The sequence below is a fragment of the Melanotaenia boesemani genome, chromosome 24, assembly GCF_017639745.1.
Source record: "Melanotaenia boesemani isolate fMelBoe1 chromosome 24, fMelBoe1.pri, whole genome shotgun sequence".
Taxonomy (NCBI): domain Eukaryota; kingdom Metazoa; phylum Chordata; class Actinopteri; order Atheriniformes; family Melanotaeniidae; genus Melanotaenia; species Melanotaenia boesemani.
The window spans coordinates 23,312,881-23,384,969 of NC_055705.1; the positions used below are offsets into that span (position 1 = coordinate 23,312,881).

The window sequence follows — 72,089 nt, forward strand, 5'->3', positions numbered from 1 at the left end:
CCCTTTGATGGTGCAGTTTACTGTAATATGGTGACTTTTATCTCTGTGTTGTGAGAATGTACATTTTTTTTTTTTTTTTTGAAACATCAAGCATCAACTCTGGAGAACTGTTACCACGGCAACAAAATGGACTTCTCCTCGGATGCTGATTTAGTTCCCACTGAGAGGAAAAACTCTAACATGCCTCTAAACTGATAAATGGCAAAGTTTGTGGATTTTATGGAAACATGAAGCTGCTGGAGTTGAGTCCCACATGCACTTTGTAAAACTGAATCTGTGCCTGTAAAATCCCACTCAGAAGCCACGGTGATCCGGGTGGACCAGGATGAGCTGTTCCTTCGAACACCCCTCCTGTTACCTGCTACATGTTTAAATAAGCATTTTATTTAGTTCTGTCACATAATGCATCGTTTCACATGTCAAAGAATGTATCTGAAGTCAAATCAAGATGCTTTATTTAATTCAACTATGCCTTTATTTCACTCAAAGGGGTTAAAAGATGAAAACTTGGCAGTTCGATTTCCAATAAAGTGGACGAGCAAGAAATCGTGTTTTCTTTGAATCGAGCTTGGTTCCAAAATGCAGTTTATTAGAGGCAACGATGCATCGATTTAATGATCAACGAGCCCATTGCATCGATTCTTAACCCTCTAATGCAGTTTTTTGGCACAATCCCTAAATTCATTCCTCTGATTTAAGGAGGAAGCCTGCAGGGAACCAATCACAATGCTTTCATCTGTCACATGACTCAGGAAGCCAGACTGAAACCCCAGCTGCACAAAAAGGGTCTAAAAACATCTTTTTCTGTCTGAAAAAGATGGATCATTCTCATTACAAGACGAGTGAATGTTTATTTCTGATGGTTTAATAAAAGTTATTTACTCATTAAATAAAGGAAACTTGTTAAAATGCAGCTGTTGCTTTGATGGAAGCTGCTTAAAGGTGATGAATCAACATGGCTGCTGTGTGTTTGGGTTTATTTCATTCTGACCTTTTTAATCTACCAAAAGCTAAATGTGATGATGGAGCAGCAAGAATCTCCTCAGGCTCAGAATTTCCACCTTTTCCTTCATTTACAGAATAAAATCGGACTCGTTCTGTTTCTAGAAAGAAGAAACTGGTGGGAAAAAGTTGATCAGCATTAAGCAGCAACATGTCAGGAAAGATCCAGAAACGATGATCAAACTCTGGAATCTGGTTCAGGAAACTCTGGGATCTTTGTTTTCGTACGTGGTTTATATAAAGTTAGAGGTTGATTTTACGTTGGTCAGATTTAAAAATAAAAGTTTTAACGGCAGGATGTTCCCTCCAGGTAAAAATAAAATCCTGAAACTTAAAAAAAGATTTTTTAAATTAAAGGGAGGGTTGAGGATCTGGTCTGGATCAGGTCTGGATCCTGGATCTGTGAGGAGCTCTTTTCCCACTGAATCGATGCATCGTATCGGATCACTTTTCATCCACGCGGATAAAAACAGTAAAAACTCGGAGCGTCTTTCAGCAGGTCCTTGAATTTTTCATAATTCCACCATTTTTTGTTACGTACCGGCGCTAGTAGCAAACCGCTGCTGAAAAACGACGTCCACGCGACGACGTCCACGCGTCTACGTCCACGTCGACATCCACGCATTGACGTCCACGCGTCTACGTCTACGCGTCCACGTCTACGTCTATGCGTCGACGTCCACGCGTCTACGTCTACGCCGACGTCCACGCGTCTACGTCCACGCCGACATCCACGCGTCTACGTCCACGCGTCTACGTCCACTCGTCTATGTCCACACCGACATCCACGCGTCGACGTCCATGCGTCTACGTCCACGCCGACATCCACGCGTCTACGTCCACGCATCTACGTCTATGCGTCTACGTCCACTCCGACGTCCACGCGTCTACGTCTATGCGTCTACGTCCACGCGTCTACGTCCACGCCGACATCCACGCGTCTACGTCCACGCCGACGTCCATGCGTCGACGTCCATGCGTCTACGTCCGCGCCGACATCCACGCATCGACGTCTACGCGTCAACGTCCACGTCTACGTCTATGCGTCGACGTCCACGCGTCTACGTCCACACCGACATCCACGCGTCGACGTCTATGCGTCTACGTCCACGCCGACATCCACACGTCGACGTCCACGCGTCGACATCCACACGTCGACGTCCACGCCCGCTACGCTGTGAGGCTACATGGACATCAGCTGATTGTTGCTTTTCTCTTCCTACAGACCTGAGATGGACCATGTCTTCTATCTGCTTTATATTTTCTCTTATCCCAGTTACACTCCCATCCGATAAATAAATACATCATTATTCACAATAATGAGACGTAGTCATTCACAGTACTCAGCGGAGGAGGAGGAGGAGGAGGAGGAGGAGGAGGAAGAGGAAGAGGGGGCATATTCAGATACATATCTTTGTCAGCCGGTAATACAAACACAGCGCGTCAGTATTTACAGATCCAGTACATTCCTGTCCCACTGTAGCAGGCACAGTCGAGTTCTAATGACATCTACGGGGGACAGGGCGGGTTTGGACATGAACAGGTTGGACATCATGGCGGGTTTGGACATGAACAGGTTGGACATCATGGCGGGTTTGGACATGAACAGGTTGGACATCATGGCAGGTTTGGACATGAACAGGTTGGACATCATGGCGTGTTTGGACATGAAGAGGTTGGACATCATGGCGGGTTTGGACATGAACAGGTTGGACATCATTTCAGCCTCATGAAGTTTGTCCCTGCTATCATTTTACCTCCATTAAATCAGCCGCAGACTACTTTTTGGACAGTTTGGGTTCTCCAACCTCTCCATGATCAGCAGGAAATCTGAGCTGCTCAAGACGGAAGGAGGGAGAAGAAACGGAGACAATGAGCTGGAAAAAGGAGGAAGAGGTGATGGTGGAGGAGGAAAGGGATGCTGTGAGCAAAGGCCGGTGCTTGGAGGAGGGAGGAGGAAGCAGACGGAGGTTGAACACGCTGCGAGTGTCAAAGCCCCGGCAGGTTTCCCGCAGACACGCAGCACCCAGCAGGAGGCGCTGTTCGCTGCTACCGCTGCTAATGGCTCAGAAAAGTAGAAAAACCACCTGGATCTGGCTCCCAGGTGAAGGAAACTGGTCCTGCACGGTGGTGCGTGGCTACGGGGAAACAGCCGTCTGAGATATCAGGCACATTTTTATCATCTCCTCATCTCAACCCTTCAAGTTTTGCTACGATACATCAGGCAGCACCAAAGTTAGCCTCCATGGTCGAAAACCAGCAGCCATTTTTTTTCTTTTTGTAATGGAAGGCATAATTTATATCAAGAGAAATAACTACAAATAGAAAAAGAGATATGTCTGTGGAAAGGCGCCATGGTATGATAGGATGAAGTAAAAGTCTGTCCTTTTCCTCCTGAAACAGGAATAAAAACAGCAGTAAAGGTAGAAGAAGAAGAAAGCGATGAGACGGCAAACAGCTGATCAGGGGTGCAGGTGGTGGGTCCAAGGAGGAGGAGGAGGAGGAGGCAGTGGGAAGCGCTTTTCCACCAGAGAAGGACGTCGGAGAGCTGAGCTGGCATGCTGAAGGCATTTTCTTCTTCCAGAGCAGACGGCTTGTTGCTGTTGGGGCGATGTGGGTTTTTGGGGTGGTGGGGGGGCAGTCAGAAGCTCTCGGGCTCCTCCAGGAGGCAGGGCTGGGTGGACAGAGGCACGAGGGACGGAGACAGGCTGCGGAGGCCCACCCCGGGGCGAAAGCTGAGGTCCGGGGCAGGAAGTAAGGGCTTCAGGATGCTGACGAGGCAGAAGGCAGAGCCGCTGTTGGGGATGAAGTTGACCTTGTTGCGGTCGGGACACAAAAAGGGCGGGATCTCCTGCAGAGCTTTGGGCCTGGAAACACACAACATGTTAGTCACCTGCTTAATGTGTCAAACATACGGCCCGGGGGCCAAAACCGGCCCTTCAGAGATCATTTGTGTTTGTGGACTTTTTTTGTTTTTTTAATTATTGTTGTCTTAACTGTGTGTGTTGGTGATAGAAATGGTTTTACTGAGCTGGTAGCTGAGATTCTGGACTTTCTGTGGATACCACACATGTTTATAGTTACATCTACAGACCTGACGCTACACCCATAAAACTGGATGTTAACCCTTAACTCCCGGTAGTGGAGGCTGCAGGTGCAGAGGTGAAGCTAAACAGTCAAGCTAAGAATATCTATATCTATAGATATCTATAGATATATATATAGAGATATATAGATATAGATATGATGCACAGGTAAATGACTAAAGATGTAAATTAACATAAAAATATAAAATACTTTTATATGTAAAATTAGAAATGTATAAAACTTATAAAAACATATTAAGTTTTACAAATAAACTTAATACGTTTTATTTGGCTACTCCTGCTCTAGATGTCTGGAAAGTGACTGGATCTGTTCAGGAAGTAAAATCTGACTCATGTTTCAGATGTTTCTACTCACATGGACTCCTCGAACACCTTCACCTTCTCGCAGCCCTCTGGAGGCTCCCTCTTGAACATGTAGCTGTTGTTGGGTCTGGGGGAGGCGGCGTATTTAGGCAGTGGGGAGCACGGGCTGATCTCTGTGGGGGAGGGGACATGGAGGTGAGCGCCATGTCGCGACCGGGTGTCGGCAGGTGTGTGCGGTAGTCACCTTTCTCCTCGTAGGGGCTGCCTCCGGCTGCGTCGTTGAGGACAGTGAGGTAGGAGGGAGAGATGGAGTCGGGTCGGCTGCTGCAGTTGCTATGGTTACCACTCAGGCCGCCTCCAGATGGAGTCTGCGTGTCGATGCTGCGGGTGCTGCTGCTGCGCTGGGGAGGGACGGGTGGGGGTGCACGGTGCCCATCCGGGACATCCTGAGGCTGCACACACACAAACAGGTCAGGAAAAGACGGCTGCAGCAGAGGAAGACGTGAGAGCTGAAACTCACAACGATGGTCTCGTCCTTCTCGGGGGTGTCTCTGATGATGATGCGTTCGATCTCCTGGTTCAGACCCTCCACGCTGTTCCGGAAACGAGGAGCCGATGACTTGGATATTGGAATGGGAATCAGGATGGTTTTGGGCATCTGTGGCAAGAAACAAAGAAAGAGGATGTTTTAACCCTTTCATGCAAATGTTGAGTCCAAAGTGTCGGAATATGATCGTATTCATTTTAAATATCTTACAGAATATTTGTATTGCATAAAACTGACATTATTTTATATTTATATATATTTTATATATATAAATTTATAAATATTTCTAAAGAATAGATAAAAATAAAAAACATTACATGTCTGTAGAAATAAAATGTTCCTGCATCAGGGGGTTAAGGTGACGCCCGCCCCGGATGCAGGATCCAGCCTCGTTACCTCCCCTCCCCTAGCACTCCGTCTCCATTGGTTACCTGCGACTGGATGATGGCGTGGCTGCCATTGAAAGGCGACTTGCGCTCTTTGTCCCTGCGATGGCGACTGCTGCGTTTGCTGCGCTGCAGCTGCTGGCGCAGCTTGGCGATCTGCAGAGGTTTAAAGACGGAAACGTTACCGTGGTGACGAGTAGCACCGGAACCTGGAGCACAAAGACAGAAACCCACCTCCTTGAGCTGGTCGGTGCTCCCACAGGAGGCCGAGCGTTTGTGAGAGCCCCTCCTCCTCTCATCTGCCCAGGCCCGGGGGGTCTGAAAGTAAACACACAGCCTGCTGTAAAATGCTTGCTGCTTGGCTTCATCTGCTCTTCAGTCCAGGTCGGTGATGATGATGATGATTGGGATATTTCTTGAAGCTGCTGTAATGTGTGAAGGCGCTCACCTGAGTGGCTTTGTCCCTCATGTAGGGAAGGTGTTGTTGCTGGCTGTCGTCCTGAGGCCAGGGACCAATCAGGTGAGAGCCAGCGAGCGCGCCCTGTGAGGGCCACAGCTGGACGCGATGGTGGGAGGCGGCGAGGAGAATGAGGAGGCTTCAGAGGGAGAGGAGGAGCACTGAGGATGGTTAAGGCCACGGATGCAGTCTGAGGAGCAGAAAGAAGGTAAACAACCTGTTTGTCAACAAATCAGCAGACGGCTGCAGGCAGGATGAGCTCAGTCTGTCCGAGGTTGTGTGTGTTGGCAGATTGATGTTAATCTGGGTACGGTGGACTTGCCCCCAGCTAAGCCCCCCTGCCAGTTAATGCCATTAAAACAGCTTAAACCAGGGGAGCAGTTGGGGCGGGGGCCCCGGGGATGTGCAGTTTTTGCCCAACTGACCCATTTGGGAGCTGCAGGGTTTTGCATGATGCCACCCATCAGGTCGTTGCAGGGGACAGAAACGTTATATATCCCACATTTTCAGAAGCCTGCAGATTCATTTCACCCAGTGGAACTAGATTGTGAAATTATTCCAGAGTGTAGAGGCAGTTTTTTGTAGAACCTGAGAGACTCCGCCTCTCTAAGGTGCTCTTTAGCCTAATTATTTACAACATGTCCCTGCAGCTGCTTCTTTCCAGCCATCATGTCTCAACTTTTACTCGTGGTCTTTTCGCCAAATCCATCACGAGCTTAAAATTTCTATGAACTATTAAAGCATCATTTCTAAATGATTTAGACTGTAACTGTTTCACAAACCACTGCATTGTTTTTATTTACATTTAAATAACATATTTTTGGATCATAAGTATTTAATGTTGCAGCTGATATTTTCCAAATTATTATAATCTGTAATTCACTATATATACTAAACTAAAGTTTGAACTTAAAAAGCAGGAGAGTCAAACTTGTTTTATTTCCGGGTCAGACCAGTAAAGTATCTGCATTATAACCTATAAATAATGTTTTAGAATAAAGAAGTACTACAGAGTGACACACCGTCTTCTTCCCTATCTCTGCAGAGAGCTGCACATGCGCAATAAAGTCTGCCAGGGATAAAATATGGCGGCAGACCAGGGAACAAAGCAGCGGCCGAGGACGTCAAAGCCTGAAATAACTACACGTTAAACTTACAAAATAAATTAAATACATGTGAGGTTTGTAAAGCGGACCTTGTGTACCACGGAAGTATGTCTGCAACGCTCGACCATTTAAAGAGGAGGAACGTCGGACTTACAGAACAACCTCATGCAAAATTTCAAAGCTGAACGTGAAATAAAATCCATTTAATAATCACGAGATACATAATCTGATTGGTCGACTAGTCGTTTAATAGTCGGTGACTAATCGACCAGAATAGTCATTAGTTGCAGCCCTACACCAGACAAACTGAAGTCAAGTCTATGAACTCAGAAAAATGGAAAAGATAGAACCAGTTCTCTTCCTCTCTACTTTTATTATGATATTAGTTACTTTTATTATATTAGTTACTTTTATTACAATATTAGTTACGTTTATTATATTAGTTACTTTTATTAGAACATTAGTTACTTTTGTTACAATATAAGTTACTTTTATTATATTAGTTACTTTTATTACAATATTAGTTACGTTTATTATATTAGTTACTTTTATTAGAACATTAGTTACTTTTGTTACAATATAAGTTACTTTTATTATATTAGTTACTTTTATTAGAACATTAGTTACTTTTATTAAAACATTAGTTACTTTTATTAAAAATTACAGTTAATTTTATTAAAACATTAGTTACTTTTATTAAAATATTAGTTACTTTTATTACAATATTAGTTACTTTTATTATATTAGTTACTTTTATTAGAACATTAGCTACTTTTAATACAATATTACAGTTACTTTTATCAGAACATTAGTTACTTTTATTACAATGTTAGTTATTTTTATTAGAATATTACAGTTACTTTTATTAGAACATTAGTTACTTTTAATACAATATTACAGTTACTTTTATTAGAACATTAGTTACTTTTAATACAATATTACAGTTACTTTTATTAGAACATTAGTTACTTTTAATACAATATTACAGTTACTTTTATTAGAACATTAGTTACTTTTAATACAATATTACAGTTACTTTTATCAGAACATTAGTTACTTTTATTACAATGTTAGTTATTTTTATTAGAATATTACAGTTACTTTTATTAGAACATTAGTTACTTTTAATACAATATTACAGTTACTTTTATTAGAACATTAGTTACTTTTAATACAATATTACAGTTACTTTTATCAGAACATTAGTTACTTTTATTACAATGTTAGTTATTTTTATTAGAATATTACAGTTACTTTTATTGGAACATTAGTTACTTTTATTAGAATTTTACAGTTAATTTATTAGAATATTAGTTACTTGTATTAGAATATTAGTTACTTTTATTAGAATATTAGTTACTTTTATTAGAACATTAGTGACTTTTATTAGAATATTACAGTTCATTTATTAGAATATTAGTTACTTGTATTAGAATATTAGTTACTTTTATTAGAACATTAGTTACTTTTATTAGAACATTGTTTTTTAAAAAACAGTAGTTACTTTTATTAGAATATTACAGTTAATTTATTAGAATATTAGTTACTTGTATTAGAACATTAGTTACTTTTATTAGAATATTAGTTACTTTTATTAGAACATTAGTTACTTTTATTAGAATATTAGTTACTTTTATTAGAACATTAGTTACTTTTATTAGAATATTAGTTACTTTTATTAGAACATTAGTGACTTTTATTAGAATATTACAGTTAATTTATTAGAACATTAGTTACTTGTATTAGAATATTAGTTACTTTATTAGAATATTAGTTACTTTTATTAGAACATTAGTGACTTTTATTAGAATATTACAGTTAATTTATTAGAACATTAGTTACTTGTATTAGAATATTAGTTACTTTTATTAGAATATTAGTTACTTTTATTAGAACATTAGTGACTTTTATTAGAATATTACAGTTAATTTATTAGAACATTAGTTACTTGTATTAGAATATTAGTTACTTTATTAGAATATTAGTTACTTTTATTAGAACATTAGTTACTTTTATTAGAATACCAGAATTATTAGAACCAGTGTCCTACACTGCTCGCCTCCCTGCTTCCTCTACCTGACCTGACCGTCCTTCCATCCCTCCATCGATCCCCACATCCATCCGTCCTTCCATCCCTCCATCTATCCGTCCTTCTGTCCATCCATCCGTCCTTCCATCCCTGCATCGATCCCCACATCCATCCGTCCTTCCATCCCTCCATCTATCCGTCCTTCCATCCAACCATCTATCCATCCTTCCATCCCTTCATCTATCCGTCCTTCCATCCCTCCATCCATCTTTCTTTTTTCTGTTTTGTTTTCAACATGTTTTCTTCTGTGCGGGCAGTTCGGATCCTGGATCTAAATTTAGGGGCTTTGACTGGTGAAACATACCTGTTTCTCACAAAACAGTTTACCCATCATCCTTAACACATATCTCTCTGTGTGTGTGTGTGTGTGTGTGTGTGTGTGTGTGTGTGTGTGTGTGTGTGTGTGTGTGTGTGTGTGTGTGTGTGTGTGTGTGAGTGAGAGCAGGTTTGCGTGTTAGCAGACTGCTAATAAAATGGTCATCAGCTGTTTTCCGGCTCCTTTAAGCCTCCAGCAGCACATGCAGTGGTGCTGGAGGCTGACGGTGGAACAAGTGGCAGACGGAGGAGTGAAGCAGCTCAGCTGCTGCTGCTGGAAAACACTTTAAATACATCATAATAAGGCAGAGAAGCATTTAAACAACCTGAAACAACTTAAAAAAGAAACTTCTTAAAAGAGACGACTTTAATGATCTGCAGAGGATAAAACTGGGACATATATTTAGTAGCAATAACAAGAGAAACGGCTAATTCACCATTTTCTCAATGCATACTGAAATATTTATATTTACTGTTAAACCATTGAAAAGCAAGCAAAATATCACATTTAGAGATTTAGAACTGATATGTTTTGGCTTAAAAATAGCTTAATTTATTAATGGTATTTATTTGTTGCTCATTTTTTTTATCAGCCAACATAAATATAAAGCCTCAGCTCTCATTTACATGTTGTCTGTGAATGCTCAATGCTTACTGTTTTTTTTTTTTGTTTGTTTGTTTTTTTTGTTTGTTTGTTTTTTTCTAGGGGGCGAGGGAAGGTAAAATAAAGTCAGTATTCAGGAATTCCTATATGCATATTTATCTCCTCAAATAAACAGCTCAACGCACAGAAAAATGCTTTTGCATGTGAGGTGTGTGCAAAAAGCCTGCATGGTGCAATGTAGGCCACTTTTGTTTACTGGGAGCAAAGCATGCCTCCATCCTTCCCTCCATCACCCAGACTGCTCATTTACATCCACTGCTGCTCAGTAGAAAGGAAAGCAGCGTCCAGGTTGACGGTACATTGGTAACATCTGTGTATTTTATGAGAAATGTAAAAGAAGGGCCTGCTTACCTGCAGAAATGTGACGTGAACGCGCTGAATGGAGGAGCATGGAGCTCTCCGGCAGCCCAGCTCGTGTTCGCCGCTACCTGGCGGCGCTAAAGAAGCGGTGGGGAAAGGCTGCAGCCTTCGAGCCCTTTCACATGCAAACAGGCAGACATGGAAAACATACAACTATCTGGTGAGGACCGCGCGTGTCGAAGCGGGCGTTGCTGAATTCGCATCCAGCCTCCACGTCGTCGTGGATGGATGTTTTTTTTCCTCCGATTGATGCGACACGACAGCTGGCGCTGCTACCGAATAACCATCTGGTCGACGGGGAAATGAGCATCACCGAAGGAGCCTGCGTCGGAGGAGTCCGTGGAATTGTCAGGAACGAGGGGAAAAATAAGAGAGGGACAGAAGATACAGAAGGATAGAAAGAAGAAGGCGGTGATGCTGGGTTAGCCTGGCTGACACGACGGGAGAGGGGACCACTGTGAAGCTAACGGAAATACACTATTAAACTTCCGGTTATCCTTCGCCTGGACGGCAACAGGCTCCTGTTTGGTCTCTTTTTTTTAGCTCTTATTATCAAACTACACGAACACGGAGTTTTCATGAATATTTACACATCATTGAATTAAACTTTGGTGAAAACAGTTTACGAGTTATCTTGTTTTTTTTTTAAGTAGCTGGACGTACTTCCGGTCTAGCCCTATCAGCTCTTTGTTAACTTGACGCGGCTACGCGGAGCTCTGACGTAGCGCTCCGGTGCGGCGCATCTCGCGCTGATGCTGCAGTTGCTAGGGCGCGAGAGCAGACGGTGAGGAGGCGAGGTAAACAAGTTCAGGGAAGGAAATGTCGCCCTCGTGCGTCCGCCGGAGCGTCATGTGAGAAATTTATTTATTTTTATTGAAAATTCAAACAGTTCAACAGACAGCAGCAATGAAGCACTTCAGAAATAAAATTAAACTAAAAAGAAGATAACTCATTATTTGGAAATGACATTCCTTTATTTTTGGAGCAACATCAATTTTTACATATTTATTCCTTACCTTGCCCATTTACTCTTTGGGAAAGTGCTTAGAATTCAATTAAAAAAATGTGTACAAGGGGCAATTGGTGGCACACAGTCTAGTTAAAAACAAACAAGGAACAGGGTAGAAGAAACTAGTAGCTCGGTAGAAAGGGCAGAGATACGGTAAAGTAAAATCAAGCAAATAGTGTAGAATAAAATGATGTAAAATAAATAAGTATACCATTAATAAAGGGTAATAGCAATTTGGCTGAAGTTCAACGAGCTGCAGGTTTGATTCCCGCCAGTTTAAATGCAGCCACCCTCCGCATTCCAGTGTGAAAGGTGGCTGTTTTTAAAGAAGCTAACTGGAAGGAAAGAGTGAAAATCCTCAGGAAGAATAGCTGAGGTAAATCAGAAGGATTGGTCCTCACTCATCTCGACATTTCTACGCTCCATCGAAGCATGTTGTAGAGCTGCTGCAGCAGATGGATAGTTCAGGTAGAAAGATGTCTGCTCCCCGGACAGGAAACACTGGTTCACAGCCAGCACAGAGTCTCACCATCACAGGTCTACACCACATCCTCATAGCTCAGTTAGGGTCCAGACACAAGCTTCCACACCAACAAGTCATTAATGCTACTGCAAGGGTGAGCCAGGACAAAAGGTAAGAGGGGGTTATCACCACCCCCCGTTTTCATAATGCATGTTCTGTGTAGCAATGAACTCACTTTTATTAACAAAGCCATTTTCATGCAGAAAGCAACACAGTGTTTCACATTGTAGAAATAATTTCTACATAATAAAATAAAACAAGCCTTAAAACACAAACCTGTATAATTTAAAAACACATGCACGCACACACCCACACACATACACAAGCAAAGCACATGCACACTCTCCCCACCTCTGCCTCACGAACCATCTCTTGACTGAATCTAGGTACAAATGTTAAAAGAAATAAACATCTGGCCGATGCTTGACGCTGCTGTGAGGAAACAAACCGGAAGCCAGCCGCCATGACCCCAGAGGGCTCCACCACAGGGACTAACCAGAGTCCACACCAGAGCTGTAGGGCCCCAGCCACCTAGTCAAGGGTGATCACCATGGCAACAACCCTGCAGACCGAGCAGGCAAAGCCTCCAGTGTGGAGGATCCTCATGAGGACGTCCAGCAGCATCTGCATACATCTCATGTCTTTTGATAACATCATATAAATGTGTTGGTTATTTGAAACAGCATCTACAGTTACAGATGTTTATTTTAAGTGATGATGATTTTGTGGAAACAAGACAGATAAACAAACAACTGCTCACTCATAGGGAGGAATTTAAAACACCAAACCTAACAGGCATGTTTTTGGACTGTAGGAGGAAACTGGAGTAGCCAGATTTACTCTATGATACATCACGTCCTCAGAGCCATAGAGGAGAGGGACAAGCCATCCTTATCAACACTCACGTCAAAGCCTGCGTCTCTGATGGTGTGGGGTGGTGTGGGCAGCTTCCACATCTTTACTTTACTCACCTACTCACTTACCTGGGACTACTTCACCCATTCCTACATGAACAGTACTGCTGTTCTCTGGTTTCCACTGTGGTTTTCTTTTAGGAGGAGACAACATTTACATGTTCTACTGTGTTCCAGGGGAATTTACTGACACTCATGTCTTGATTCTGACTTCTGTAGAAATCTCATGTCTCAGTTTTTATACATGCAGCCCTGCTGGTGGTGGAGATGCACTTTATTTATTTGAGGTTTTCATACGAGGCAGAAAAAAAACCTCACAGTGAAGACATTAATCCTGTACTCTCCTTATAGTTTATACTCTTACCCATGTTATTTATTTTTATTATGTTTTTATGTTGTTTTCTTTGACTGAAATCTCCACATTCTCTCTGAAGCTGACACTCTCACACACTGAAATGGTCATGTTTATTGCTGTTTCTCTACACTTCAATTGTGCAATAAAGAAGTTAATAAACAAAACAAATTAAGAAAAAACAAACGAGGCAAAAACATAACCAAATAAAGCAAAAAGACCACACACAATAACGTTCATTAGTATTTTAGTTTACATCCAGTAACAAATAGGACATGAGAGGATAAACATCGTCTGAACTGTTACGGATGTTTACATAAATTCTTAAGAAGCCTGTCATGCTTTTAATCATTCCTAATAAGTTTGAGAGATTTAAAGATTTAAGTTTATGGTCACCCTGTTAGATATCGTGTGAATGAAGTATTTTGCAGTATACACTATTACAAAAATATCCACAAGTTCATCTTTTGGTTAATAAAGTTTTTAATGATGTCTGCAAGGCCACATAGAGGCAGTAAAGTAGCACCATTATTTTAATGTGGATTGATGCCTTTAATGACATCAGGTCATATAAGTATGTCTATCTATCTATCTATCTATCTATCTATCTATCTATCTATCTATCTATCTATCTATCTATCTATCTATCTATCTATCTATCTATCTATCTATCTATCTATCTATCTATCTATCTATCTAAATAAATAAATAAGAAGAAGAAGACGAAGAGACAGTTGTAGTAGTAGAAGAAGAAGTACTGTTAGCTTAGCTACTCTTTAAACTACAGTGCTAGTTTTGCGCAGACTCCGTGCTTCACACACAGCAACAAAACAGTCGGATAATGTGAGCCTGAACGCAGCGTTTGCTTCCATAGATGTTGTATCCACCGTCTGCGGCGCAGCGGCGCTGCACCACTTTCCCAGGCTGAGGACCGACCACAGCAACTTGATACCGGAGACGAGTGGTCCAGACAAGCCTGCAAACGAGGCGTTCCCAGCCGCCCTGATCACACCAAAAGATACTCATCTCCTCCCTCCGCCGTCTATCAGGAACGGAAGAATGATCTCCATCCACCGCACACGAGAATAGCTCGCTCTTAGGCGCCGATGACGCGTGAATTATCTTTTTTTAATTTTTAATTTTTTATTTTTTTTAAACTAAATAACAACAACCGTGAAAAGATACGGGACGCGCAGAACTAAATGGCTAGCCACTGGGCTAGCGTCGGTTAGCTTCGATAGCTGTCAGCTTACAACCTACTCGAGCGAACTAGCTAAGGTTTATTTGTCAAATTCATGGCCGTAGCATTGAAAATGTGGTCTATATTATAGAGTATGTAACAGACATACGTTTTTATTTAAACAAATTAGTTGTGTGTCGGTTATTTTAGTGATATTTATCCTCTTTGCATAAGTTTTATAGTGCCAGACAGTAGCCTTGGGCAGCTAGCATGTTAGCTAGCACATACGGACCGTCGCTGGCTTGTTTCAGATGGCAGACCCACCAAACAAGTTAGCTCCTCTGGTTATTTGTCCGGTCTGTGCTGGATTCCAAAGCAGGACTAAGTGAACTTTCATTGGCAGTCATTATTAGTAATCAAATTACATCGACTGCACCACCAGCACCTCTTTATTTGATTTTATTTATTTTTGCATCATCTCTAATGTGTTCCATGTCTGAGAGAGCAGTTCAAGTTATTGAGCTGACGTGAGGGAAAGTGGGGGAATAGAGTAGTAGCTGCAGAAGAAGAGGACCAAAAGAAGCGAAGAAAGAGGAGCCCCAACCACCAGACCAAAGTCTACGTCCACTGTCATGGCAGTGGTCCGAATCAAGATGAAATCTCTGGCTAAATTTGGGGTTTGCCTGGCGATTCTCCTGACTTCTGTTGCTGGTGAGTAGATCATGAGCGAATTGATTTTGAAGAGGGAGGAAAATGTGCTTCTCATCAATATTTGATATGGTGGATTTCTTGGTGCAGATCTTGATGGCGTTTACAGCCCAGTGGCAGTTATAGTGATAGTTATTTTTGCATATGTGAATATTGTTTTTAACAGTCATAATTTCCGTGTATTTTCATGCATCTGCCGCCCCTGTTTTCCCATCTTGTTGTCCGCCTTGTCTCCTGTCTGGAATGATGAGAGAAGCTCATCACGCTGTAGTTAAATAAACCTTCAGATATCTCATCTGCAACAGAGCAGTAAAAGCCCCCCTGGCTCCTTCTAATCACTCTGTATACAAAGGCCCGGAAAACCCAGCCAAACATACCGCAGTCCTCGTCTGCCAACTTGTGCCCAGTGTTGGAGACTTTGGGCTGAATCCAGGCTTCTGTGAGACCTTGAGCATGATAAGATAGTAGCATGGATCATGCGGGAGGTAGGGGAGGGTCAACAGGAATGTGTGGGAAGACAGGAAAGGTATTTGACAACATGGGTAATTGTGGAGATAGTAATTCAGCCCAGTGCTGTTTCTTTTTGGTGGTCTTGTTTGTGCTTCCGGTGTGGATGTGTTCATCAGCAGCCTCATAATGATGCAGTTCGCTCCTGTGAGCGTGTTATTTGCCCACGTCCTTCCATCCATTTATAGACAGGGTATTATCAGAAGCCAGTAATAATAAATATGTCTGTAGAGCTTCATTTAAATACAGTCTGACTAGTGTCTAGAGACTTTGTCCCATATGCAGACTAATGGAAGTCTGTTTATTTATGATTGTCATTAGAATAAAAATGACAGGTGAAAAGTGACTTAATGTTTCTGGCATTTTTACTCTTAATGAATTCACCCTGTTGTGTTGCTGGAACAAATTAACTGCACTAAATGCCAAAGAATTTTCAGTCAGTCAATACAAGGACAGTTAACCCTTAAACCTCCAGCAGGTCTCCCCAAGCTCCATCTCCTCCACCACCAGGAGCGGTAGTGTGTATCTCTGTGGGGTAAATGTGATGGATAGCTACCCTTTAGCTGATCTAGGTTTAGACTGGTTTATACTGGTATTAAAAGCTGCTACAGACTGGTTTATACTGGGATTAAAAGCTGCTACAGACTGGTTTATACTGGGATTAAAAGCTGCTACAGACTGGTTTATACTGGGATTAAAAGCTGCTACAGACTGGTTTATACTGGGATTAAAAGCTGTTACAGACTGGTTTATATTGGGATTAAAAGCTGTTACAGACTGGTTTATACTGGGATTAAAAGCTGTTACAGACTGGTTTACACTGGGATTAAAAGCTGTTACAGACTGGTTTATACTGGGATTAAAAGCTGCTACAGACTGGTTTACACTGGGATTAAAAGCTGCTACACACTGGTTTATACTGGGATTAAAAGCTGCTACAGACTGGTTTACACTGGGATTAAAAGCTGCTACAGACTGGTTTATACTGGGATTAAAAGCTGCTACAGACTGGTTTATACTGGGATTAAAAGCTGTTACAGACTGGTTTATACTGGGATTAAAAGCTGCTACAGACTGGTTTACACTGGGATTAAAAGCTGTTACAGACTGGTTTATACTGGGATTAAAAGCTGCTACAGACTGGTTTATACTGGGATTAAAAGCTGTTACAGACTGGTTTATACTGGGATTAAAAGCTGTTACAGACTGGTTTATACTGGGATTAAAAGCTGCTACAGACTGGTTTATACTGGGATTAAAAGCTGCTACAGACTGGTTTATACTGGGATTAAAAGCTGCTACAGACTGGTTTATACTGGGATTAAAAGCTGTTACAGACTGGTTTATACTGGTATTAAAAGCTGCTACAGACTGGTTTACACTGGGATTAAAAGCTGCTACAGACTGGTTTATACTGGTATTAAAAGCTGTTACAGACTGGTTTATACTGGAATTAAAAGCTGTTACAGACTGGTTTATACTGGGATTAAAAGCTGTTACAGACTGGTTTATACTGGGATTAAAAGCTGTTACAGACTGGTTTATATTGGGATTAAAAGCTGCTACAGACTGGTTTATACTGGGATTAAAAGCTGTTACAGACTGGTTTATACTGGGATTAAAAGCTGTTACAGACTGGTTTATACTGGGATTAAAAGTTGTTACAGACTGGTTTATACTGGGATTAAAAGTTGTTACAGACTGGTTTATACTGGGATTAAAAGCTGTTACAGACTGGTTTATATTGGGATTAAAAGCTGTTACAGACTGGTTTATACTGGGATTAAAAGCTGTTACAGACTGGTTTATATTGGGATTAAAAGCTGCTACAGACTGGTTTATACTGGGATTAACAGCTGTTACAGACTGGTTTATACTGGGATTAAAAGCTGTTACAGACTGGTTTATACTGGGATTAAAAGCTGTTACAGACTGGTTTATACTGGGATTAAAAGTTGTTACAGACTGGTTTATACTGGGATTAAAAGCTGTTACAGACTGGTTTATATTGGGATTAAAAGCTGTTACAGACTGGTTTATACTGGGATTAAAAGCTGTTACAGACTGGTTTATACTGGGATTAAAAGCTGCTACACACTGGTTTATACTGGGATTAAAAGCTGTTACAGACTGGTTTATACTGGGATTAAAAGCTGCTACAGACTGGTTTATACTGGGATTAAAATCTGCTACAGACTGGTTTATACTGGGATTAAAAGCTGCTACAGGCTGGTTTATACTGGGATTAAAAGCTGTTACAGACTGGTTTATACTGGGATTAAAAGCTGCTACAGACTGGTTTACACTGGGATTAAAAGCTGCTACAGACTGGTTTATACTGGTATTAAAAGCTGTTACAGACTGGTTTATACTGGAATTAAAAGCTGTTACAGACTGGTTTATACTGGGATTAAAAGCTGTTACAGACTGGTTTATACTGGGATTAAAAGCTGTTACAGACTGGTTTATATTGGGATTAAAAGCTGCTACAGACTGGTTTATACTGGGATTAAAAGCTGTTACAGACTGGTTTATACTGGGATTAAAAGCTGTTACAGACTGGTTTATACTGGGATTAAAAGCTGTTACAGACTGGTTTATACTGGGATTAAAAGTTGTTACAGACTGGTTTATACTGGGATTAAAAGTTGTTACAGACTGGTTTATACTGGGATTAAAAGCTGTTACAGACTGGTTTATATTGGGATTAAAAGCTGTTACAGACTGGTTTATACTGGGATTAAAAGCTGTTACAGACTGGTTTATATTGGGATTAAAAGCTGCTACAGACTGGTTTATACTGGGATTAACAGCTGTTACAGACTGGTTTATACTGGGATTAAAAGCTGTTACAGACTGGTTTATACTGGGATTAAAAGCTGTTACAGACTGGTTTATACTGGGATTAAAAGTTGTTACAGACTGGTTTATACTGGGATTAAAAGCTGTTACAGACTGGTTTATATTGGGATTAAAAGCTGCTACAGACTGGTTTATACTGGGATTAAAAGATGCTACAGACTGGTTTACACTGGGATTAAAAGCTGTTACAGACTGGTTTGTACTGGGATTAAAATCTGCTACAGACTGGTTTATACTGGGATTAAAAGCTGCTACAGACTGGTTTATACTGGGATTAAAATCTGCTACAGACTGGTTTATACTGGGATTAAAAGCTGCTACAGGCTGGTTTATACTGGGATTAAAAGCTGTTACAGACTGGTTTATACTGGGATTAAAAGCTGTTACAGACTGGTTTGTACTGGGATTAAAATCTGCTACAGGCTGGTTTATACTGGGATTAAAAGCTGCTACAGGCTGGTTTATACTGGGATTAAAAGCTGTTACAGACTGGTTTATACTGGGATTAAAAGCTGTTACAGACTGGTTTATACTGGGATTAAAAGTTGTTACAGACTGGTTTATACTGGGATTAAACTTTGTTACAGACTGGTTTATACTGGGATTAAAAGCTGTTACAGACTGGTTTATACTGGGATTAAAATCTGCTACAGACTGGTTTATACTGGGATTAAAAGCTGTTACAGACTGGTTTATACTGGGATTAAAAGCTGTTACAGACTGGTTTATATTGGGATTAAAAGCTGCTACAGACTGGTTTATACTGGGATTAACAGCTGTTACAGACTGGTTTATACTGGGATTAAAAGCTGTTACAGACTGGTTTATACTGGGATTAAAAGCTGTTACAGACTGGTTTATACTGGGATTAAAAGTTGTTACAGACTGGTTTATACTGGGATTAAAAGCTGTTACAGACTGGTTTATACTGGGATTAAAAGCTGTTACAGACTGGTTTATACTGGGATTAAAAGCTGCTACAGACTGGTTTATACTGGGATTAAAATCTGCTACAGACTGGTTTATACTGGGATTAAAAGCTGTTACAGACTGGTTTATACTGGGATTAAAATCTGCTACAGACTGGTTTATACTGGGATTAAAAGCTGTTACAGACTGGTTTATACTGGGATTAAAAGCTGTTACAGACTGGTTTGTACTGGGATTAAAATCTGCTACAGACTGGTTTATACTGGGATTAAAAGCTGCTACAGACTGGTTTATACTGGGATTAATAGCTGCTACAGACTGGTTTATACTGGGATTAATAGCTGTTACAGACTGGTTTTTAATTAAACAAAAGGATAAAGACCAAAAAATAGCAGAAAGTGACTTTACTGGTTGATTAATATGTGTGTGCACATAGTCAATAAATGAAGACGGTGTGGTGATCGGGCAGCAGTCAGACCTCGGTGGGTTGATGACTTAATGAGATGGAGGACGAGCTGTTTGCTGTCTGCTTTGCTGCTTGATGAAGGCAAAGCAGACATTTCCCATTATGTTGTTTCATTACTCGTCTCCTTCCCTTGACTCATGTGTCATACCTGAAAATGTCTGTGTTCAGCCTGTTTGCAGCTGTTTTTGATCGTCCTTCTACTGCCTGTCCCATATGACTAATCATTGTGTGGGTGTACACCCTCCTCTCTAAAATCTGGAGCAGAAACTTTTCCAAACATGGCTCAAGCCTTCAGTCGCTACCTGCAGTGTCACCACAGGTGATCTACGTTCACCATTCAGGGCTTTCTTCTAAAAACCCAAATAAAGTCTAACTTGTGGCGTCTTCACATTGGCTCTAATTTTACTCTTAGGTTTCCGGATCTAAACAGGATTAAGGCGGAAGTATTGGACTCCAGCGAGAATTGACCTGATAATGTGGTGTTGACAGACATGTTGTTTAGGAAGCTGCTGTCCAGCGATGTCGTCCTGGAAACCGTCAGCATTGCCGTCCCATCAGCGAATCAGAAGTTTAACTAGTTAGTTCCAGATTTTCGCTGTTTGGCTTCACATATAATTCTGAGCATCGATTGGTCAGTTTGAAGAGTCAAACATGTTTAAATGGTCGTTTAAGCGAACTCAGGGACATGCATCATATTTCCGCTATAAACCTCTTTCAGATCAACATAAGATGCTGCATCAGCTCCAACTCCTACATTAGTTTTCATTTTTGGTTTCAGCTGTCAGATTTTTTTCTTCATTAAAGATCTCTTTATAAACTACTGTAACTGTAAGAGTTAGTTTTATTGAACCCTTGTAGGTCACAAAGAGGATAAAGTCTCCCAGAAACTGCCATAAAAACATTACAGTTAAATGTTTTTCCATTTATTCCTCAGTTTAGATATAAAAGATATAAAAAACCCCAAATATTTCTGCAATTATTCAAAATATTTTACCCTTTAAAAGCCAGTTTGATGAAATTGTCTGTTTTCATGAAGAAATACACTTAAAACAAGTTATTTAAGGTAAGATCATACTTTATTCTTCCTGTAGACTGAGGGATTCTGATGGAACAGCAGCGAGTAGCAAGTAGAAAATTAGAGTAAAAGTAGAAGCAAAACAAAATTGAAATAAACCGGTGAAAAATATGACTAAGAATTTACTTTAAGAAAATCTATGATAATAGAATATTGTGTGCAGCAGCCTAATTTTTACAGGAACAGAATAAAACCAATGTAATGAAACATCCCGGATGGGAGGGATTTGGAAAATTTTCTGTTTATTACATGTTAGTAAAACATGTTGGTAATGCGTGTTGGTAATACGTGTTGGTAATACGTGTTGGTAATACGTGTTGGTAATACGTGTTGGTAATACGTGTTGGTAATACGTGTTGGTATTACATGTTGGTATTACATGTTAGTAATACGTGTTGGTAATACATGTTGGTATTACATGTTGGTAATACGTGTAGGTAATACGTGTTGGTATTACATGTTGGTATTACATGTTGGTAATACGTGTTGGTAATACGTGTTGGTAATACGTGTTGGTAATATGTGTTGGTATTACATGTTGGTAATACGTGTTGGTAATATGTGTTGGTATTACATGTTGGTAATACATGTTGGTAATATGTGTTGGTATTACATGTTGGTAATACGTGTTGGTAATGCATGTTGGTAATACGTGTTGGTAATGCATGTTGGTAATACGTGTTGGTAATACGTGTTGGTAATACGTGTTGGTATTACATGTTGGTATTACATGTTAGTAATACGTGTTGGTAATACATGTTGGTATTACATGTTGGTAATACGTGTAGGTAATACGTGTTGGTATTACATGTTGGTAATACGTGTTGGTAATACGTGTTGGTAATACGTGTTGGTAATATGTGTTGGTATTACATGTTGGTAATACGTGTTGGTAATACGTGTTGGTAATATGTGTTGGTATTACATGTTGGTAATATGTGTTGGTATTACATGTTGGTAATGCGTGTTGGTAATACGTGTTGGTAATGCGTGTTGGTAATGCGTGTTGGTAATGCGTGTTGGTAATACGTGTTGGTAATGCGTGTTGGTAATACGTGTTGGTAATATGTGTTGGTAATACGTGTTGGTAATGCGTGTTGGTAATACGTGTTGGTAATGCGTGTTGGTAATATGTGTTGGTATTACATGTTGGTAATACGTGTTGGTAATGCGTGTTGGTAATGCGTGTTGGTAATGCGTGTTGGTAATGCGTGTTGGTATTACGTGTTGGTAATACGTGTTGGTAATGCGTGTTGGTAATGCGTGTTGGTAATGCGTGTTGGTAATATGTGTTGGTAATGCGTGTTGGTAATATGTGTTGGTATTACATGTTGGTAATGCGTGTTGGTAATGCGTGTTGGTAATGCGTGTTGGTAATATGTGTTGGTAATGCGTGTTGGTAATGCGTGTTGGTAATATGTGTTGGTAATGCGTGTTGGTAATGCGTGTTGGTAATATGTGTTGGTAATGCGTGTTGGTAATGCGTGTTGGTAATATGTGTTGGTATTACATGTTGATATTACATGTTGGTAATGCGTGTTGGTAATATGTGTTGGTAATGCGTGTTGGTAATGCGTGTTGGTAATGCGTGTTGGTATTACATGTTGGTAATAGGTGTCAGAAATTCCCAATAAGATGGAGATTAAAAAAACGACATCACTGCTGGGCTGAAGCAAACAGGCCGCGGGTACATCTCTATAGAAAAAGGCAGAAAGAGAGAAAAAACCGACTGCTTCACCTTTTGCCTCCTTACAAGACTGCTGAGCATGCCCAATATTATTTTTTAAGACATGATATGGCAACACATCCTGAACAGGATAGTAAACAGGAAGCTAGTGGCTCATAAAATACCAAACAGTTTAATTAATGCAAAGAGTGCAGAAGCAGAAACGGGTAATATCATGGTGGTATCGCTGTTTGCACAGCTGAAGACATGTCATCTGGAGCAGAAAATAAGAGGCTAGTAGCCGAGGCTGGGGGATGTAGAAACTCTGAGCCCTCTTTGGTTTCGTAACGCTCCACATCATGATGTGAGAGATGAGACTGACTGCAGCTACCAACAGAGCGGCTTTGGTGCGCCATGCAGCCAGAGCTGGACCTGATGTAGAGAGTATCTTTGTGTGTTTTAGAGCTGGACATTGAGGTAAAAGAAGCACAATAGAGCAGTGTTCATCAAACCCTCTGCTTTGGCTGACGGGAGAAATTAGTGGATGTTTTAGAAAACAAAAGGTGCAGCCTTGAGACGGTAACTCGGAGTGACAGCCTATGATTAACACCAAGCGTTCTCCTTGGCCACAAGAGACAATAAGTCTAGAGTTTGCAAAAAATGTGGCTCAGTTCGGACGGCTTGTTGTGCTGTTTGTGTTTTCATGAAGGGAAGTTTAACAGCCAGAGAGGCTTTAAGGTGATGCTGCCCCTTCATCTTCCTCAAGTCACCACATTTGCTGCTCTTTTCCTTTAGATAAGCCTCGGATGTTCCTGATTACATCAGCAAAGGTTGCAGGAACAGAATCAGGACGTTTCTTAGATTCTTATGTAGCAAACAGGAGCTGCTGGACCGGAAACGCAGCTCAGGATGGGGCGTCGAACTCACGCAAAGAAGTAAATGATCATATTTAACATAGTTAAAATATATATATATATATATATATATATATATATATATATATATATATATATGAAAAAAACAAGGATAGGTGCCACATTCTGCCGGACAGAGTTGCTCTATCCAGGCAGACATGTTTTATAAATGACTACCCTTGATGTTTGGAATATTTTTATTATTTTTATTATAATCTTATTTTCTTTAGTCTCAATATTTCGGTGCTGAACCTGGCAGGGAGACAGAGGAAGAGAGAAAAAGAGAAAAAAGACAGAATTGAAATGTGGAAATAAAAGTTGTTTATTTATCAAAATAAACATAAAACTATACATTTCTAAATTAGAAAAATAAATGTTCTTGTTCTAAATTTTAAAACTTAAAATTTTAAAACTTTAGATATTTTTATTTACATGTGTTTTTATTTTATTTTTTTATTGATATTTACTCCTTTTAGTCCAGGTGCCACATTCAGTGAATCCGACCTCCGCCAGTACAATAACAGCATAATAACCTGTAAATAGCATTTCCCCCTTATTGTAGTACAAAGAAGTACAAGTACATGATCAAATGTTGACATTTAATGATTTGTACTTTTAAAAAGCATAAACAATTTGAAATATCTTGATTAAAGAGTGAAGTTTCCAGAGCGATGCTTCATTTCTTTTAAAGCTGCAGGTCATGCTGATATTTACAGATTAAAAAACTGTGTTTAAATCTGCAGAAGATAAACTTGTAAAACAAACACACAGCTTAAGCAGTTTTGATACAGATCCCCAACAACAGACATGACATGAAGACAAACAGGAAGTAAATGCAAACTGTCCAAAACATCAACCTGGTATATTTCAGTATTTCTCCTACGTGAGGAAACTTCCTGGGAAGTTTTCCAGCATTTCTATCCATCCAGGTTGTTTACAATCCAGCCACTAAATGTAGTTTTATTCAGAGACTCTATCTGGTAAATCCACAATGATCCATGATAACAGCATTATTTATCACATTTCACCATAAAAACATCACCATCACTACTATGTTGCTAAGAGACCTCTATTTAGACCTGGACATGATGATGAAGCCACTTCCTGTCAGACTTTCCACCAATCAGAGAGCTTAGATTGACGGTAACGTCCAATCAGGAGCAGCCAAAGATCAACCAGTGAGCAGAAAGTTCTATGTGTGTGTGAAAAGAAGAAAAATAATGCTTCTCTATGGCTAGAATAAAGCCAAGAAGACGTTTCTGATGTACGGTGGTTGGAGTTTTAAGGGTTAATGGAGCTGTTAGCTTTTCCAGGGTGTCGGGTGAACAGGTGAAACCAGACGACCACAGGCCTCTGTGGCGGTGTGGGTGGGGACGTTGACGGCATTTCTCCAACAAGGAAGTGAGTTTCTAAACAAAGACTAAATTCATCCACAGCCTAAAACCAGACTTTATTTTATTCATATAATCTCAGATTATCTGCCTCCCTCCCCAGAGAGTGAGAGCTAACAGTAGTTGTCCATGTTTTCATGGCACATTTCGGAAAGTTAAAGTAAACAGGGAATGAGAAGAAGAGGTGGGGGGGTGTGTCTGGATTTTGGTGGTCAGTGATGGCGGCGACTAAGCTCTGAGGGCCGCGTAAACCCCAGGATTAGCATAACTGTACCAGACCCAGACAGACACAGACTAAGTGGTGGTGTGTTTCGGGGGGTGGGCAGTCGCAGGGCAGCAGATGGGACAGATTAAAGCCCCGACCCCCACCCCACCACCTCCAACCGCATCTTTAAACTCAACCTGGGACTTGGAAAAATGGGGGTGTCAGCAAATGCCAATCCTGTCTGTCCCAGCTCAGCAACAAGCAGCCGATAGCAGCTCTTCATAGCTGCCGTGGTGCATTGTGGGTAAACATGATGGCCCTTTTTTCCATGTCCAGTCAGCAGCTGGAAGATCAAGAAGCCACTTTTCCCTTGTCTCTGCTCTGCCTGTATCTAACACATCCTGTAGCAGCTGGAGCTTTAATCCCAGCCAGCCTGCAGACGCCGTGCTTCCAGCTCCGCCTCAGAGGCCACATGATGAGCCCGAACTTCCTGCTCCAATCATAACGCCAAGCACTGGATATTCCAGTTCCACACGCTGGGATTAAATGTCTGCTGCTCTTATTCATCCATTGTGATTTGTAAGATGTAAATATGTGAATTAGTAAACATGTAAATTTTAATATCTAAAATAAATAAAATATTTAAATAAAGAAATTTAAAAAATATCAAAAATACAAATTAAGAAAGAAAAAAGTGATATATGAAATATAAAAAATGTAAAAAAAAACATATATATATATATATATATATATATATATATATATATATATATATATATATATATATATATATATATATATATATATATATATATATATATATATATATATAATGTACTAAAATATAAATAAATGTATGAAATAAAAAAAACTTAAATTATAACATTTTTTAAATCTTCTAAATTTATTTCACATATAAATATTTAATAAAGGAAAAATCTATATAACAAAATGTTTAAAAATAAAAAATAAGTAAGTAAAAAGTGGGACAGAAACTGCACTTATTTGTCTCCAGATTGTGTATAAATATAATTTTCTATAAGCTCATTCCTGCTGCAGCATCAGCCTCCAAACACGGCCTTTCCATCTAATTCATGCTGTTGTTTTTATTATGGAAAACAAAACTAACCAAAGAAAAAACAACCTATTGCAGCACTGTGTTTTCTCTCAGGGGTAAATAAAATATATTACATTGAATTTATCTAAATAGATGGTTTATTGTGAACATTTTGATGCTGTATTTGTAGAATAAGGTGAAAAGGTGGACATTTTTTTTCTTTTCTTATGCTGGTTCGACCCAGTGGACATTCTGCATGTGGAACCCAACTAACACGAGGTTTGACACACCTGACCTAAAGAGTAAGCTGTCAATCAGCATCTACCCCACAGAGTTGCACACGGGGGGCGGCTGCAATCTGGTGGTGTTTTAAGGGTTAAGGAAGTTTCTTGCCACCGTGTCTTGCGACGCTCTGATGAACCTTGGCAGCAGAAAGAGAACAAGATTAGATCGCTGTTGTTTTCTAGCAGCAATGCTGAGGGGAAGGGGTAGTCTGGGGGGTGGGAGGGTGCACTGAAGGCCAGTTGGGGGAGGAGGGAGAGATTAGGAAATAACTGGGCCATGGGTAAACACTCAGCAGTGCCCGTCATCATCCAATGAAGGGGCTTGGAGCAGAAAACTACTCTGTAGGCTTTTGATATGACTACTCTCTCTCTCTCTCTTCCTGCCTCGCTCCACCGGCCTCGCCTGCATACTCTGACCCACAATCCAATACTGCAGCACAAGCCAAGATTACACAGAGCAGAACCAGAGCCCGCCACGGCCAATCACAGATGAACGCCGGGTTTGGCATCCAACGGCTAGCTCGGTTCTCTGAGCCTCCTGCAGCCAGACTAGCCAATGAAAAGTGACTACAGGACGTCTCTCATGCTCAGATCAGACAATCCGGGAGCTCCAACCCAAACACTGCTCTCCTCCTCCGGTTAGATTTTCGTACACTGAGCTAATAAATCTAATTGATCCACTTCCAAAGCCGGTTTCTGTCTGAGGAAGTGGGGATTGTGTGATCAGTTTTCCATCCATGTCGCGTATGTTTGTCATGTGCAGCCACAGTGAAGATATTTAATGTGTTGCACGTCGGCGTTATTTCAGTCACACAGCGGGTCACACGGTGAAGTCGGTGGGGTCGAATGGTCGACAATAAGACCCCATCAGAGAGCTTATTACTGACCACTTATCTGCAACTTCTATCTTCCTTTCTGGCTGCCGGGCCTCTTTTCCACCTTTTCCTCTGCTGTAGAGAAACTCTGCCTCTCGGCTCAGCAGGTTTAATGTGAAGTCGGCATGTTGGTCTGTCTGTGGGTGTTGTCGCAGGCTCTGTTTTTCTTTCTGTCGTTTCTCCTTCTATTGTTTCTCCTTTGTACTCCAGTTCCTCCTGCACAGCTTGTGTCCTCGTTTAGTTTTCTTCACTCAACGAGGAATGAAAAGGAAAACATGCTCCTGATGGACAAGATTGTTCACCCTGACGAATTTTGCATGTTTAGCTTTGCAGCTTTAGTTAAAACATGTAACAGGTGGTTAAAATGGAAGGTTTGAGTTCGTTTTGTGACCTTATATTATACATATACAGTGATGTTGGTCCCTTCAGATGGGAAATAAAATAGAAAAACTACAACATAATTTAACTTAGCTTTAACTTTAGCTAACTAGACTTTTTTTGTTTTTATATTTAATCTTTAAACCAGTTTGCCTGCCTCGTTTGGCTCTATTCTTTTCAGCTCAACCTCACGTGTGATGTTAACACACTGGAGCTGAAATCACACCAAATACATCAAATCTGACTTTATTTAGTGTGAAAACCAGACGTTTAATGAAGCTCTTTTATAACAAATATGAACAGTTGATTTTAAAAACGTATGTACAAATTTAGTCAACAACAGAGTTATAAACAACTATTTATATAAAGATGCAGTAAACGAGGTTTTTCTACAACTATTTATAAAACTTTAAGTTTTCACCAGAAGAAGGTTTGTTCCAGTCCAGAAACCAGTTCCTGTCCACTGGACGACAGAGTGGACGTCACACGTTGGACGTGTCCAGGGTGCGTTAGTCCTCCTGTCCACCAGGAGGCAGCACCTCCCACCACTTCTCCTCTTCCTCAGAAACCTGATTGTGATGTGATTCTTTGATGGGTTGATGTGAATTTTCCACCAATAGGGACGGTGTTAGTTTATCATGTAGGCCTTTTTTTGTTTTGTTTTCTTCCTGCATAAAAAGACACAAGTAGGATTTAATTAACTCTGCTGAATCTGAACTTTTTCTTCTGAACCAGGGACCTGAACTTGATGAAGAGCAGTGTTTCCCTGACTATTATATTAGTTGAACGCCCAAACATCAACCCCGGCCATGCCTAGAAGTTTATTTTATTTTCTATAATTACTCAATATTTAGTTTTTTTATTATAAAAACTAAACAGCCTGGTTTATTCCATCTTATTCTCATGTTGACGTATATTTTATATTTTTTTTTACATGTCTCATCTATTTAAATCTCTTAGTTTTGACCTTGATATCTGTTAAGTGTGTCCTGTATTTAGTATTTTTGCGTCTTAGAATTGAATTTTACTTGTTTTTTTCTCTCTGTAATGCTTAATGCTGCTGTAACACTGACATTGTTGAAGTACGTCTGATTCTGAAGAGCTGCTGTCCAGCTTCCCTGCTGCTCTCTCCTGCTCTGCCTCCACTTTTCTCTCCACCACTTGTCTTTTTCTGAGACTTTTTTAAATGAACAGCTGGTCAAGAAAATACGAAAATTTATGATTAAATGACTAAATTTAATGGAGCAAGATGCTACTGTTAGCATTAGCTTTCACGTGCTCCTGCTAGCTTTGAGCATGTGTTTGTATTTGTGTTATTTCCATCCTTAATGCCACAAAATGACTACAAGAACATGAAATGCTTTTTGGCCGAGTCCGGCGGTCAGGGCATCCTCTCTTCCCAGAAATCCTTTCAGTTTTTGTTTTGTCTGTCTCGGACGAGACTGATGGAACAGATAGGCTCCTGCTGTAATCAGTCCAGCCGTTTTCACACGCTCACGTCTTACTTATACCTAAACCCTAAATGCAGCATTGAAATGTTGTTTTAACTTTTGAAATCCAGCTGAAAACTAGTGTTTCTATGGGTTAATGCACACCTGCTGCTGGGAGAGACCCTCAGCAGTCCACAAAGAAACGAGACCTCGCTGGACTGTAGGCATGCGGCTGCATAACTCTGCCACAAGTTTTTCTTCCTTCAGCCATATCGTGTTTACAGTCTGTCATCTGTACACGAGTTGAACCCTCCGTGGAATGAGAGTTGGGCTTTCAGAGCTGTGAGGGAAAGATTGGCTCGGATTTATACACAAGACGAAGCAGGAGCATCATTTTAGAACGAAGTGCAGCACAATTAACACGTCTTAGACGTCAGAATTTAAAATAAAATGATCTGAGATCAAATCTCCCTGCTGACATGCTCCACTTTGCAGCTGTATTCTCACCTTAGAGCCAGTAACTCTCAACATGCTAAAACTGGACAAAGTCCCTTCAGGTCAGCTGTTCAGCAAACAGTTGATCTTCTGGTTCTGCATCTTTCCTCCTTCACCCTCAATTTCCAAATGATACACTTGCTGTAAAAGGCAGAAGTTTCTTAGATTTCATCTCTTCCACTGAGGCGTTAAATGAGAAGGAATGAACTTCTGTACCAAACCTTATTTTAGACGAGCTGAAGAAGCTTTGATCCACTTCTGGTTTAAAAAAAAACTGGTTTAAAAACAAACAAAACTCCATTAAAAAGGTAATAATCTGACAGGCCTGTTAAAGCCGTTTAGTTCAGTTTCTTTAGGTGTTTCTGTTCTGCATCTGTCCCTCTCAGCATCAAGCCAACATAACAGCACACACACCTGACATCAGAGGAGGAGGTGTGTGTTTTTAACAGTTCTTTAACAGATTAAGTACAAGTGCCGACTTAAAGGTTTGCTGTGATCAGAAACCGTATCAAGCATCTTCCTGCTTTACTGTTTTGGCTGCTTGTGTTTAGCCTGTAAAGTGAGATCGATATGATTCATTGGTAATTTATTAAATAGACTCCAGTTTGCGTTCATTTTTATAACTGAATTATTCATTTCCCAGTATAGCTTATTATTAAGGGAAAAAAAAAACAACACAATTTTTGTTGGAACAGCAGAAACCGAGAGGAACTGTATTTACTTCTATCATGTTGTATCTTGTTTGACACAAGATAAATAGATCAATTTTGGAATTAAATTTATATATAAAATAAACCTATAAACTCTCATCTTTTGTTGCAACTGTTAACAAAATCCTGTAGAAATCCATAAGGACTGTATTTTAAATTATATCATTGTTTTATATCAATATCAGACGCTGCAATATTCTAGTGGGACTGTGTATCGTATTGTATTATATTGTATTGTATAGTATTGTACTGTTTGTATTATCCTGCAATCTACGGTAGGCACAATACTAAAATAGAATAAAATAGAACTTTATTGTCATTGCAACAAAAAGTGCAACGATACCTATACTAAGGATGGGGCTCGATACTCGATACTATTATCGATACATATAGAGGGGAAATAAATTTATTAATATTTTCAAATCAAAGTCAGGAGATCCCAAAAATAACAACACAATCCAAACAATTAAACATTGGCACTTTACCTACAAAATAAAGTGCCATGTTGTGACACTTTACTTTAAATGGGCTGGTCTGATGTGGTCTAGGTTCTCAAGAATTCAGTGGAATTGCCTTTTAAACATAAGCTCAGCGTTGTTTATGTGTTGACAACACTTTAGAGAAGTTCTGTCTGACATTGGCTCTGTTGACTGGAAACCGACCAATCAGAGGATAAGACACGTCAACCACAGTCTCCGCCTCCAGCGTGTCAAACCTGAGCGAGCTAGGATTGTTTAGCCAAGTGTACATCGATATCGCCTTCAATACTATTATCGAGATATTTTTAACAAATAGCGTGATATTGTTTTTGAGCGATACCATCCCTCCTTCCTCTCACGAGGGCGATTCTCTGCTTGTAAATACTGTTATCTCTTCGCAGTGTAGAAATGCCTCCCCGCTGTGTTTTCACTACTAGTTGACTTGTTCGTATTGTGTGTACGCACCCGCTGCTGACCGTGTGCGTACTCCGTTTTAATGCCTGCGGTCGGTTTTCAAGCGCTTTCTTTTTGGAAACACCATATTGGAATGTCTGTTTAACTTGTAAAATCTAAAACATCTTATTTGCAGCTGCCTTGCCTCCACAACCGAGTCAGCGTTCACGTGTAGAGCAGATGTCTGACAGCAGAGTAGCTGCTGCTGCTGCATCTCTGGATGCAGCCATGCCGGTTCAAATAAGAAATTTTGACGTTTTCCATGTGAAACGATTTATTTCTCTGCGTTTTGAAGGGGTGGCGCTAACAATACAGCCCTGGTGGCCCGCTGTTGATATCGTATTGTATTGTACTGTTATCGTAATGTACGTGTTGTACCATATCGTACTGTTAGCGTATCGTACTGTTAGCGTATCGTACTGTTAGCGTAACGTACTGTTAGCGTATCGTACTGTTAGCGTATCGTATTGTTCATACTGGATGCATTGTACTGTTATCGTAAAGTACTTTATTTCATGGCATTGTACTGTTATTGTGTAGTAGCGTATCGTACCGCGTCATACTGTTATTGTACGGTTATATTGTATCATATCGTTCTGTTGTTTTGTATTGTATCATACTGTTATTGTATCTTACTGTTTCCGTATCGTACAGTTATTTTAGCGTATCACACATGGCGGAATTATACCGGGTGCGTTATGGTTGCGCCATGGTTTTTTCTCCGACCTGCGTGGCGCGGCATTTTATACCAGGAGCATGTCAGGTGTGGAGCGCCCGCAAGTACAGACCACCAGACAGGATCCGCAAGATCATGAAATCACAGGAGAAGGGGCGACTCTAGTGATTCTCCACTTCCAGGATAAACGTCTCGGCGTCTGTGATGATAAAAAAAAACAAAAAAAAACACAGAGACCCCTGACTGGTTAAACACGCCATGTTTTCATGGTTCAGCAGCACAAATCTGCACGGGAGCTTTTATTTTGGAAAATACTGGAAGCTTTTACACTGCACTGTGTCTGATTTCCTGTCTGCCCCTATCTGAACTGCGGAATTGACGCTTTCTGGGTGCGTGAATTGTCAAAAATAGACTCGGCACATAAATTTAGCGGTGCGTCACGACGACGCGCTTCTGATACGTGCTGCAGCGCGCCCGGTATAAAACAAACCACTGACTAAAATGGCTGCACATAGCAGCGGAGGCCGTGGTGCAGCCATAACGTGATGCACCCGGTATTATTCAGGCGTAATTCAGCCTTTATCGGATTGTGTCGTGTCGTGTTCCTGTTGAAGAGCTGAATTTAGCTGTACCCTTAAATAAGAAATATTTTGTTTTTACACAGCTTAAGTTTAATCATCATATAAGGTGGTTGTTGGATTAGATTTTTATGTTCTTGAATCTTTTTAGTGGCCATTTAAAGCCAGAGCTTGTTAACGTGCTGAAACAACATAGGAACGCAGCATCAGCTGCCCTGTTCTGTTAATCCTGATGCTGCTGTTCATTAAATGAGAAATCCTCATATTTAACTAATAGTTTGAACTATTGTTGAACTAATAGTTTGAACTATTGCCAGAGTTGAGAGTTAAGGCTGGAGCTACCAGTCCATCGCCTCGTCCTGTACCCACACAGGCCAGCTTGACCTTGGGCAGGGCACAGCCACCTTCTCCCCTCCACCACTCCAGAACAACCCCGCTCTCCCGGATGGAGGAAAGGGAGGAGCGGGGAGTAAGGAAAACAAACTGGCACATCATGTTTCATTTATCTGAAATTACCCACAACACAGGCTCTGATATTCAGACTCTTTCTTGCTGTCATGGCGCTCACACACACACACACACACACGCTCTTCAATGGAAATGCTAAAAGAAGTTTTGTAGAAAAGAGTTTATTAAACACAAAGTCGCAGCTTTAACATGCTTTCTGTTCTCTGCTGCTTTACACTGTGTGTCCTTCAGAGCTTAGATCAGGACTTCTATTGATCGATCGGCTCATGAGAGGCAGCAGCTTCTGCAGGGAAAGTTTCCTTTATAACCAGCGAAGGATGTAAGATGAGTTTCTGTCTTTTCTTTTACAGCTGCTGCCTTTTATGTACAAGACTCAAAGAGCTTCACAGAAAACATGAAAGAAAGGTGCACAATGAATTAAATAAACTAAATACAGTCATCACCATCATCATCATCATCATCACTGTTAATGTACACAGACGAGAGGGAAAGAAAAACTCTCTTCACAACTCCAGGTTTTCCAGGACTCTCCAGGTCTGGATCAGACTTGAGGTTTTCCAGGACTCTCCAGGTCTGGATCAGACTTGAGGTTTTCCAGGACTCTCCAGGTCTGGACCAGACTTGAGGTTTTCCAGGACTCTCCAGGTCTGGATCAGACTTGAGGTTTTCCAGGACTCTCCAGGTCTGGACCAGACTTGAGGTTTTCCAGGACTCTCCAGGTCTGGACCAGACTTGAGGTTTTCCAGGACTCTCCAGGTCTGGACCAGACTTGAGGTTTTCCAGGACTCTCCAGGTCTGGATCAGACTTGAGGTTTTCCAGGACTCTCCAGGTCTGGACCAGACTTGAGGTTTTCCAGGACTCTCCAGGTCTGGACCAGACTTGAAGTTTTCCAGGACTAGTGTCTTAGTGATTTTTTTTTTTTTTTTTGAGAAACTTGTAAAACTCCATTTCAGTCGTCATGACAACTAAGAACAGATGAAGTAGTTTCTCTAAATTATGCTGAGTCATCAGTCCCCTTGTTCCAGATGTGTTCTTCAGGAGGTAAACAGCTGATCTGGTTCCTGCTTTAACATAGATGTTAAAACCAAAGCTTGTGTATTGATCTGCTGGTTTTAGCGTTGCTGACTGGAGGTGTTAACACAGTTACTCCAGATGTATCTTTATGTAGCTGAAGAAGCTTCTGGAACACAAGCCAAAGCTTTTTCTTTTTGTTTGAATGTATGAAGAAATGTGCTGTGAAATAGTTCCGTTTAGTTCATATCGGGTCTACATGCACAAGGCAGAGTATTAGAGAGAAATCTTTGCTTGTTAATCCAGTTTCTCAGACTGGTATAACTGCAGTTATTCAGATTCTGCAGCTACAGGAGCACTAGTTCAGGTTTTTGGTGTGCATGTAAACAGTTTTGGTGTTTTCAGGCTGTTAAATCTTCTGTGTTTTGACGGTAAATGTGATGTCTGGACAGCGGCGCAGGGCAAGGCGAGGGAGTGTGCCTTCACCGACCAGCAGCAGCAGTGGGAGATGGAGCGAGTGGCGGGGGGCGAAGGCCGGGTCTCCCCAGAGAACACCACCATCAGATGTGCCAAGGGCAACCACTGCTATGGCCTCTGGGAGAAGAGTCTCCCAGGAGAAGTTCGGCTGGTGAAACAAGGTATTGTTATTATATATGTTTATTATGGCTTGTTGTAATGTGGAGGTATGCTCACGCTTTGCAGATGAAGTCACATAGAAAGCTCTGAACTTCAGGAGTAAGGAATCCGCTCCTTTATTTAGCTCCTAGTCTTGTCTTTGTGAAGCTGTCAGTGTTCCACTCAAGCAGAGACAGTTCAGTTTAGTTATTTGGCAGATGTTTCTCATGAATGTCCTGGTCCTCACGTTATTTTATGCAAAGCTGAAACGCTCCTGGATCTCACCTTTCCTCTGTCAGGTTGCTGGAGTTACGTGGTGGACAACAACGACTGTCACGAGGACCGTTGCGTGGTGACCAACCTGCCGCCACAGATCCAGAACGGAACATACCACTTCTGTTGCTGTGGCAGCGACATGTGCAACGTGAACTTCACCGAGGACTTCCCACCGCCGAGCCCCACCACTGCACAGCCCATCTGTAAGAACACACACCTGCTCTGCTTGGTTTTTAATGCATCTTCCTGTTGATCACCTGATCTGGCTTTCTGAGAGTTAGACAGCCAGATGTAGAATGGTCATACAGCACTTTATTAATGTGGATCGGCTGTGACACGAAGCGTCGAAGTAAAGTAAAAGTTTATTTATAAAGCACTTTTCACAGATAAAAATCACCTGGACATGATGGTGAAGCCACTTTCTGTCCAACCTTCCACCAATCAGAGAGCTTAGATTGACGGTAATGTCCAATCAGACTTTTTTTGTCGAGTTTGAATGGTGAAAGGTGCCAGACGGAGCCAAGAGGTGAAAATGTAATATTTCAGTGTTGTTTTCGGCTGTGAATGAAAGCAGAAAGTCTGGTGGGGAAGCTGGGGTTGGTAGCGGCGACATAAACCCAAACATGCTCTGCTTCATCTGTGTTGTCTTTCTGCATTCCACGGATTACACGCCGTCTGCGAACGTGTCAGACACCGTTTCGTGACACGGAAAAGAGCTGGTAATAATCTGGTGGCGTCATTTTTGGGTAATTAGCTTTCTGATGTGAACTGGATCTTCCAGACATGTTGGGGCGGATTCATTCCAGTCGTAATAGACGTAGGAGATGACTTGAGTCAAACGGCTGGCTGAGTGATGCATCAACAACAGATAAAAATACTCTTTTAACTATTCTTGGGAAACTCCCCCCAACCCGGCATGTGGCAGGTGTCTGCTAACACCTTGCAGCTAGCACAGTCATGCTTTTCCATTTACCTCCCCGTACAGTGTGTCCCCTTCTTGTGGCCGTGGTGGTCTCCTACACCACTCGCCTCCCCTCCTCCTCCACCTGACTCTCCAGGTGCATCGACCTCACCTGAGTCATGCTGCTCTGCACTGGGCTCTGTTCCATCTGTTCCAGTCTGTGAATAGACCATCAAAACTATTAAATTATTTGACAGGGTTCAGGAATCCTGCATGAACCTTGCAGCATCGATGCTGTTATCTGACCAGAGCTCTCTTCCTCTCTTCCTCCTTTCACGTTTTCCAAAAATATTTTTCAAAAATATTTTAACAGGCTCATCTGAAGTAGCAAGCGGTGGTTAAAACATTTCAGAGCCTAGATGAAACCCTAACGTTGTCTACGCTCACCGGTGTGAACTTCATTAGCCTCTGGTAACGTTAGGACATATTACTTAAAGTTACATAGCATCACGTCTGCTGTTCATCAGTGTCTTTATTGGAATGTCTGTAAAATCTAAAGCAGCTTATCAGCAGGTACTTTCCTCTCCGGACTCATCACGTAAAAGCTTCTCCTGAAGTTTACCTCGTCTGTGGTCAACTAATAACGTGTCTGTAATATTATAATAAAATTAACTGCAATATTTTATAAAAGTAACTGTAATCTTTAATAAAAGTAACTAATCGCTAATGAAAGTAACTAATCGTTAATAAAAGTAACTGTAATCGTTAATGAAAGTAACTAATCGTTAATGAAAGTAACTGTAATCGTTAATGAAAGGAACTGTAATCTCTAATGAAAGGAACTGTAATCTCTAATGAAAGGAACTGTAATCGCTAATGAAAGTAACTGTATTCTCTAATGAAAGTAACTGTAATCGTTAATAAAAGTAACTAATCGTTAATAAAAGTAACTAATCGTTAATGAAAGTAACTAATCGTTAATGAAAGTAACTGTAATCGTTAATGAAAGGAACTGTAATCTCTAATGAAAGGAACTGTAATCTCTAATGAAAGGAACTGTAATCGCTAATGAAAGTAACTGTATTCTCTAATGAAAGTAACTGTAATCGTTAATAAAAGTAACTAATCGTTAATAAAAGTAACTAATCGTTAATGAAAGTAACTGTAATCGTTAATGAAAGGAACTGTAATCTCTAATGAAAGGAACTGTAATCGCTAATGAAAGTAACTGTATTCTCTAATGAAAGTAACTGTAATCGTTAATAAAAGTAACTAATCGTTAATAAAAGTAACTAATCGTTAATGAAAGTAACTGTAATCGTTAATGAAAGTAACTGTAATCTCTAATGAAAGGAACTGTAATCTCTAATGAAAGTAACTGTAATCGTTAATGAAAGTAACTGTAATCGTTAATGAAAGTAACTGTATTCTCTAATGAAAGTAACTGTAATCGTTAATAAAAGTAACTAATCGTTAATAAAAGTAACTGTAATCGTTAATGAAAGTAACTGTAATCGTTAATGAAAGTAACTGTATATTCTAATGAAAGTAACTGTAATCGTTAATAAAAGTAACTGTATTCTCTAATGAAAGTAACTGTAATCGTTAATAAAAGTAACTGTAATCGTTAATGAAAGTAACTGTATTCTCTAATGAAAGTAACTGTAATCGTTAATAAAAGTAACTGTAATCGTTAATAAAAGTAACTAATCGTTAATAAAAGTAACTAATCGTTAATAAAAGTAACTGTAATCGTTAATGAAAGTAACTGTAATCGTTAATGAAAGTAACTGTAATCTCTAATGAAAGGAACTGTAATCGCTAATGAAAGTAACTGTATTCTCTAATGAAAGTAACTGTAATCGTTAATAAAAGTAACTAATCGTTAATAAAAGTAACTGTAATCGTTAATGAAAGTAACTGTAATCGTTAATGAAAGTAACTGTAATCGTTAATAAAAGTAACTGTAATCGTTAATGAAAGTAACTGTAATCTCTAATGAAAGGAACTGTAATCTCTAATGAAAGTAACTGTATTCTCTAATGAAAGTAACTGTAATCGTTAATAAAAGTAACTAATCGTTAATAAAAGTAACTGTAATCGTTAATGAAAGTAACTAATTGTTAATGAAAGTAACTGTAATCTCTAATGAAAGTAACTGTAACTAACTGAAAGTAACCAACCTTTTTTTTAATCTGAACACATTGATGAGTTTAGTAACCAGCAGAACCGAGTTGTAGATAAGTAACAAGACAGCGTTGCGTTTAAAAACCAGATTTAAATGTTTGATCCATTAAAAGTGAATTTTCTTTTGCAGCAGGTAAAATGTAAAATATCTGCATTGGATGTGCAGGTGAAGCCGTCCTGGTGATGAAGCAGGTAAATGTGTCTGCAGGTTTATTCCCAGCTGTTACACAGATGTGTTACACCTCAGCCAGCCATGATTTATTTAGCACAGCTGCAGAGGCGAGTTGTAACGATAACTCTGTGTCGGATCTTTTAATAGCATCAAAGCTGTGGCTTCGTGCAGCCGTAAAGTGAAGCACATGAGAGTAAAGCAGAAATTTCTCCTTATTAGTGCGCTCAGCTCCGCCATGTGCTGCTGATGTAAAGGTAGTCGCTGTCAGGGGCGTTGCAGTGATTCTTCTCAGTGTTTTGGAGTGTGTGTTGGTGTGTCTGCGTTTTATTTACTGGTTTCCTCGTGGTGACCTTGGCTTTAAAGGCAGCCATGTGTGCCCAGAGCATGCATTCGTGCATGCTCATGCTAGCATGTCAGTCTTCTGTTGCCCTTCAGGCTCTTGAATCTATTATTGATGAAACTGGTGTCTCCCTGCAGATCCAGAATGCTGGTTGATGGGAATGGATGCAGCTTCTCTGCTGGCTGAAGTCAGCTCTAATGTTTTTGTCTCTCATCACAGTTCTGTGTAATTGTGTTGTTTTTTTCTGTGCTAGCGAATGGCGCAGTCCTGAAAACAGCCATTAGCTGTCTGACATCTGTGAGCAGAAAATAGATTTTATGAATGAGTGATGCTAGAATAGCAGTTTGCTCTGCAGGCACTGACATCAGTGCACAGAAATCTCTAGAAATATGTGAATAAAGCTGCTCTCTGCATCAAATGAAGCAGGTGGAGCTCATAAACTGATGCCCCGCAGTAGGAATATCAGCTGCAGACATAGTTTAGAAAATGAACCCCCTCCTTACATAAAGGTCACAATTTGATTTGATTTGTTTTTATTGTAGACCCTGGCACGCTGCATCACAAAGAGACCATAATTATTGCCCTGGCAACCATCTCCATGCTGGCTGTGATCGCTGTTGCAGCCTTCTTCGGTTACCGCTTGCTGCACGGTGAGTTACTGTGGCGCCAAGCTGCGAGGAAGAGCAGGGAGCATTCATTATTCAAGGCCACCTAAATGTTTTTAGTGGAAATTCAATTATTTTGTGCATGTGTTCAGTCATATTTACTGGAGGTTAACCCTTGTGTGTCCATGTCAAAAGGAGATGGTAAGCAAGGCCTGCACAACCTGAACATGATGGAGGCCGCTGGCTCCGAGAGCTCCTTGGACCTGGACAATCTCAAACTACTGGAGGTCAGTGCCCAACCCCCAAACACATCGGGGCACACATCTGATCCAGAATGTCCAGTTTTGGGTTTTAAGGTGTTTTAAAATGTAAAACTGCCAAGAAACATTCCTGGTTTATTGTTATTATATTGCAGGTTTTCTAAAATTTTATGTTTAAATGTCAAATTAGTCATTAATGTAGCCAAAATTGCACTAATTTACATTTTATGGGGGAAGTTCTGCTTTCATTTAGTAAACATATTAGAGTGCAACATTTTCACGAAGGGGTCTGTTTGACACATAAATAAAACCGGAACAGTGGAAATAAAAAAACTAGACCGCATATCTGGAATTAAACATGCTTTCTGCTAAAGACCTTCAAACACTGACCAGTAAAAGGACGTCATGCCCAGTCAGTTTAACCAGTTACTGATTCTTTCCCTTTGTGCTACAAGCTGCTGGTTCTCCTGCAGGAGGTGAAACATGGTGGATCGATTCCCTGTTTTATGTCCTGCTTTCCAGGCTGAGACGTCCTCCACCATCACACCTGCCTCATGTTTCATCCCACCAGGATGATTTAATCCGTTAGTTTGTCTTCCTCTGCTGGACTTTCCCATGAAAATACCAAAGCAGTAGCACGCATGTTGTTTTCCTTCCTGATCTGATCACGTGGTTTACACGTGGTCACACATGGAAAGTCGGGGTGTTCAGGATCACCACAATTTATTGTGGTGTTTAATACCACAATTTAGGATAAGTAACCAAGACATCCGTAGTTGGTATTTATGCTAGCTAGCTAGCTGTCAACTTTCATGCTAGCCAGAGTACATATTCTACTACAAAAGTCAAGCAGATTTTGTCAGTGTTGCTCCCCATCGACGGCTCATCAGCATCATCTTCATCCTACCTGCAGTCAGATCTCTCCAGCCAGTAAGACAGTCTGAGCTTGATTCCTGTCTCATTTCTTCTTCTCTTTTCCTCTGATAATGTCTTCTTGGGTTTCTTTGCTGAATCGGCCACAGTGTGCGTTCAGACGTACGGTGTGTTTCTGTCTCTTTGCTCGTGTGCCGCGGCGCGTAGAACGAACCTCGGCTGCAACGTCACAAAGAAAAAGTAGTGAAGTGGCTTCTCAGCCTCGGCACGCTGCTGGACAGCAACGTGAATCTGACTGTGTGTGAATATTTTGCTCTCCTCACATTAAAAGAAATAGTTAAAATCCTCTGCAGGTGAAAATTTGACATAAATGTGCAAATTTATTCCAGAAGTTTTTACATGTTTTGTCTTTTTCTGTAAATTCAGTTCACGTTTGTGTGAACTCAGATTTCTGTTTCCAGAGCAGCATCTCTTTTATTATTTATTATTTTATTACAACAATTTTTAAGATTTACTAAGATTAGCGTGTAAAACAGTCTAAAACAGCTACCCCACCCTGCCAGCAGTGCAGCTCACTACATGTCACATTATTCCTAAAATCCTGCGGAAGTCCTTTTCTGAAAGGATGAAGTCTGGAATCGGCTTCTGCATCACGACACAGAGAAAGACAGAAGAGAAAGGAGAAACCAAAGACACAGAGACAGAAATGCACCAAAAATACATCAAGGTTTCGTGTTTGCTTTGTCATCTCAATGTGACTGGTATCATCTGATCACGGCAGGATGAAAAGCACGACGGCTCAGGTGTATAAAAATAGGAATTTGCTTACAATGAAGCAGGATCCTGTAAACCCGATACGGGACTGGGAGAGCTTAAATTGTGATGGGAAGTCAATGACTGCTGGATGATATTCAGCCACAGAGATGATATGACCCAGAGGGGCCGAAAGGAAAATGGACTCAGCGAATGATCTGTTTGTGTTTGTCTTCGAGGAAAATAAATAAATAAAAATGCGTGAGCTCATATTTTCTACAGTGAGAACAAGGATGGCCTCAAATGTCCGAATCAGCACGAGACTGATTTAAAACTCAGAGAAACTGTGCTAAAACTTCATGTTAGAGGTTTACAGAAAACCTCTTCCGGAGCTAAAAGGTGGTGATGTAGCTCCGCCTCTCAAGCCATGTCGACCAATCAGAACATGACCAAAATCCCACAAATGAGTGTTTTCATGTCCTCAGTGACGCATCGCTCGTCGGCGACCAGGTGTGTAAACAGTCCCGTTAACAAGACCAGTGCTGTTGCCATGGAAACAAAGGAATTAACCACTGGGTATTTTTCACTGCTTTAGTTTTTACTTTCATATTTCAGCTTTAACACAAGAGACCACAAATCCAAAAATACGTCAAATCTGAGCAGGAAAAAAAAGCATTTTTATAACTTGGAATACAAATATAAATAGTTGATTTTAAAAGTTTAGTAAACAACAAAGTAATTAACAACTTTTTATAAAGCAATCAGAAGTTTGTTCCAGTCCAGAAACCAGTTCCACTAGAAGGCAGAGAGGACGTCACAGGCTGGACATATCCAGGGTGCGTTGGGCCTCCTGTCCACTAGAACAGTGGTTCTAAAACTGGGGGTCAAGACCCCCATGGGGGTCGCCAGATAATCTGTAACCTACATTTCACAAATGAGTGGATTTTTTCCAGAACCGTCAAAAGGACACCATTTATGAAGAGATAAATCTTTGAAATTAGCACCTAAATTATTGAAACATAAGTTCGAACATGCGCTACTTTAAAAATCTGAATTTGACATTATCACAGCGAAATAAGCTGATTTTGGGCATGCAGGTGCCTTGTCACGCAGTGAACCACCAAAAACCGCTTTATCCTCCTCATTTCTGAAGATCCTGACAGTTTTCCAGCCATACATTTAGAGGATGCTGCAGGACGACCCGTCTGATACATCACACCATTACCCACCGAGTCCTGTGTGGGGTGGGGGTCGCGAACACCAGCGTCTGTTATCTTTGGGGGTCGTGGCTTAAAAATTTGAGAACGCCTGAGTTTTTTTTATTGGTTGTAAACACTTTGCCTAGAATCGTCCATTTTCACAGTTTCTTCCTGCACCAAACGTGACGATTATATACGCATGTTGTCCATTGTTTCGTCATAACTCGTGTCTTTCTGGTTTATCAGCACCGTTTAAAAACTGGTTTCTAGTTTGAAGTCTGGACTGAGGGCAGAAGTTGGAGACTCGGTGATTCTGCGTCTTGCTGCTACATCGTCTGAAATCAGTCGTGATCAGGATGTGTCCCATCAACCTTGGAGGGTTAATAGTTCCACACAGATGATGCTGCACAGTCTGATGCTGGAAGCCGAGCCTGTGTTCATCTCTTCCACGTTTAAACAACTTACCCGGGTTATCTGAAAATCTTCTCCTTGGAAGCCGCGTGGCGCAAAGTTTGTCTTATTTTCCTCAAAACTGCGTCTGTATGTGGACGAAAGACACAAATGCAGAGAAAAATCTGTTAGCCGGGGTAGACACAACCTGTCTTTTCTCAAATTTCCTTGGAGGCCTGATGTCACCGGAGTTCTCGTAGACCCGAGCTAAAGGCTAGCGTAGACCCTAGCTAAAGGCTAGCGTAGACCCGAGCTAAAGGCTAGCGTAGACCCGAGCTAAAGGCTAGCGTAGACCCGAGCTAAAGGCTAGCGTAGACCCGAGCTAAAGGCTAGCGTAGACTTGAGCTAAAGGCTAGCGTAGGCCCGAGCTAAAGGCTAGCGTAGACTTGAGCTAAAGGCTAGCGTAGACCCGAGCTAAAGGCTAGCGTAGACCCGAGCTAAAGGCTAGCGTAGACTTGAGTTAAAGGCTAGCGTAGACTTGAGCTAAAGGCTAGCGTAGACTTGAGCTAAAGGCTAGCGTAGACTTGAGCTAAAGGCTAGCGTAGACTTGAGCTAAAGGCTAGCGTAGACTTGAGTTAAAGGCTAGCGTAGACTTGAGCTAAAGGCTAGCGTAGACTTGAGCTAAAGGCTAGCATAGACCCGAGCTAAAGGATAGCGTAGACCCGAGCTAAAAGCTAGCATAGACCCGAGTTAAAGGCTAGCGTAGACTTGAGCTAAAGGCTAGCGTAGACCCGAGCTAAAGGCTAGCGTAGACCCGAGCTAAAGGCTAGCGTAGACCCGAGTTAAAGGCTAGCGTAGACTTGAGCTAAAGGCTAGCATAGAGCCGAGCTAAAGGCTGGTGTCGAACAAATGTAAAAAATGGATGAATGAGTTGAGTGATGCTCATTTTAATGCTGGAATCTTTGTTCCAGTAATCGGACCTCTGTGTGTTTATGGATAAAACTTTATTTAAATTAATTCAGATCATTTAAAAGCACCAAGTAGTGACACAATGAGGACAAAAGAGGTCTTTTATTGATGCATGGATAATAGTTGTATAATCATATTCCAGCCCTCTGACATGTAATAGGATCATGAGGAGCTGAAGGATTCATGGCCCTAATAAACTGATTTTCACTGGTGGGTTTTGGGTCTGAAATGTGATTAAATCTGTGGCGACGCTCAGTAATGGCATATTAGGATCATAGACGGTCAGAAGTTCAGTTAAAGGAAATTGAATGACAACCTTCATGTATAAACCAAACAGCGTGCAGAGGGCAGTGCAGGGCTCGTCTGAGAGCTGAGAGGATAGGTAGATGTTGTTTACGCTCATTATTTACATCCAACAAGTTATATCACCACAAAACCAGACTCTTTATGAAGCCATCCGGATTCATGGTTTATTATTGTACTTTAGATTTTTTTAATGAACCCATCTTTTCAGGAGATTGTTTTTAGGTTTAAGCTTTTACATCTTTTCTACCCCACAACCAAGTAGGATCCATTTGCTAAGCTAACTGCTAGCATAGAGAGATTTCCTGGTGTAAAAATGTTCCCATCTACACGGGGCAGTCGTAGAGAAAGGAGCTGCAGCTTCAGTCGCTCTCCTTTTGCCTTATCAAGTGCACATGCTGCTTCACATTAAAGTCATTGCCCGGGGGAGGGGTAAGCCAGGGAGCCTCACTCAGACTAAACAGCTTCATTGTTTTCCCAGCATGTTACAGAAGCTGAGATAAATGTTAAGAGGAACAAATCAAACACAATTAAAGCCACTACTGAGTGTTTTTTCTTTTGCAGATGTATATTTAGACATTAACCTCTTCATCACAGAGCCCCCAGTACAGGAGGTGGCATGAGGTCCTACAGTCCAGAAGATGTTTGCAGTCACCAGGAAACAGCAAAGCTAACATGTAGCATAGCAACATGACTACTAAGACTTCTTTACTCGTTCCTAGGAAGCAGGAAAAATGGACCTTGTGATGAAGGGGTTAGGGTCATGCTGCTCTCTGGCCAATCAAGGCTACTAACTGAATTATGTGGAACAGATTTAAAGCTATTTTCACTGTTTAACCCTGTTGTTTCTAAGTTTTATTCCCGTCTCTCGTCTGCCTGTCTGTCCAGTTTGGACATTTTTGTGCTTCTGTTTTTGGGTGATTTTTCCCACTCTTCTGTGTGGATCAGTAAATGAACATTGTGTTAACAGTCCGCTCTTCTTCCAGCTGATTGGACGTGGCCGATACGGCGCCGTGTACTGTGGTTCCCTGGACGAGCGGCCCGTCGCCGTCAAGGTGTTCACCGCAGCCAATCGCCAGAACTTCCTCAACGAATGTTCAATCTACCGGCTGCCTCTGCTGGAGCACGACAACATCGCTCGCTTTGTCGCTGCTGATGAGCGGACGGGAACCGAAGGACGAACTGAGTACCTGCTGGTCATGGATTACTACCCACATGTGAGTACTGAGCAGACGTCATGAGAAGGCTACATGTTCCCCAGCCAGCGTTCAGACACCGTTTACAAGCTGACTGTTATCTGATCAGGTCAGAAGAGAAAGCATGATGCTGTTTTCTGTCAACATCACCAGAAGTAAAGGCTCAGACACTAAACAGGCAAAGAAGAACATCGCAGTTACAGAACGGCACAAGTCCAGCTGGACGTGGAACAAACCAGACAGGAAGTAAGCTGAAAGCGACTGGGTCCAAGGCGGAGCTGAGCCTCTGCCTCAGAGAGACGGCTTAACGTGGCTGTTTACCCTGGAATTAGCAGATCTGCAGCTGACGGTGGAAACTCTGCAGCATGCAGCGCAGCATGCACCCTCCCAGGCCTCCATCATGTTGCACATAGTTAATTACAGCGTAGAAGTCCCACATGAGCCTAAACAACCAGCTTCACTCCGTTTACCTCTTAACCCCCAAGCATCTCTGGGGGCTTTCTGCTTGAAAATGACCAACTAAAAAAGAATTGGTTATATCCCTGCAGGTACAAACCGTGTGTAAGCCATCTTGGTATGAAAATAAAGCGAACTCTGGAAGGAGGTGGAAGGATCACTGCAGATGCTGCTGTGTTAAAGTAAAACAGGATGGAGCACGGAAACATCTTTTTTTTCCATGGGGGGGGGGGGGGGGGGGGGGGAGATTTTATTGTAGATGACCTTCAAAGCCTCCAGAAAAGCATGAATCAACATTTGGACATTATCTGGTAAAAGATGTGACACTGAGCAAAGGTTTTAGTAAAGAGATAGCTGGGTGGTTGTCAGTGAGGTCCTCGTCATCCCATGAGGAATCTAGGACACACATCCAGCTCTTCTTCTGTGGTGGAGCGTTTATCCAGACGTAGATGAAAAACTCCAGAACTGCAGAAACATGGTACAGTAAATACTTCCTGTAACTCTGAGCTAGAAGGGTAAATCTCCTCATTCTCATTTTATTCAGGTGATCCAGTAGAATTACGTTTGTGAAACAGGTGCATCCATAATTCCTGTTTGCATCCTTTTGTTTTACCTTCTCTTTTAACTGTGGTCAGAATGGGTTTATTGAGATTTTAGCTGAAACTCTGGAGTTTCTGTGGATACCACACGTCTTTATTTACACCACATGAAATCGGATGTTAACCCCGTTGTTGAGGCTTAACAGGTTAAAGGTGCCATGAAGAGACTTCACATGATTCATACTGGATATAAAATATTTTAAAACATTTCTAAAAAAAAAAACAGGACGTGAGCAGCATGGTGCATGAGCTTCCTCAGAGTCAGGAGGATGAAATTATTCTCCTGCTTTCTGCTGCATGAAAGAGGAAAACTTGCTTTTGTCCTCCAGGCCACTGAAATCCACTCCTATTATCATCTGTATGTTTTATCCTTCAGAGGGAGTTTTTGTAGCTGGCGCTCAGGTTTCTGATGGAGAACCGACTCAGTAAAAACACTATAAACCCGTTTTATCCAGGCCTGGTTTATGTGGGACTTTCTCAGGTTAAACAGGCGTTGCTGATCCTGTATTTAACATTCACAGTCGGCCGTGAATTTCAGCTTCTTAATGATTATAGTGGCAAAGTATTTACAAATAATGATTAGTTCAACTTGCGGAGGCTTGTCTACTTTGTTTTAGAGATATTTATTTGGAGGAAGTACGCTTCATACAAACATAAAGTCACCAACTGTAACGATGTCCTGTTACAACCTGCTTTTATTCTGATTAGTCAAAAATTACTTTTAGGGATTTTTAATAGTTTTTAAGGAAAAATAACAGTAAAATAAAGAAAAGTCATTTTTAGTGACCTAAGGGGTGCTCCATACTGTGGATTATATGGTTGGTGCATCTAAAGGAAAACGGGCTGCTTGAAGACGACCATGAGCAGACGGTCAGACTGGAGTCAGTTTGAATAAAAACTCAACTTTTCTTGCACACAGATTAAAGCTGAGCTGGAGTTTAGCTGACATGCGCCGCTTATCTCAACCCTGCTTCCTGTCTAAACCACAAACTGATTACAAGCCAGCTGACCACGTCCAGCTCATGAAAGGAGCCCACTCTGCTAGGCTAATAATGGTTGTCATGGAAACGCAGCGCAAGCCGGGACAGGAGACGGGGACATGTAATCCATTCTAGTGATGAGTGATTATGTAATTCATGTAAGGTGAACAGATCTGGGATGAGTTTTCCAGGAAACATGACGTGTTTGGGAACCGGAGCCTGGCCAGCGGTGGATGACGACGGCTGATTAATAATCAGTGTTGCTGATGCAGATTGATCTGCGGTATTCATGCTGATTGATTTTATCTCCTGTCTCGTTTTCTCCCAACATCTTCCTGGGTGGCCCACCTGTCCTCTTCAGGGTTCTCTGAGTCGCTACCTGAGCATCCAGATCAATGATTGGCTGAGCAGCTGCCGTCTAGCCCACTCGGTCACCCGGGGCCTGGCGTACCTGCACACGGAGATCTTTAAAGGAGGTAAACTGGAAAATATTGTCTTTGTTTTCCTTTTGTTACACTTTTTTATTGATATGGAATTTTTTGGCGAATTTTTTTGTGACGGTCCAACACAGATTGGTTAGTTTATTTAGTTATCCTAGTTATCCTAGTCTCATAAAAAAAAACATCCTACTGACCTGGAAAGACAGAACCAAATGATCAGTAAACCAGTGGATGAGCTTGTTGACTGATCAGCCAAATATAGATAAACTAACTTCATCTCAAAGTGGCCACAAAACCAAGTTTGAGCAGCTCTTCACACATCTGGAGGAAAACACTGAAAACCCACAGTGAAGCACGGTGGTGGCAGCATCATGCTGCGGAGATGTTTTCATCAGGAGAGAATCTGGTCAGATGGATGGAGATAAATCCTGGAATATTCCAGAGGAAATAAGTCAACCAGAGATTTGAAACTTGGACAGAGGTCCACCTTCCAACAGGACGATGACCTTCATCATCCTGATGAAGAAACACTGACTGGGTGAAACGTGTTGGAAGTCCAGACCTCAGTCTGAGAACCTGTGGCTGAAAGACTGATGAAGCCCAGCAGAAGCTGAAGCTGGAGATGTTTGACTGAAGGATGGAGGCTCCATGCTGATCTGGAATAACTTCATAATCAGAGACACTCTGCACCTCAGCGCTTGCTGACCTGTCATGTAAACCGGAGCCTGTGTTGAGACCCTGAGGTTGCAGCTTCCATTGACTTGTGGTGGGAACTTGGAAAGTTTCCCGAGTTTGTCCTGCTGCGTTGCTGCAGCTCCACGCTGGTCCGTTCGTCTTGGACAGTTTTGTTTCCCTGTTTTGATAAACACGCTGTGTGCACGCCCTGCCACAAGTATTTATAGACTCTCCTCAAGCTAGCCTCAGAAAGTAAAAAATGGAGAGAGTGACAAACTAGAAATTATGGAGCTTGATGAAGTGCGGATGGCCCGCTGTCCTCCATCAGGCAGACGTAGCAGAAGAAAGAGCTCCATCATGAGTGATTCATCTCGGTTCAGGCGTGGTGAAGGCCGAGGAGAGAGTGTTTGTATCTGTGTGTGGCTGCTAACAGCAGAATCTCCTGGGCTTCAGTACAGTTCAATCCTCCCCCACTCATCCTGCACACTGGAGGCAGGAGGGAGACGACCCTCTGCCTCCATCGGCACCACTGCACCCCCTGCTGGACGGCAGGAGAACTTACCGGTTAACGGAATCATTTTACACCCGTCCTCACGTTGATGGATCAGGTCTCCAGTGGGTCGGATCAGTAGAACATCAGCAATAATGACTCATAAAAAAAGTTTTAGTACAAAGTAATGCAAGTACATATCTAGATGTTTATATTTAATGATCTATCCTTTTAGAAAATAATTTTAAACTAAAATTTCTGGAGAAAATTGAGTGAAGATGTAACTAGCCTCAGTTACACATTTATTTACATTTTTTCATTTTATTTTAGTTTAATTTTTTTATTTTTATTTATTTAACCTTTTTTTAACCAGGTAAAAAATGTTTGACAACCAGTTCTCATTTTATAACTTCATTAACTGTATTTATATTAAATATATCATGTATTTTATAAATGTTAATATATAGGTTTATATAATAAAAAATGTTTATTTTAAAATAGCTTAATTTTTAATTAATATATTATATTAGAAATAATTTACTTTAATTAAAATGTTACTGTAACTACCATCTTTATTATTTTCACATGTACTAAATTCATCCTGCGGACCAGATTGGACCGTATGGTGGGCCTGTTCTGGCCCCCGGGCCGTATGTTTGACACCTCTAATTTAAGTGGAATTAGAGTGAAGTTTTTTCTTTAAAAAGCAAATAACCCCCCATGTTCCACTAACTCCGTCCTCTCTCCTCCCAGACTTGTACAAGCCAGCGGTTTCCCACCGGGACTTGAACAGCCGGAACATTCTGGTCAAGGCGGACGGCACGTGCGTCATCATTGACTTTGGCCTCTCCATGAAGCTGACGGGGACCCGGCCGGCGCGTCACGGCGAGGAGGAGAACGCCGCTATAAGTGAGGTGAGGTCAGGCGGAGGAAGAGGGGCTGTTTTCCATCCGTCCTCTGAACCGCTTATTCTCACTCAGGGAAGCTGGAGCCGATCCCAGCAATTAGCAGGCGAGAGGCAGGGACAGATACACCTGGACAGGTGTGTCAATTCATTTAACAGTCAGTTGTCCGGATATGAGCATAAAGGTTTGTTAAGGCAAACCCGAACTTCACCGGCCACGTTAGATGATCCACCAGAGCAGGTACAGTCCCTCATTAACACTCATTAACCCAGACCCTGGAGCGTTTCCCTTCCTTCTTACCTCGTACCTCGAGACGACCTTCCCAACACTTCCCAAGTGTTGCAGGCTAACGTTAGCATGCTATTCACTGATGTTAGCTGACACGCTAACAAGCAGACGGAAGGTTAACATGTAGGAGAAGATGAGGTTAGAGGACCGGATCAGACGCTCTGCACAGCAGCTTATACTGCTGACAGGAAGCCAGGATTACCTCCAAACTACCGCTGATACGATACAAGCTAAAAACTGACTAAACAGGAAATTATTCAGCCGAGAAACAACCCAGTCGGATCAAACGTAGTGGTGTGGAAAGGTGGGACGAGTTGAGCTGGATTTATACTTGCGTCTGCGTTCGGTAGGGTCGGCGCATTGTGCTGTCGCCCTGGGTGATGGCGTCCTGTTGCAGTTTCTCTTCCGCAGTGACTGCACAAATTCAGCAAGAAGCTCCAAAAATCCAGAACCACGTCATCACAAAACGACCAATCACAAGGCAGTACTTCCATGTAACCGCGCTGCAAGCAGGGTGCACGTCAGGCCTGGAGGAGGTGCACGTCGAGCCTCCGCACACCGACACGAAGCACACGGCGAGACACCGATCTGACGGAGACGTCGCACGAGTATAAATCCAGCTCAGGGAGGATGGCCAATCATCTTCCTCACAGCTAACGAGTTGTTTTAGCTCAACCAGACGAACTTTATTCATCCCAGACTGGAAATTTCAGTGTTCGCAGCAGCATAAATGTCAGAGAAAAATAAACTGGAAGATGCAGAAATACTGTTTAGAAAAATAGAAAAGATAAGAGATGTGAAAGAAAAGAGATGTATACCTACATAAATGTAAAAAAGACACGCTTACGTATATATACGCATGTATGAAAATGCAGATAAAACTGTTTAGTTTGAGGGAAACACGAACAGGATATTGTTGTTTGTGTTTCACTTCCTGTTTATAACATCTGGTTGCCGTTAAGCTCCGGTACGAGCACAGAAATGTGCTTTAGCTTCAGGTCCTAGAGACATGTCTGACGGATCATGTGACTCTGGAGCTGCAGCTGGGATTCAGTCCTCCTTCTGCTTTGTGTCCAGGTGGGAACAATCCGGTACATGGCCCCGGAGGTCCTGGAGGGGGCGGTGAACCTACGGGACTGCGAGTCGGCGCTGAAGCAGGTGGACATGTACGCCCTGGGTCTGGTCTACTGGGAGACCTTCATGAGATGCACCGACCTTTTTCCTGGTGAGAAGAGCAGCATGAACTGGAGCAACATTTTTTTATCCATACTGTTTTTCATTTATAATTTTTTCCTTTTTAATGATGTTTTAAAACTTTATATATAAGAATTTTTATTTCATATTTTTTATTGTATAATTGTATACAAATTTATTTCGGTGGGACCTCCTGAGCTAGATGCAGATTTTTCTAGACGTCCCTCCTCTCTCTGCTTCCTCCAGGAGAGTCTGTGCCAGAGTACCAGATGGCCTTTCAGGCAGAAGCCGGGAACCACCCAACATTTGAGGACATGCAGGTCCTCGTGTCCCGGGAGAAGCAACGGCCCAAATTCCCCGAGGCGTGGAAGGAAAACAGTCTGGTACGTCTGGACCGACCAATTAGAAGGCCCGTTGCTTTAGCTGAGAGGATGTGGTTCCTGCTACAGATCTATTCCACGTCCTTCCTGAACGATGTCCAGTGTGGTTGAGACGTAAATCTGTCCGTCTGAACTGTGTCTTCCAGGCGGTTCGCTCCTTAAAGGAGACGATGGAGGACTGCTGGGACCAGGACGCCGAGGCTCGCCTCACGGCTCAGTGTGCTGAAGAAAGACTCGCAGAGCTGCTCCTCATCTGGGACCGATCCAAGTCCGTCAGTCCAACCCTCAACCCCATGTCCACCACGCTGCACAATGAGAGGTAAACCGAGCTGTCTCCTCGCCGCGTCCCCTTTTCACGTCTCCTCTTCATTTCTCCTCTTCACGTCTCTTCATCATGTCTCCTCTTTACGTCTCCTCTTCATGTCTCCTCTTCACATCTCCTCATCATTTCTCCTCTTCACGTCTCTTCATCATGTCTCCTCTTCATGTCTCCTCTTCACATCTCCTCATCATGTCTCCTCTTTACGTCTCCTCTTCACGTCTCCTCTTCATGTCTCCTCTTTACGTCTCTTCTTCATGTGTCCTCTTCATGTCTCCTGACAGGAATCGTATGACTCCTAAGTCGGGCCCGTACTCGGACCACCCTTCCTCCTATATTGAAGAGCACGAGGGTGTTGCTAAGAACACGCAGGTGGACGTGTCCAGCTCCGTACCTGGACGGGCTGGGGTCGGTACTGGAGAGAGGAACAGGAACTCCATCAACCAGGAGCGCCAGCAGCAAGCTAACGCCCGTCTGCCCAGCCCAGAGGGCAGCAGCACGAGTGGGGGCCTCAGAGGCAGCCCCTCAGCCTCCACCACAACCACTACAATCATCTCTGAGTCTGAGGGGCCCACCGGGACCACCACTGTCCCTGTCTGTCTTCACTTGACCCAGGAAGACCTGGAAACCACCAAGCTGGACCCTAAAGAGGTGGACAAGAACCTGAAGGAGAGCTCTGATGAGAACCTGATGGAGCACTCTCAGAAACAGTTCTGCTCGCCAGACCCGCTGAGTCCTGGCAGTTCCAGTCTACTTTACCCGCTCATCAAGATGGCCAGCGAGGCACCGGGAGCGTCGGAACCTGCCGCAGCGATGCCCACCGCCATCTTCCCCCTGCCCAAGCAGCAGAACCTGCCAAAGAGGCCGTCCAGTCTGCCGCTGCGCAACAAGCCCCCCAAGAAGGAGTCGTCCTCGCTCCGGTTCAAGTTCGGCCGCTCGGGGAAGTCCAACCTGCGGCAGGTGGAGGGGACGAAGACCAACATCGGCGCCAATGCTGCAGAGTCGCTCCGTGGCACCAACAATGTCCCGGTCCTCAGAGACGCTCACGTCAACGGGGGTGTTAACGGCCTCGCTAACGGCCACGCCGCCACAGGGATCTCCTCCATGGTGACAGGTGGAGCTGCCGGGTTCGGACCCGGAATAACTCAGAACGGGTCCGGAGCCCTGAGGTCGGATGACGGCAGACTGAGCCTCGGCGTAATCACCGCCAGCCCCGACGAACACGAGCCTCTTCTGAGCCGAGAGCGCGAGCAGCCGGACCTGAGAGACGCGCCGTCCAGCGTGGCTGTGCTGCGTTCGGCCCGACCCAACACCAACAACAACAACAGCAACACGGGTCACGGCCAGGGAGACGGCGAGAGCGGAGGAGAGAGCGATGGAGGGGAGGAGGAAGGGAGCGCGGAAGGAGGGAGCAGGGACACCTCGGGTGCTCTGGGAGAAAACTCCGCGCCATCATCGGCTCCAGCAGAACCGTCGGGGGAGGCGGCAGTCACCATGAGGGGGGAGGCCCTGCTGAGGCAGCCCAGAGCTCGCCGGCCCGAGAGACCCAACTCCCTGGACCTGTCCTTCACCACCCAGGACCTGACCGCACTAGGTGACCATATTTACAGAAAGTAGTTTATCTGAGTAGCATTCCAGGGTTACAGAGACCACGATTCCTGTTCACATATTCCAACATTTATTTAAACTGTCAGGAATCATTCCGAATTATTAGGAATAATTCAGGATGATCCGGAATGGTTTGGAATGATCAGGAATGATTCAGAGTGATCCGGAATGATTCGGAATGATCAGGAATGGTTTGGAATGATCAGGAATGATTCAGAGTGATCCGGAATGATTCGGAATGATCAGGAATGGTTTGGAATGATCAGGAATGATTCAGAGTGATCCGGAATGATTCGGAATGATCAGGAATGGTTTGGAATGATCAGGAATGGTTCAGAGTGATCCGGAATGATTCGGAATGATCAGGAATGGTTCGGAATGATCAGGAATGATTTAGGATGGTCAGGAATGATCAGGTCATCGTAGGTTTTTATTCCTCGTTCTTTAACTTTTAGGAACGCAGCGTTCCGTTCTCGCGGCTTGAAGCTGATCCGACGTTGCATATGGGTGTACGATAGCAGACATTTTTATTCCTGTTGGACCAGGTGCTGGACTGGGACTAAAACCAGTTCAGGGCTGGTTTGATTTACCACAGTGGGAACCAAATATTTCACTCAAAACTAAATAAATATTCAGATTCAGATTTAGTTTCCTTTATTAGTCCCACGGTGGGGAAATTCACCGTATAACAGCAGCAAGACACTCAGTGGAAAATAAATAGTAGCAAATGCAAGACATAGAATAAGATAAAAATAAAGATATTTAGCATAAAAATGTAAAACAGATGAATAAATATCTGTACACAGATCAGAGGACGAGCCTGAGAACACATATGAGAATATATAACATCAAGTAGAAAACAGTGAGTAGCGAGGTGAGGGGGAGTGTACCGTGCAGGAGTCCAGTTCGGTCTGCCAGCAGCAAGACGGACCTGCGCTACCTCTCCTCCACCCACCGTGGACGGAGCAGCCGGTCCCTGGAGGAGCTTCCTGGTGCAGCCAGAGTCCTGTAGAGGCTGGAATAAGTTGTTTAACAGGGACGGCAGCTTAGCCATCATCCTCTTTTCCCACCATCTCCACTTAGTCCAGGGGGCATCCCAGGACAGAGCTGGTCCTCCTCCTCCTCCTCCTGTCCCTGCACCCTCATGTCTGTTAGTGAGGTAGTCCGAAATCCACGTCGTGAGGCGAAGGTCCACCCGAGCCCGCTGCAGCTGGTCCCCCAGTGAAGAAACAGTGAAATTAATTAATATGCCCTTAAAATGTTTTCAAGTATTTACTTCATTACTCTTATTTCATGATTTATCCGTCTCTTCATACGCCATCATGTTGATTTAAATGTGTAAAGTTTGAGCTTGTCTTCTGTATTCTCTGGGCCACTTTAGAGGCCAGTTCAGGTGACAAACGCTGTATGAAACAACCTGGTGTTTGTGAACGCCCCTTTCAGGCATTTACAAACGCGGACTGGTTTTTATGGACGCTGCTGGAAATTTGCTGGCTTCTGATGGTTGGACGGAGGTTGTGGATGCGACAGGAAAGCTCCGTTTTTAGCTTCCTGGTTCTGACTTTAACTGGTCTTTGCTCCAGATCAACAGAGATGGAAAGAACTGGTTTTAAGTGAGGAACTGGTTCTGCTCCAGGACTGGAACCAGATATAATTAAACAGGATTAAATGGTTTCTCTAAAAGCATCATTTTAAAATTTCTGCAATATTTATAAAACCGTAACCTGCAGATAAATAAAGATTTTTAACACGAGATGACTACCATGTGGTCCTGGCGTTGTGGGGAGGACTGGTGCTCTTTTCCGTAGATCAGGTGGTGGTGGGAATGGGAAGTTTGTGATGCAGACCGGTAGCATGGACTTGGAAATATTAGAATTTGAGGTTCTGGAAAATTTGAGATTTTATGAGATCACAAATCATAATAATTTAATTCCTGACTTTAAACCACTAATTATTTTCAGTGGTTGATCGACTGTAACTCACTGAGAATCACCCGACTGGTCCCTGAATGCACCGTTTTTTTTTGGCTTTTTTCCTGCACATTAAAAGTGTTTAACCATTTCCTGTTTTTTTCGTTTAGGGGAGGGTTTGGTGCAGCCTGATGGCGCCTTGGGGACGGGAGACAAAATCAAAAAGCGAGTAAAGACACCTTATTCTCTAAAGAAGTGGCGACCGACCACCTGGGTCATCACCACGGATACCAGGGGGCCGGAGGTCAACAACAACGGGTCCACCCGGGGTCAAGGCCACAGCCAGAACCGGCCCAAGTCCACTTCGGCCATCTATCTGCAAGGCGGAGGCCTGGCCAGCGAGCCCAACGACACACACGTGTGAATTCAGACTCTCCTCCAAGACTGGAAAATTCCCAGAATTCCCTGCTCTGAATGGGCTGTGGAGAGTCGGACATTGGTGTACAGAACTGGGTCTGTTTCCTCTAACGGCATTGCTTTAAATCCAGCTATGCAGCGTTCTCATTCGCTTCTTTTCCACCTTTTTCTCCATCTTTCATCCTGACGAACAACGTTGTTTTAAATGGACTCTGTTTTTTACTTCCTCTGTGCACTTTGAACCGATCGAAATCAGTGTTTATGAATTCCGTCTATTCTGACCACAACATAAATTGGTCTCTAAACCTAGCAGGCGAAGAAAAGCAATCAACCCTTGGAGCGTTGGTTTTTCTCGTACGTGAAGCGACGTTCGAACGAGCTCTGTAAACAAAGTGATGTCTTAAAGACAGAACACACTACACTTGTTTTTTATTGATATGTATGCAATATCACTTATTGTTTGACTGTATTCATCTTTTTTTGTATCATACTTTTTAAATTGTGCAATAGGACGTAGCTTTTAGGTTCTTTTTAATGTTTTATGGCTTCCATTACTTTGGCTGTTTTATGTTAATCTCTGTTGCACTTATGAATTGTGTCACAATCGTTTTTTTGTAAACAATCCACCAGAAATGAGGAGAACATGGATGACAATCCTTTCTTTCCCTTCGACTCTGGGCTGTTTGGGGGGGCGTGTGAGAGACACTAACAGTCAATCCTGACTGGAAACTCAGCACACGTACAGAGCGGCTGGACGTCTACAGCGCTTTAACACTACAATCACCAGGTTTAAGTGTAGCTCTGCTGCGTGGGGGGGAGGGCACTGCCACATGGGGGGGAGGGGGGTGATCTGCTGCGTGGGGGGCGTGCATTGCCACATGGGGGGGAGGGGGGGGTGATCTGCTGCGTGGGGGGGAGGGGGGGGGTGATCTGCTGCGTGGGGGGTGATCTGCTGCGTGGGGGGGGGGGGGGGGGGGGGGGGGGGGGGCATTGCCGCATGGTGGTAGTGGGGGGGGATCTGCTGCGTGGGGGGCACTCTTTGCCATGTGGGGGGCGTGCTTGCCACTCCTCTTCCTGACCTCACTGTGTTTTACTGTTTTTGACTGACAGACCAGAAACACTACAAACCCCGGATCCTGCTCTGAAAAAGAAACACTGAAGCACGCTGGATGTTATTTCTGCTTCTCATCTTCCCATCCTTTCATTGTTGGAATGACTGATTCACTTGTGAGTGTGCGTGCACGTGTTGTTTCTGTACATGGACGAGCATTAGCGTCGTCGAGCTAGCGCTGGACCGGCCTGCTGAAATCTCACCTACTCATTCTGTATTTTTAGCTGCGCTTCAGGGCGTATGACCATTTCTCATTTATGGTTTTTGTAATCTGTAATTTGTATAAAATGTATGTGTAATGCATTAATATTTGCATCATTTTTATGGAGTTCTGTTGTGCATTCAATAGACACGGCCTTTGATTCCACTGCTGTTCGTCTGCTCGGTACAGTTTCTGTAAACATTTTCAGTCAATATGAAAGAAAATCTTAATAAATGTATGAAATAATTGTTGAGTATAAATATGTGAAGGAAATGTCGCGTTTGGATTTCAAACTTTTTTTCTTTTAAACTGTAAAAAAAGGAGAATATTATCCCGCTTCCAGAGTTTTAATCCTTTGAGAGCTTTTTTCAATGAATCGAAAACAGCTTCATGAATAGAAACTATAAGAATGTGTGTCCCCTGCATAGAAAACAAGCAGAATTTATTTTATTGGGCTACAAAACAGAGAAATATGATTAGTTACGTAAAAGAAATATGCTAATGAGAAAAACACTGGTTAGAACGAAGAAAAAAGTTAAAATGAAAGTAAGAAAATAAATTTGTAAAACACATTTCATGTACAAGACAATTCAAAGTGCTTTACATAAAACATTAAAAGCATTACATAAGTTAATTTGATTGACTTTATTGTCCCACCAAGGCAGGACATTTGTCTCTGGTCTCAGTAGTAGGAGGCGGTACAACACGCTACGTTCACCGTGCAGACACATCAAACACGATCAGCTGTCAGGATTGAGCTTTCCCGCCGTCTTCACCGCGCTGTTCACTTTGTTCCCGTTTATTACGTCAGACGTCCAAACCAGAAGCGAGGACGCTCTGGATGAGGCTCCATCAAACTCAAACTCCTCCAGCCTCCTCGGTAGAAACTCTCCGGCTTTCTTGTTTCAAGGTGTTAGTGAAGCTCAGATTATCGTCTGTATCCAGACATGTTCCACTTCATTCTCATAGCAGTTAAAGTGAAAAAGTATTTATTTATGTTATTAATTTTATTGATAAATTGATCAAATTATGGAAATGTTTAACATTTTATAAAGAAAATATATTAACCTTTTCATAAATATAAAATGTTAAATATAAAAACAAAGCATTTCATATTTTACGTGTGAATTATTGCCTGTTGGAATGTGGATGTGTGAGTACTCCAGACGCCAATTTACTCCTTAAAAATAAAATAATCCATTAACTCTGCATATTTGTTAGATATGAGTTCAATTTATTCGCAGTTTTCATTGTTAGGGGACATTTGAATCCATGCAACTAGCTTGTGCAAAGATTTTATTCTCATATTAAATACACTGAAGATGCATTTGGATGAACGGTGAGCTCTTTGTTTGTAGTGGGAACAACTGATCAGCTGTGTGTTTGCTGTGTAGCGTCCTTCCTGTTTGAACCTGGTCATGAAGCGTCTGGGAAGCAAGAACAGCGGGTGCTGGACCTCATGGAGACGAACGTTGTCCCATTCTGGTCTGATGCAGGATTCTAGCTGCTCTACAGTCCTGGACCTTGGTTGCAGGATTTCTGCTTCTAGATGTTGTGTACTGGTGAAAGGTCTGGACTGCAGGCAGGAGGAGGACCAGGAGGAGCTCTGCAGTCCTACTAAACCACCTCCAGCAGCCACTAATGTTCATGTTTCTGCTCAGACTCCATGAGGTGGTACGAGGACCCACGTCCACTAGTGGAGCCTGATTGGCCTTTACCAGAGACCACCAGGATTGATGGATGGGGTCCCTGGGATGAGAGCAGATTTACATGGAGACCATGTGACAGATGCAAGAGTCTGGAGATGCCATGGAGAACGTTCTGCTGTCTGCTACATCCTCCAGTATGACCAGTTTGGCAGTGGGTCAGTGATGGTCTGGGGAGGCAGATCCTTGGAGGGCCGTACAGACCTTCATGGCCAGCAGAAGGTACCAGGATGAGGATGCTGCTGCAGTGGGACCTCGTTCCTTCCGATGCAGGACCATGCTCGGCCTCATGCGGCCGGAGTGAGTCAGCAGTTCCTGCATGATGACGGCATCGGTGCTGGTCTGCCCGTTCACCAGACCCGGATCCAGTCCAGCACCTCTGGGACAGTCGTTCCGTCCACCACACTGTCCAGAGGTTGACTGAAGCCCTGATCCAGCTCTGGGAGGGGATCCCTCATTATGTTGTGAGGAGTGTATACTGGTAGGAGGAGGCCACGCCCACTACTAAACCTCACTCTGATTGGTCCTTCCACAGAAGCTGGGTCAGCCTGGGATCTGGTCTTTCCACTTTTATTTGAATCCAGACCTCCATGGCTTCATGATTCTGATTTGCATTGATCAGTCTGATGTTATTTAGTTCTCAACACCTTCTACAAACGTAATAAATAAAGATTTTAACTGGAATATTTCACTCAGAGCTAAGATGTGTTTAAATCGTCCCTTCCTTGTTTTGAGCAGTGAAAAAAATAAAACCAGCAAAGTAGGAAATAAACAAAAAATGGCATTTATTGTTATTTGCAGCTTTCTCTTAATATCAGTTTATTGTTTTTATTGTTTTATTAATTGTGATCTGTAAAGCTTTAGGTTGCTTTTACATATTGATAAATGTATAAATGAAATCTATAAAAATAGAAATAAAATTTAACTTTGTGTTTTCTTCATTAATGACAGAAGTTGATAACAAATGTTTTTTGTTCTTTCCTTTGACAGATACAGATGTTTTTGTGCTTCTTAAACCAGTTCATATCTTGTTTAATAGTCTTTCAGATCTGTTTTTTTATTTTGGAAAGAGCTTAAAGCTTTTTACACAAAGTTAACGATCATCCTGGTTTGCTGCATATGGAATCTATTGATTGGCCCCCCCATTAAAGGATTTCCTGGATACGCCCCTGATTAGCTGTCATTTATTATTTTGACCTTTTAGTAAAACAGGTTCTGATAAATTACATTTTTAATACAGACAAAGAATTCCATTAACAAAACAATTTTTGCGTCTCCTTATTAGTTTTTATTGCTGTAATTGTGACTCATTGAAAACCTTTTTGTTAATAAAGTTTTGTTTAAAAAGGACAGTTATAATTTCCTCCAGCAGGGGGCGGTATGGGTCTGTGTCTGCAGTTTTCAGTCACGTAACTCCAAAATTATTATTAAATATCGGTTAATTATGATATATAGGTTAGTTTGTAGATATACAATAAATAAGAGAATTATTTCTACGTAGGTCTCGTGCGCTATGAGGTCAGAAGAGGTTTTAGTTGGAAGATTTTGATGACTTGGATCACAGCGGCGAAAAGGGGGCGTGTCCCTTTGGAGGGAGCATCGCGAGCTCCGTCCTGTTCTCCGGTTCCGGTGGATCAGAGAGGAAAGTTCCCGCCGGGACATCCCGGACCTCGACAGCGACGCGACCGAGCGAGTTTAAAGTTTAACGGAGCCATGATGGAAACGTAAAGGCAGCACCAGGGTGCGTTCAGGGACAGCCCGGAGAAGCCCGCTTCCTCTCAGTACCTGGCTGTCTGATGAAAGGGGGGCTGCGCGATGGCTGCTGCTCCACCTGAGCCCAGGAAGTTCACCCGGGGGCTGAACAAGCCTGGAACCGCCGCGGAGCTGCGGCAGAGCGTCTCCGAGGCCGTGAGGACGTCAGTGTTGGTGGTAAGTCTGGTCCTAAAAAACCCAAGAGGTTCAAGGTAGAAGAAGCTTCAAGTGTTTGTAGTTGCACTAAATACTAAACATCTTCATATAACTCTGTCAGCTACATGGTCCATGGCTGACAACTTTCCCAGAGAGGTTGCCAGGCAACTGAAATGCACACGTGCACAAAAGCATGCACTCTTAGTACACTCTGTTACCTGGCCCCTCCAGGTGTAACCAGAGAGCTCCGACAGAAACAACCAGTAATGATAAAGGTAAAAACTGATGAGGATGCTGCAGGCCGGCTGTTGTTGTTACATAATTGTGATCAATAAGCCGTTTTTCCTGCAGCTCGTGGCCTTTGCTGCCAGTTACAGCGCGAGCTTTTGGTGTATGGAACCAGAACAGTGACATAAGTTTAGTCATTTATTTCTCCATATTTATAAATGAACAAGTAAGGTGAGCTGGTTTATGGATGAAGAGCGTTTTCCACGCGTGATGGACAGATGGGACTTTTACTCTGATGTTTGCCTGTGGACAGGAATCTCAGCCCTCCTCTGATTGGGTGGGCATTAGAGAGATCTGATTGGTTCTTGACTAGGCAGGTAAAACGTTGTGTACTTTTAAAACTGACGTGGATCTTCAGACTTGCAGAATTAACCCACACGTAGATTTTATTTGTACGTGTTACAGTTTGAAATATGGAGACACGAGTTGGAAACTTATCGTAGCTCCACATTTTCCTACTAATCTCCATGTTATGTTCACGTCCATTTGATGGAGGTTTTCTTTTTACAATAAAAAAGGTCTAAAGTTAGACTGAAAATGAAGATTTTTATCCATAGAAAGGTGTGTTATTATAATTCTGGAAAATATTACAGGACTTTAAAAGCTGGATACTTTTTTCTAACTAAAGTTGTACGGCAGTAACTGGCTGCGATCTCAGTGACGTAGCTGGATGTAGCGTGGTCTGATGGCTGGTGGGCTTCTAGGATTTCATGGACCGCCATGCAGAAGCATTTTCTATGCAGTGAAGTGTAGAAATATGGTCCTTCGTCCAATAAAGAGTCAAGTTTACACCATGTGCACGTTTCCTCTCATGGACGACGACGGTGCTGTCGGTGCGAACGGGTTTGTGATGTGGTACCAGGTCACCCTCCTGCACGGCTGGTCTGTTAATCTTTCCTTGTAATTCAAACTCCAGCTACCAGGAATAAAACTAAAGCTCACTGGCTGCTGGAAAGTCTCCTGGTGGAAGTCGCTGCACCAACCGGGGAGATTCCTGCACATTATCCCACCTTTAAAAAGGAAAAAGCTCCTGTTACTGGCCTGGATACCTGCATCTAGTTCAGGTTGAATTAGGAGAAACTCTGTAGCTTTATAATCTGGCTCCCATATAAAATGCCTTCCTGGCTGTTTTTGACCGTGTGCTTACTGTGCAGCTGTTTCTCCTGCACATCTGACATGAGACCAACATGCTGGTCTGGTAAATGCAAACATGGCGTGCTGGACGTGAAAGGTTTTCCCGAAGGAAGCAGGATGGTGCTGGATGATACGTGAGGTCTGTTTGTAGATGATGCACCCTGGTTTTCCTGCTGGATGTTTAGCTTTAAACGTCATCTTGGTGGTTCTGCTCAGGGTGGCATCATGGAAACCCGATCACAACGCTGGCTTGTGTTTAATAATGGATGAGATGATGTCAGATGTCCTGGCTATTTTTAAACTCTCCCTCTGTCTCCTCTCAGTCACACTCAGCACTCCAGGGATCATTAATTATGAAAACCTGCACATGCAATGAATCACCTAGACTCCAGCCTCGAGGCCACGCTTGGATCTAGATTGTTGGGTGTTGATGCAGTAGATGGTGCAGACGTGGTGCCGGTCAGACACACCGTAGGAAACGATGTGGAGGCTGAGCCAAAAACACAGCCCTGTGTTTTTTTGGGGAATATTTAAAATAAAAAAATCTCTATTAATACACTGTTTTACGTACTAAATTTTATACATGCTTAAACTTCATAAATGAATAATTTTTTATTTGTTTTATATATAACAGAAAACATGAAGCCTCACCAGGAAACATTAGAGATTACAGTTACAGTAATATTACTATCTTCATGTTACTTTTATATTTACTAAATTCATCCTGAGGACCGGATTGGACCCTCCGGAGGGCCAGTTTTGGCCCTCGGACCATGTTTGACACCGCTGCTCTGTCTTTTTTCAGACAATTTTGGCTAAATTTGCCAGTGATGAAGGAAAATGAAGCGGCTACTTTTAGCGTGGCTTCAGATCGGAGTCATCAGAGAGGAGCTGGGACGGGTTTGGCTTGATGGTTTCCATCCCTTCTTTATTTAGGCTACCTGGTCCACTGAAGTAAACACCTGCGCTCAGTCTGGCATCTTTGTGGAAGTCTGAGATTCTTAAAGGTCTGTTTCCTCAGGATGATGGACACAACGCAGAAATATTCAACATCATTTTTAGAAAATTGCACCAAATGTGTAAATAGTGCCGCCATCCTTCTCCGAGCTTGTAGGGAAATAAATAAAAGGGCTGTTGTTATTAATGGAGGGAAAGGACAGTGTCATGTGTTCAGCTTAGGGAACAGCTGGGTAAATTCTCACAATCCAAATAGATCTTTCTTAAATAAGAACTCTTTACTGCAAACTGTTATTATTACACCATAAAAAACTGAATTTGGTGAGAGAAGCTGGTTCTGGGCATTTAGGTGTTTCGTCACTGAACCGAATCCACCAAAGACCACTTTATCCTCCTTATTTATAAAGATTCTGACAGTTTTTAAGCCTTACGTTTAAAAACCGATGTTATCACACTAGTATCGATTGATATCAATCCCAACGTTGGTATCGATTAATATTTATATCGATTCCAACGTTGGTATCGATTAATATTTATATCGATTCCAACGTTGGTATCGATTAATATTGATATCAATCCCAACATTAGTGTTGATATTTTCGACATTTGGATTGATGAACCACCATTAAAACTTTGCCAGATTCAACTAAAACTCACCTTGTCAAATATTCCCTTTAATCCCGGGACTGTTTCATTTTGCTGCCTCTTCATGACATTTTTACTATTTTGTTTTAAACCTTATTGATTATTTTTTCTTTGTCTTTTGTATGTCGACCTTGAGTAATGTTATTTTACTCATTTGACTAAAACATTCAGATGTCTAAATCATGCCCAGAACCAAATAATAGTTTAGTAGAAAAGACTTACTGTCCTTCTGTTGTCACACTTCTGGCTTTATTCTTCTGATTTTCTTTTTTTATAGTTCCTCTGACGTCCAATAATACTTACCATTATCAGATTTTTTTCTCTGATTTGAAGATGTCTCTCCAAAACTACTAAAGTTAATAGAGTAGAAAAGATGAGTAAAGTGTGAATGACTGTAGAAAAATAGATTTTCTAACAGCTTCATGGATTTAAACTGGGATTAACAAGGTGCAGCCAGCTGAGTTGGTAAAACTGGGCAGTGACCACAAGCTGGCACGATTTCACTCAGTTCTCTGTTTTGTGTGTAAAAATAGTTTAATGTAGAAAACGTTCACGGTTTCTGAGTCCATCCACATAAAAGGGAAGCAGGAATGAGCAGAATTAGCGCATATTAACCAAGCTGTGCTAGTTTTTATATGATGGGACTAAGCTGAGTGTTTCTCTTCGATATTGTGTTCAGGGATGATGTCCCAGCCTGTCAGAAGACCTGCAGGCCTTTCGTTTGCTTGAATGATGAAATATTTGGCTCAGTGCAAGAATGATGAATCAGTTCAGAACTGCAGAAGAATGAGAGGAGAGTTTGGTTCATACCAACAACGCCTTAACTCATCACAGCTCCGAGATTATTTTTTACAGAACACAATTAAACCAAAAACAAGCGTTTAAAAAGCATCAGTGCAGTAGACGTCATTAAAAAGGTTTCTTTAAAATAAACCAGACGTTACATCGAACAGCTGCAGTAGAGATGGCCTCTATTCACTCACTGGTTTTAAAATCTTCATCACAAGGCCTGTTTTCTGCCTCCTGTCTGAAATAACATTCCCAAAATAAAAGAAGTACATCCTCACAGCTGCCAGGGCTGGACGTATAATCCTGGTATCTACAGTTGAGATGTGTGAGATTACTACAGAATTTACCTGGAACACAGTAAAACATGGAAATACTTTCTCCTCCTAAAAGAAAACCACATTACTTTCAGTGGAAACCAGACAATAGCAGCCAAGTTCACCAAGGAATGAGTAAAGTAATCGTAGGAATGAGTAAAGTAGTCCTAGGAATGAGTAAAGTAATCCTAGGAATGAGTACAATAGACCTAGGAATGAGTAAAATAGTTCTAGGAATGAGTAAAGTAATCCTAGGAACGAGTAAAATAGACCTAAGAATGCGTAAAGTAGTCCTATGGAATGAGTAAACTAATCCTAGGAATGTCCCACCGTGGTGAGACAGAAGTCTCTGGAACCAGCAGCGTCTCTGCTGTCATGTGACTCCTGGTTTGTGTGGAGAAATGATCAGAAGCTCTAACATGGACAGAGATGTTCTCCTGGTTTCTACATTCCTGTAGAACTGCTGGGGTCTGAACTGTGTTTGGTTTGGATGTCGATGCTTGGTGGAGTCTTTCAGCTGAGTTTCTCCATCATGTTGCTATGCTAACTGCTAGCATTGCTACATGCTAGCATTACTGCTTCCTGGTGTCTGCTAATGCTGGACTCTAGGATCTCATGGATCTCATGCTGTAGTAAGTGTGTCAACATCTCTGCTTTCTTCTGAATGTAGAAACATCTTTTCCTCTCTACTGGGGTGTCAGATGAGGTGAGAAGCATCGTCTGGGTTTTTCTTTTCCACTGAGTCATCAGCCTTCAGTGTGCAGTATGTGCAGGGTTTGAATCAGCCTGTTGGAGGCAGCAGTCATCTGTCTGCACATGCCAGAGTGTAGAGAATTTAAACATGTAGAGACAAAGACTTGGGCTCTCTCAGAGCTCTGGGGAGATGAGTGTTATCCATCAGAAGCTAGAGCTACATGATCCAGTTTCATGTAAACAGGAGGCTAGGAAGGCTGCTTGTTGGTTAGTGGTAACAGCATGAAAATGTGGAGAAATGTTACCTGGAACCAGTCTGGTTTAGTAGAGGAAGATATTAGAATGAAGAGGAAGGACACAGATGAGGTGGAAGCCGACCCCAGACCCAGTTTCAGGAGCCCCACAGCCCCCTGATAAAGTCTGGCTCCACCACTGCTTTAGTTTTAGCCTCAATGTCTGGTGTGAAAATCACTGCTTTGCTAACATGTTTGTGATGGGATGTCCTGGCTCCATAGTGCCATACATAGCTCTGAAGTAGTATGGAAACCTGGTGGAGGAAGGATGGGAAGCCGTAGAATTAATGTTGAACATGAGCAGAAAACTGTTTAAATCTGAGCTCCACTACTATCCTATTCCTAGGATTACTTTTCTCATTCCTAGGATTACTTTTCTCATTCCTAGGATTACTTTTCTCATTCCTAGGATTACTTTTCTCATTCCTAGGACTACTTTTCTCATTCCTAGGATTACTTTTCTCATTCCTAGGATTACTTTTCTCATTCCTAGGACTACTTTTCTCATTCCTAGGATTACTTTTCTCATTCCTAGGATTACTTTACTAATTCCTAGGATTACATTACTCATTCCTAGGACTACTTTACTCATTCTTAGGATTACTTTACTAATTCCTAGGATGACTTTACTCATTCCTAGGACTACTTTACTCATTCCTAGGCCTACTTTACTCATTCCTAGGTGAACGGAGCTGCTATTCTTTGGTTCTCACTGAAAGTAATGTGGTTTTCTTTTAGGGGGAAATAGTATTTCCATGTTCTACTGTGTTCCAGGTGAATTTACTCTGACACACACATCCTGATTCTGTAGTAATCTCACGTCTCAGCTCTCTGTAGAAACCAGGATTATACATCCAGCCCAGCCATGTACTTCATTTGTGTTGGCTTTGTTATTTTCAGACAGGAAGTAGGAAACTAGTTCTTGTGATGATGAGGTTAAAGGATCAAACCTGAACAACTTCATAATGCTCCAAGCAAACACTACCTGTGAATTTTCAGAATGCGGCACTAAAACGTGACGACATGCTCGTTCACACGTCCTTATTTTAATCTTTCCCACAGCAGCTGTCGTAGCACAGATTTAGATCTCTGTTGTGAGACGTCTGCTTTCTGCTTCCTGTTGCTTTAACTATGTTTCCGCTGTAATGCTTTTAATGTTTTCTGTAAGGCACTAAATACTAAATAACTTGCCTTGCCTGTTGTTTCCCTCTTTGCTGCGTCATCCACTTGAAAACGGGCCACTGTGTCAACTGCTGATGAAATATTTACACCAGTCAAGCTGGAGAAAATCCTGAGGACAGTTATGAGAAATGATCCTCACATAAACAGGCCTGCTGCTTCACTTAGCATAACCTTGTTTCTGAACAGTGATTTGCAGGGTCTCCAGGTTTGTTCTTGTCCTGTAAGGCATCAGATGTCCATTCAGAGTGTTAACATCAGCCTGGCAACACAGCCTCATGAAGTTAAATCATTTTATGTCCTTGAAGTGAATGATAGCAGAAAGATGCTTGTAATTTTATTATCGCTGGAAGAAAGAGTCAAACATTGTGTGCAGCAGCCGGTTTATGTGTGGCTGAGCAGAGCTGCTTCGATGGTACCAGTCAGCTTGTACCAAGCATGCCGAGTCAGAGAAATGACTAAGCTGCTAGAGTGAGGGGAGGGGAGAGGAGGAGGGAGGAGATAAGAAGTGAAAGTGGCAGGCAGGAGTTAGAGAGAGGAGAGGCAGCGAGGAGCATCCTCATCACCGCAGCAGAGGGAAGAGGGAAGGGAGGAAAGACGGGAATGTTGACGCCCTGCTCCTCTGCTCCACACATTCATCCCTCATCCCTCCGCCGAGCGTCACACAGCAGGAACAGCTCAGCTCTTCGGCTGCGTCTCAGTTTCCAGCAGAATCACTGCGAATCTTTCTCAGCTGATTCCTGAGTGGATTTCAGACCCGTCGGCTCACCTGGGAGGCGACTTTCTCTCGGGATGTGGAAGAGGCCATGACTGGGGGATAAAGTTGGGCTGGTGGATCGGAAGTTAAGGTTTTCCTGTACAGTGGTGGTGGTGGGGGGCAGCATGGGATGCACCACCAGCATGGTGTTCTTGGAGGGGCTGCGCTCCATCCTTGAAAGGAACTGTAGCTACATGAAGGGGGCGGTGGAGCTGGGAGCTCCGGTGGAGGAGGAGGAAACATTGAGTCTTAGGGGATCCAGTCTCTGGACCCCCACCTCGGCTGTGGTAAGCACCGCCTCTGCCTTGTTTGACTCCATGTTTACCACCAAATCACCAAAGCAGACCAGTAAACGGTGCCATACCAGAACAGACCGCCGACTTTCAGTCTTTGTTACTGAACAGAGCAGAAAGTGATACAAACTGGTTAAATATGGCCCTAAATTTATCTTCAAGTGAACAAAAAGAAAACTGAAGCAGCCGTGGTGGTGCTATATCCATCACACATGTGCACCATGCAGCGTTTGGCTCTGATTTCTGATGATATTCGTAGTTTTACTCAGCTTGTTTAACTCGGAGAAACACGGACAAGAAAGTAAACCGTTAAAACCAAAGAAGCTGCATCTGACCGTCGGTCTGTTTCCACCACCGCTCATAACGAAGGAATCAAACAGGTGCTTCCTATAAATACCTGGAGGCCATGATTTACCAGCTGTGTCCTGGAAAGACCACATTCAAACAACTGATGGTCCTTGGGGCCTTTTGGGGACGTGACATTTGGTTGTCATGTTCATTGTACAGTAGCGCAGAACTACTTGGTATAAAAGTTTGTTCATAGCAGGAAAATCCAAACCAGCACATGAGAATCTGCTCCCAGATTTCAGGACAGACATTACACATCGTCTACGAGACATGCTCATAGAAAAATGCTGAGAATAAAAATAATCACCAGTTTATGTGTCGAGCACAGAAAGCGAAGGTTTGCCATGTGGCTGAAGATGCAGTGTTGTCAAGTGGTATCGTATCGTATCAAACATGATATGGTATCATATTTTATCATCTTGTATCATATCGCATTCTGGCTTACCAACCATGGATCAATGTCTAGACCGGGGATCATCACGTAGAAGGCTGGTGGTTTGATTCTAGGATGCTCGGCTCAGAATCTGCTGGAAACATCATTAAAAAACATGGATCCATCCATCATCTTGGCCCACTTTGGGCCCCTTAGTACCAACGTGGCCTGGTTTAACCAGCACAGCCTACCTGAGTATTGTTGCTGACCATGTCCATCCCTTTATGACCACAGTGGAGCATCTTCTGATGCTACTTCCAGCAGGATAATGCACCATGTCACAAAGCTCAGATCATCTCCACCTGCTTTCTAGAACATGACGATGAGTTCACTGGACTCCAACGGCCTCCACAGCCACCAGATCTCAGTCCAGTAGAGCAGCTTTGGGATGTGGTGGAACGGGAGATTCTCATTCAATGAGCCACTGACACCTGAAAAACTGGGTCTGTCATCATTGTAGGGCTCATTTTAAGACTTCCTCCGTTTCTTCTCTGTAGCCTTGTTTCAATCCTTCTCTGTATTTGCAGTTGATGCCCAGGATTTGTTTGTATTATAAGGTCTCAGATTTCTAAGGCTTAGTAATGTCCATATACTTAATATAGATTTGGGATTCTTCATAATCCATTATTTCTGTCTCATCCATTCTTGATTCTCTAACCTTCCTCAGGAAATACTATTTCCCAGCTTTGACAGGTATCTTGACAGCAGTCTAAAGGCAAATATGTTTTTATTCCTCATGGAAAATAAAATGAATTTTAGAATTTTTTCTGTCCTTGTGCACCTGTAAATGGTGGCAGTTTTATTTGTACACGTTGACAACATAATCTACTTAAATCAAATTTATTAACTTTCATGCATCACGAAGTGCTTTACAAAAGAAATTCATAAATACAATGTGATGAAAAATTGTTTGCACTAAAAGAAAATTAAATGACTGAAATTATTAAAACACAAATAAATAATAGGAATTAAAACAGAATAAAGTAAATTAAAAAGGAATTTTATCAAAGTGGAATGTTTTAAGATTTGTTAATAATCTATGAATGAGATTATTTTCTACGTATTGGTAAAAACAAATAAAATACGTAAGTCTCGAGCTTTGTTTTAACTGTTTATACAACAAAAGGAAAGATAAAATGTGGTTTTCCTGCTTGTTTTTTCCTGTAGCCTCGTCGCTGCTGCATTAGGTGCCATTAGCTTTCAGACTCGTCAGAAACGTTTTAATGGACAATCAGCAGTGAGCAGCTTAAGAATAATGGCTTGTGTTGTTCAAGTACGTCCGCTGTGGACCATCATCACTTTTGGATGTACGGTTTTCTTTCATAGCCATTGAGACGCGTTAGACCTCCTACAATCCCGTTAAAAACTATTTTAACTGTATTTATCTACTATTAATGTTTTAATTTGAGGTTCTTTTACTACAACAACATATCATTAATATATGGTTTTATGTTTTCATTATTTGTTGTAAAATAAAATACTAACTTACCGATAAATATATTTAAGCTGACAGCTTACACCAGTATGGCCTCTGGTATCACTGGTGTAGGTTTAATCTCTGAAATACAATTTACATCAGTCAGTAGAAAGTTACCAGACCAGCTTTTCAATTATCCTCGGGTGAGATTTGGTGGAACCAACCAAAATAAGACTCATTTTGACTCATTTTGTGCAGGTTTAATCATAAAATACAAAATGTAAAAAAAGGTTTACTGAAAGGTCTTCAAAGTACCAACAGAAACTTTAAAATAAAACAGGAACCAGCTCAACTACACAAAGGAAGGAACACTGAGACAAGACACAGGGAATTTCACAATAAGACTCATTTCTCTAGATCTGTGTGCCTTGTCAAACTGGCTTTTGGCCTTTTTGAGACCTTCATTAACAGAAGATCGAAGTGGTGAGACTGTATGAAAATGATTCCAGCACGGGAAAGTGATGGACCTGCTGCTGCTGCTGGGTCTGAGACTGAGGACCACGTGGTTCATGATGTTAATCTTTGTCCATACTGATGTTACCATGTTAAAGTGATGTTTAAGGTTCAATATGATTGTTATGCAATAAGCCATTTGCTAGGATACACCAACAAACATGAGTCATGTTTTGTATTGTACCTCCTGTCTTACTTTTAGAGGGGTGATAGGGCCTCTAAGAACATTCATCATTATTATAAAACAAAATTCAGTCTTTCTGCACCTTAATTCAGGTAAACTGACTTTTATATTCATGATTAGACGTTTTAAAATGGAACACGAAATAACTTCTTAATCCAGAACTTTCAAGGGCCCCGAACCTGCAGTGGGCCCCGCGTAAATGGTAAAGTTTACCCCCCCAGTCCAACACCAAGGCATTTAGGGACAACACTGATTAATTACGATCAGAAATTCATCAAAGCTGTTACCCATAATCATTAAAAACAGTTCAGATGTGTAGCTATTTTATCCCTTTCCCAGTCAGACAGTTCCCAGTCAGGCAATTCCCAGTTAGACAGTTCCCAATCAGGCAGTTCCCAGTCAGGCAGTTCCCAATAAGACAGTTCCCAGTCAGGCAATTCCCAGTTAGACAGTTCCCAATAAGACAGTTCCCAGTCAGGCAGTTCCCAATAAGACAGTTCCCAGTCAGACAGTTCCCAATAAGACAGTTCCCAGTCAGGCAGTTCCCAATAAGACAGTTCCCAATCAGGCAGTTCCCAGTCAGGCAGTTCCCAATAAGACAGTTCCCAGTCAGGCAGTTCCCAATAAGACAGTTCCCAGTCAGACAGTTCCCAATAAGACAGTTCCCAATCAGGCAGTTCCCAATAAGACAGTTCCCAGTCAGGCAGTTCCCAGTCAAACAGTTCCCAATCAGGCAGTTCCCAATCAGGCAGTTCCCAGTCAGACAGTTCCCAATAAGACAGTTCACAATAAGACAGTTCCCAATAAGACAGTTCCCAGTCAGGCAGTTCCCAGTCAAACAGTTCCCAATCAGGCAGTTCCCAGCCACTCAGTTCCCAGTCAGACAGTTCCCAATCAGGCAGTTCCCAGTCAGACAGTTCCCAATAAGACAGTTCACAATAAGACATTTTCCAATAAGACAGTTCCCAGTCAGACAGTTCCCAGTCAGGCAATTCCCAGTTAGACAGTTCCCAATCAGGCAGTTCCCAGTCAGGCAGTTCCCAATAAGACAGTTCCCAGTCAGGCAATTCCCAGTTAGACAGTTCCCAATAAGACAGTTCCCAGTCAGGCAGTTCCCAATAAGACAGTTCCCAGTCAGACAGTTCCCAATAAGACAGTTCCCAGTCAGGCAGTTCCCAATAAGACAGTTCCCAATCAGGCAGTTCCCAGTCAGGCAGTTCCCAATAAGACAGTTCCCAGTCAGGCAGTTCCCAATAAGACAGTTCCCAGTCAGACAGTTCCCAATAAGACAG

General features: G+C 42.1%; 4 protein-coding genes across 7 annotated transcripts in view; 3 read left to right on the forward strand and 1 right to left on the reverse strand.

Moving 5' to 3' along the window:
• ical1 (islet cell autoantigen 1-like) overlaps positions 1 to 811 on the forward strand; it is a 14,663-nt gene extending 13,852 nt beyond the window's left edge. For all 4 annotated transcript variants that reach the window (XM_041978686.1, XM_041978687.1, XM_041978689.1 and 1 more), the window contains one exon: positions 1 to 811. This exon is cut by the window's left edge. The gene's annotated coding sequence lies outside the window, so the exon portion shown is untranslated.
• Positions 812 to 3,630: 2,819 nt separating this feature from the next.
• Positions 3,631 to 10,901, reverse strand: fam117ba (family with sequence similarity 117 member Ba). The gene is made up of 8 exons (XM_041978691.1): positions 10,328 to 10,901; positions 5,794 to 5,992; positions 5,580 to 5,663; positions 5,391 to 5,501; positions 4,933 to 5,070; positions 4,657 to 4,864; positions 4,465 to 4,585; positions 3,631 to 3,869 (listed from the first exon to the last, which is right to left on the reverse strand). Exons 2-8 carry the CDS (start codon positions 5,812 to 5,814, stop codon positions 3,644 to 3,646), a joined length of 909 nt encoding a protein of 302 aa, XP_041834625.1. The 5' UTR covers positions 5,815 to 5,992; positions 10,328 to 10,901; the 3' UTR covers positions 3,631 to 3,643.
• Positions 10,902 to 13,927: 3,026 nt separating this feature from the next.
• On the forward strand, positions 13,928 to 56,466 carry LOC121635869 (bone morphogenetic protein receptor type-2-like). The gene is made up of 13 exons (XM_041979236.1): positions 13,928 to 15,025; positions 34,386 to 34,571; positions 34,848 to 35,027; positions 38,967 to 39,074; positions 39,225 to 39,316; positions 44,763 to 44,993; positions 47,369 to 47,483; positions 49,366 to 49,526; positions 50,883 to 51,030; positions 51,246 to 51,382; positions 51,526 to 51,698; positions 51,983 to 53,292; positions 55,387 to 56,466. The coding sequence occupies exons 1-13, from the start codon at positions 14,947 to 14,949 to the stop codon at positions 55,638 to 55,640; spliced, it is 3,174 nt and encodes a 1,057-aa protein (XP_041835170.1). The 5' UTR covers positions 13,928 to 14,946; the 3' UTR covers positions 55,641 to 56,466.
• An 11,268-nt stretch (positions 56,467 to 67,734) lies between these two features.
• Positions 67,735 to 72,089, forward strand: part of LOC121635868 (dedicator of cytokinesis protein 9-like) — a 73,829-nt gene continuing 69,474 nt past the window's right edge. The window contains 1 exon segment of the mRNA XM_041979234.1: positions 67,735 to 67,896. Within this exon segment, the coding sequence (XP_041835168.1) occupies positions 67,735 to 67,896 (162 nt within the window).

Coding starts and splice junctions, on each gene's coding strand:
- fam117ba (XM_041978691.1), bottom strand. CDS start 5,814: ATGAGGGACAAAGCCACTCAG. Junction 5,664..5,793: donor TGAGGGACAAAGCCACTCAG/GTGAGCGCCTTC, acceptor GTTTACTTTCAG/ACCCCCCGGGCCTGGGCAGA. Junction 5,502..5,579: donor GCACCGACCAGCTCAAGGAG/GTGGGTTTCTGT, acceptor AAACCTCTGCAG/ATCGCCAAGCTGCGCCAGCA.
- LOC121635869 (XM_041979236.1), top strand. CDS start 14,947: ATGGCAGTGGTCCGAATCAAGATGAAATCTCTGGCTAAATTTGGGGTT. Junction 51,383..51,525: donor CGTGGAAGGAAAACAGTCTG/GTACGTCTGGAC, acceptor TGTGTCTTCCAG/GCGGTTCGCTCCTTAAAGGA. Junction 51,699..51,982: donor ACCACGCTGCACAATGAGAG/GTAAACCGAGCT, acceptor GTCTCCTGACAG/GAATCGTATGACTCCTAAGT.